Source organism: Macaca mulatta, chromosome 9 (assembly GCF_049350105.2).
Source record: "Macaca mulatta isolate MMU2019108-1 chromosome 9, T2T-MMU8v2.0, whole genome shotgun sequence".
In the NCBI taxonomy this organism is placed as follows: Eukaryota; Metazoa; Chordata; class Mammalia; order Primates; family Cercopithecidae; genus Macaca; species Macaca mulatta.
This window is the reverse complement of record NC_133414.1, coordinates 61,407,221-61,477,931: the sequence shown is the minus strand read 5'-3', so window position 1 is coordinate 61,477,931 and position 70,711 is coordinate 61,407,221. Positions and strand designations below refer to the sequence as shown.

General features: G+C 49.2%; 2 protein-coding genes across 3 annotated transcripts; both read right to left on the bottom strand.

The window, feature by feature from the left end:
- Positions 1-17,966: 17,966 nt before the first annotated feature.
- GDF2 (growth differentiation factor 2) lies at positions 17,967-23,350 on the bottom strand. The gene is made up of 2 exons (XM_001109523.4): positions 22,573-23,350; positions 17,967-20,735 (listed from the first exon to the last, which is right to left on the bottom strand). Exons 1-2 carry the CDS (start codon positions 22,916-22,918, stop codon positions 19,792-19,794), a joined length of 1,290 nt encoding a protein of 429 aa, XP_001109523.3. The 5' UTR covers positions 22,919-23,350; the 3' UTR covers positions 17,967-19,791.
- An 8,624-nt stretch (positions 23,351-31,974) lies between these two features.
- Positions 31,975-45,400, bottom strand: GDF10 (growth differentiation factor 10). Of its 2 annotated transcripts, none has more exons than XM_015146958.3 (3): positions 44,496-45,400; positions 34,816-35,741; positions 31,975-32,957 (listed from the first exon to the last, which is right to left on the bottom strand). In XM_015146958.3, the coding sequence occupies exons 1-3, from the start codon at positions 44,809-44,811 to the stop codon at positions 32,766-32,768; spliced, it is 1,434 nt and encodes a 477-aa protein (XP_015002444.3). In that variant the 5' UTR covers positions 44,812-45,400; the 3' UTR covers positions 31,975-32,765. The 2 variants fall into 2 exon arrangements, with proteins under 2 accessions (XP_015002444.3, XP_077801687.1); XM_077945561.1 differs by having other exon boundaries at positions 34,816-35,738; positions 44,496-45,263.
- Positions 45,401-70,711: the final 25,311 nt, after the last annotated feature.

Below are 70,711 nucleotides of genomic sequence, written 5' to 3'. Positions count from 1 at the left end.
AAAAGGGAAAAACAGAACAAGGAGAAAAGCCTCAGTATTGCTGGAGGATTAGGTCTTACCATCCTAAAAGTTTTGAAAGGAAGTTGAGGACATAGGAGTTGGTGATGGGCAGCTTGGCTCTGCCTGGGATTAGAACACCCCTGTGGTATTAGGGAAAGTCATTCCAAGAGGCTGGGGCTGCCCTGGAGACCTGGAGTCCTAGGGCTTCTTAGGCTCCAAACCTTTCCTGGGCCTCTACATATCTGAGGAGAAAAGCCCAGACCCAGGCTCCAGAGACCAGCCCTGCAGCATCCGCAGCGCAGGTTAAGAGGGGGACAATGACACATCAGGGCTGCTGCAGGGATGGTCAGGGATCATGCGGAGCTGGGCAGTACAGGAAGGAGCGACTTGCCTACTGCATCACAGATGTTGTCTTTTCAGTGTATTGTTGTTTTATGTCTGTCTATTGTTTTATGTTAGTTTTCCCGTCAGTGTTTTATAATGGAAATGTTCAAGTGGTACAGCAAATATCTATATACTATCATTTAAAGAAACGCTTTGACATGTTCACATTTTAAAGAACTTATCTGAGCAGACAGCGATTCATGAATCCGGTAGCTCCCCACAAGAGGTGGTTTGGGGCTCTGCAACGGAGCACAAGGGGAGACTTCCACAGGGTGAAGGCGAAAGTGGAATAAATATTACAGATGCTTTGGTTGCTTAGCGTTTCTGCCCTTGCATGATTTGGAACATCCTGGTGGAAAGTTCGAGACCATGTAACTGATGTCCAGTTGGCCGTCAGTGATTGACTGGGCTTAAGCTTCGGGTTCTTTTAAATTAGCTGTTTACAGGAAATGAGTCTGAGTTAGGTTTCAATTTGCTCTTGTAGAAAATCAGGGCATTAGAGTTACCTTAGTTTAATGGCTGCCTCCCTAGATTCCACCACTAACATTTTATTACCCCTTTCTCATCTCAGCTCTGCCTTACCAGCTTCCTCTACCCTGCAAGCCTCCTCTCCTCTGCAAGCCAATACATTTTTTAATGCACTTCAAAGCAAATTGAACCTTGACTTTTTATTCATTTTACTTTATTTTCATTTTACATTTTTCTTAAATCAGAGGAGTAAAACATACTCATTTTGTAGTAATGTGCAAACAAACCTTTCCCAAGTCTTTTAAAATCCAGCCTCCTTTAGTAACAAATAATCAGCATTGAATGTGTAGCCATTGTCACCTGTCTCTGCGTACACGCAGGGAGGTGCACGTATAGGAGAGATCCATCCACACATCTATAGGCAGACCATCCATTTGTCCATCCTATTGTCAGCCCTTTATTAGCATAGATGGTAATTTGCATTTTGTTTTACTCACTTAAACATACAACATAAACATCCTTCCCAGTTGAAGTATACTCATTAAATTCATCCTTTTAATGGCTACATATAGTCTGGGGATTCCTAATCCAAAAATCTGAAATCTGAAATGCTCCAAAACCTGAAACTTTTTGAGCACCGACACAACACCACAAGTGGAAAACTTCACACTTAAGTACTTAACACCAACTTTGTTTCATGCAAAAAATTATTTAAAATATTGATATAATTACCTTTAGGCTGTGCGTATAAGGCATACATGAGGCATAAATACTGTGTTTAGACTAGGGTCTCACTCCCAAGATATCTCATTATGTACATACAGATATTCCAAAATCCAAAGAGAATCTGAAATCTAAAACACTTCTTTCTCCAAAACTTTCAGATAAGGGATACTCATCCTACAGTAGTTCTTGATGATTTACTGATCTGTTCCCTTTGTGAGGCATATTTTAAGTTGTCTTTGTTTTTGCTTCAATATTGTTTCAGCGATATTGTGATAAATGTTTTTGAACACATGTTCTTAAGGGCCTAAGGTGCTTTTTCGTTTGTGGATAAATTCCCAAACCTGGTCTTGCTGAGCCAAAGGGCATACACACTTGTTTGTTTTCTTTATTGTGTTTTTTCGGTACCTTTTAAATTATCTAATAAGTGTGTCCTTTTTTTTTCACAACTTAATTGATGTATAATTAACATATAATGAACCTATTTGAAGTGTATCATTTAGTCAGTTTTGACATGTGCGTACCCCCCCAAAACTCTCACCACCACCTGGGCGACTTATACTGCTGTCGCCCTCAAGTCTTCCTGGTGCCCCTTTGCTCCCCAGTCCCCTCTGCATTCCCATATCCAGACAAACATGGATTTACTTGCTGCCAACACTATAGATCAGCTTGCAGCTTCTAGAATTTGCTATAAATGAAATGATACCATGTGTATTGCTTTTTTATCTGTTTTATTTTGCCCAACATAATGATTGTGGGATTCACCCAGATTGCTGAATGTACCAATAGTTCATTTGTTTGCTGGGTAGCCTTCCATTGCACAGATGGACCCCAATTTGTTATCCATGCACCTGTCGAGAGCCCTTCAGGTTGCTTCCAGTGTATGAATATTACAAAGAAAGCTGATATGAGCCGGGCATGGTGGCTCACAGCTGTAATCCCAGCACTTTGGCTGATCACCTGAGTTCAGGAGTTCGAGACCAGCCTGGCTGACATGGTGAAATCTAGTCTCTACTAAAAAATACAAAAATTAATTGGGCTTAGTGGCAGATGCTTGTAATCCCAGCTATTTGAGAGGCTGAAGCAGAATTGCTTGAACCCAGGAGGCAGAGGTTGCAGTGAGCCAAGATTGTGCCACTGCACTCCAGCCTGTACTACAGAGCAAGACTCTGTTTAAAAAAAAAAAAGAAAGAAAGAAAGCTGATACAAATATTTGAGTGCAAGTCTTCGTGTGGATGTATGTCTTTTTTTTGGCTGGAGTAATACAATACCTAGGATAGGAATGTATATTTAACATTTTAAGAAACGACTCAACTGTTTTCCAAAATTTAAATTTCTACCAGCAGCAAGAGACTGCCAATTCCTCCACATCAATGGCAACAATTGGTAAGGGGAGACATTTACATTTTAGCGTTCAAATAAGTATGTTGTGGCATCTCATTGTGATTTTAATTTGCAATGACGTTGAGCATCTTATTATGTATTCATTTGCCACTTGTATGTCTTCTATGGTGAATTCGCTGTTCAAATCTTTTGCCCATTTGTTGGGAAAGGGAGGCAGTTGTTTGTCTTATTATTGATGAAGTAAAAGTTATTTTTATATTCTGGATGTAAATCTTTTACCTGATATATGTGTTGCAAATATTTTCTTCCAGTCCACGCCCTGTCTTTTCATGCTGTCAACAGTACCTTTTGAAGATTAAAATGATGAATCCAAATTTATCATTTTTTTCCCTTTATGATTCATGCTTTTAGTGACACAGCTAAGAAATATTTGCTGATCTCAAGGCCACAAAATCTTTCCTTTAGTATTTTGTTCTAGAATTTCCATAGCATTAGGTTTCACATGAGTCTATGATCTGTTTTTAGTTAATTAGATATCCAGTTGACCCCATGCTAGATGTTGAAAAGACTTTCCTTGTTCTAGTGAATTGTATTGGCATCTTGATAAGAAAGTGATTGATCGCATCTGTGTGGGCCGATTTCTACAGTCTATTCCACTGCGTTCATCTATTTGTCTGTTTTCTACCCACATCACACTCTCTTGTTTACTACAGTTTATAATATGTCTTGAAATTATGTAATCTGAGTCTACCAACTTTGTTTTTCTTTATCAAAATCATTTTGGTTATTCTAGTTCCTTTGATTATCCATATAAATTTTTGATTCAAATCATTGACTTTACAATCAGACTATTGATTGGGATTGAGTTGAATGTACAAATGAGTTTGACAGACAATTTATCTCTTAACAATACTGAGTCTTCCAACCCAAGCATATATTATATCTCTTTACTTACTTAGGGCTTCTTTGATTTATTTATCAGTGTTGTGTGGTTTCACTATATAGATCATGCAAATATTTTGCTAGGTTTATACCCACGTAATTTGTGGGGATTTTTTTTGGTGCTATTGTAAATGGCATTTTTTTCTTTACATTTTAATGTCCAGCTATTTATTCTGTTTTGATATATTTTGCAACTTGCTAAACTTCTTTATTTATTCTAGTATACATTTGGAAGAATCCTTGGAATTTTCTAAAAGGGTGTTCATGTTGCATTTCTTGATTGACAACTTATGGATGCTATTTTTTATTCTTGTCTTATTGCCCTTGCTAGGGTCTCTAGTGCCTTGTTCATGATCTTAGGGGGAAAACATCCAGTTTACCATTAAGTATAAAGTTAACTGTAGATTTTTTTTGTAGATGCTCTTTATCAGTTAAAAAATTCTTTTCTGTTGCTAGTATTTTGAGAATTTTTAAAAAATCATGATGAGTTTTGAATATAGTCAGATGCATCTAGTAACATGATGTTTTTTCTTCTTTAGTTTGTTAACATAGTTAATCATATTGACTGGTTATCTAATCTCGAACCAGCCACTCATTTATGGGTTAAATCTCACTTGTTCATGATGTATTAGCCTTTGAATATGTTCCTGGATTTAATGTGCTGGTATTCTGTTGAGGGCTTTTGCATGGTTATAAGGAATATCGCTCTCAAGTTTTCTTTTCTTTTGGTTTTGATATCAAGGTAACGTCTACCTCATAAAAATGTTGGAAAGTAATTTTTTCTCTTCCTATTCCTTCCTCTTTCTGTTTGCTGGGAAAAGTTTTTATGGAACTGATATTGTTTCAAGTACTTGAGAGTCTGAGAAGTATTGTGCTAAGCATGTAAGGAGGGCTGGTTGTGCTTATACCTTATTCCTGCTTTTCAACTGAGCATTTCACAGTTTCGTGCCATCAGAGGAAAAGATAACTGAAGTATCAGAACATAGATTATTCCAGCTGTTAATGATCTATATTAGAAAGTATTCACAGCCTCAAAGATGACATCACTTGCCTGATGTAAGGCAGGAGCTGGAGTCATGAGGGCGCATTACCCACTATTGCCTCCAGGGGGTGCTGTGTGTCAGGCAACGGAGCCCAGGGCCTTTGAACCTGGATAAGTTCTGAGGTGTGTAAGGGGCCCAGAATAGTGACCAAGGTCCCAACAGCCAGGGGCCCATCACCCACACAGTGGTTGGGTAGAAGGATGGAAGCCTGTTCTCTGCAGGATGGAAGCCCCTTGGAAGCACATGGCTGTCCTGCCCTCCCTGCGCCACACCTTTTCTGTGCAGTGAGGACAGAAATTCAAGTTTTCAGACAATTAGAGTAAATTTCGGCCAGAGATATCCTAGAGACTGAACACAGGAGGGCGGGGCCTTAGGGGGTTTGGAAGGCTTGATTTGCACAAAGAAATGAGGAAGCAATTTGCATCTGGAGAGAATGCATGAATGACATTGTTTAACAGGAAAGTAAGGCCACAAGGCTAGTGACCCAGGATCGGAGTCGGGTCCCTGCTGCCTGCATCTGCAGGGAATGTGCCATGTTTATGGATGATGCCTTAATCACTCCCCACCCAGGCCATTTCTCCTAAGCTACTGCTCCTTCTACTTTGGGGATGAGGAAGCTGGGGCTCAGGGAGAGCACAGAACTTTCTCAAGAGCACAGAGCTAAGGAGCCATGGACCTGCTGAAGGGAGAGAGGATTCCACACACACTCCTGTGAGCTTTGGTTACTGTTGGTGTCATAATCCCAGGCACAGACTCGTGGCAGGAGGTGGGGTGGGGTGGGGAGAGAGGCTCCAGCAGGGGCTAGGACCCCTGCGGCTGTGGCAAGGCTGTGTCTCCAGTACCTGCAGGGCAATAGTCTAGGGAAGATGAAGGAGATGGACCCCGCACTGACAGATGCAGGGGTGAAGCCTGAATCCAACAGGCAGAGAACCCCGGGCGCCCTTCAGGAATCCAGGCCATTAGGTGGGATGACACAGGGGGCTTGGGAGTCGTTAGTGGAACACAGCCTTGGGAATCTGAGAGCAGGACATTGCAGGGTTTGGGAAGCAGGGTTCGCCGGGGAGGGCTGAGAGCAGGGAGCGGAGCAGACCCCAGAGGGCTCAGGGCCCAGGACTGGCTTAAAGTCCAGGGAGCGAGGCTGGGTCCACTCATCGGGATGTGGGCTCAGCATGAGGACCGACTTCTGGGCAAGGCAGAGTATGTAGGGAGCAGGGTGTGCAAAGCATGGCCAGGCAACAGGAGGCAGCCTTCTGTCTCTCTTGCCTAAGGTGTCTGATGTGGAACTGATTCAAGGAAGTGGGGATGTTGGTCCAGGGGCTCAGGGTGGTCTAAGGCGAGGAGGTCCCTAGTAGGCACTTGCAGGAGTCATCCTCCCTGAGTGTCCTCCTTCATCAGCACCCTAGGCACTTTCTAGAAACTGAGTAGGGATGCTGAGGTAGGTATCTCACCAGAGCACCACATCCACGAAGCCCTGTGCCAGGTGCTCCCCTGACAGTCCTGTGCTTTGGAAACCTGGGCTTGTGTGTCCTGAGCCTTGCTGCAGGGAGGACTTGGTCTACAGGGGCATCTGGCTCCCCGCTGGTGGGTCTGTCTCTGAGAAGAAAAACCTGGAGTCTTGCATCTGAGGACAGCCTAACCGTGAGGGATTGGAGGAGAGGCTCTGATTCATAAAAGGGAAGGAGTAGCTGGGACAAAGGCAGAATGGCTTTGGAAAATACTTACCGCTTCTGTTGTACCCTGTCATGAAGATTGTCTCGTTTAATCTTTTTTTTTAAAAAAAAAAGATTTTCTTGAGATACAATTCACCCATTTAAAGTATATAATTCAATGTTTTTTAGTATTCACAGAAATGTACGACCATTACCACAATCAATAATATTAGAACATTTTCATCACTTCAAAATAAAACCCTGTAACCTTCAGCTCTTACCCACTATCCACATCCACATCCCTGCCTCCCAGCTCTAAGAAACCACTCATTTACTTTTGATTTCTATAGATTTTCCTGTTCTGGAATTTTTCATGTGAGGAGGATCATATAATGTGTGTTTTTCTGTGACTGGCTTATTTCATTTAGCAAAATGTATTCAAGGTTCATCCATGTTGTAGCATGTTTCAGTACTTCATTCCTTTTTTTTTTTTTTTTTTTTGCAAGGTCTTCCTCTTGCCCTGTCACCCAGGCTACAGTACAGTGACATAATCATGCTCACTATAGTCTCGACCTCCTGGGCTCAAGCTCACTCCTTTTTATGGTTGAATAATATTCCGTTCTATGCATATTGCCACATTTTGTTATTCATTCACTAATTGATACAAATTTGGCTTTTTTCCACCTTTTGGCTATTATGAATAATTCTGCTATAAAGATGTCTGTGTAAGTTTTTGTGTGAACATACATTTTCATTTCTCTTGGATACATGCCTAGGCATGGGATTGTTGGGTCATATGGTAACTCTATGTTTAACATTTTGAGGAACTGCCAGTTTTCCAAAGAGACTGTATAATTTTGCACTCCCACCAGCAATGTGTGAGTTCTGATTTCTCCACAAACTTGCAAACAATTATTATCCAACTTTTTGATCATAGCCATTCCAGTGGGTGTGAAGTGGTATCTCATTACAGCGTTGATCTGCACTGCCTGATGACGAATGATATTGGGCATCTTTTCATGCGCTTATTGGCCATTTGTGTGTCTTCCTTGCAGAAATCTGTATTTAGATGATTTGCTTATTTTAAAAAATGGGTTATTTATCATTTTATTATTGAGTTGTAAGAGTTTTTTATATATGCTAGATTCAAGTCCCCTATCATATATGAAATTAGCAAGGATTCTCTCTCACTCTGTGGATTAATCTTTAACTTTCTTGATGATGTCCTTTGAAGCACAAAAGTTTTTCATTTTGATGAAGTCCAGTTTATCTAATTTTGCCTTCATCGCTCTTGCTTTTGATGTCATATCTAGGAATCTTTTTCCAAAGCCAGGCTCATGAAGACTTACCCTTATGTTTTCTTCTAAGGGTTTCATAGTTTTAGGTCTTATTTTTAGGTCCTTGATCCATTTTAAGTTAAGTTTTGTATATGTTATGAGGTAAGGAAGCAAATTTATTCTTTTGCATATGGAAATCCAGTTGTCTCACCATGTTCTCATTTAATCATTACAACCCAGAGATATCATAAGCCTATTCTTTAAAATAAACATCTCCATTTTACATCCCCCCTTTAAGGAGTCTTATGGGGATATGTAAAACGGAGATGTTTATTTTAAAGAATAGGTTCCTGTGATTGTGGGAGCTGGAAAGTCTGAAATCTGTTGTGCAAGCCCCAGCAGACTGCAAATTTAGGCAAGAGTCAATGCCGTAGTCTTTTTTTTTTTTGAGACAGAGTCTCGCTCTCTCACCCAGGCTGGAGTGCAGTGGCGTGATCTCCGCTCACTGCAAGCTCCGCTGCCTCCTGGGTTCACGCCATTCTCCTGCCTCAGCCTCCCTAGAAGCTGGGACTACAGGTGCCCGCCACCACGCCTGGCTAATTTTTTTGTATTTTTAGTAGAGATGGGGTTTCGCCATGTTTGCCAGGATGGTCTCGATCTCCTGACCTCATGATCCGCCCACCTCGGCCTCCCAAAGTGCTGGGATTACAGGCGTGAGCCACTGCGCCCGGCCTGATGCTGTAGTCTTGAGACCAAATTTGACAGGGCAGGCAGCTGGCTGGCAACTCAGACAGGGTTTCTCTGTTGTAGTCTTGAGGCTGAATTGCTTCTTCCTCAGGAAACTGGTCATAAGGCCTTCAACTGATTAGATGAGACCCACCCGCATTATGGTGGGTGATCTGCTTCATGTACAGGCTACTGGTAGCAAAAGTATGTCACACCCACTAAATACCTTCCCAGCAGCATCTAAACTAGTGCTGCACCAAACAGCTTGGCACCACAGGATAGCCAAGTTGACATCAAATCAGTCATCACAGGTAGTGTGGTTGCCGTTTCTTAGGAGAAGAATCTGAGGCTTGGAGAGGTTAAAAGATTTCTCCAGAAGCACAGTCAGTAGCAGAGTCTAAACATAAACTGGATTATCAGGTGCTGGGTGAGGAGTCAGGAAAGGGAAATGTTGGTCAAAGGGTACAAAGGATACATAAATTCCAGAAATCTTCTGTGTAGCCTAGTGACTATGGTTAATAATGCTGTATTGTATGCTTGAAAATTATAAAAGAGTAGATTTTAAATATTTTCACCATAAAAAGTGTGAGGTGATGTATATGTTAATTAGCTTGATTCAATCATTTTGCAATGTGTACACAAACATCACGTTGTATACCGTAAATATATGCAATTTTATTTGTCAATGACATCTCAAAGCTCGCAGATAAAAACGACACTTGGACCGGAAGCTGGCTCCTTAGGGCACTCTGTTCTTATACCCATACTAAGCCTTTCTGTTCTGAGAACAGTCCGGGCTTAGGGAGCACCTGAGTTCTCAGAACTCCAAGTAGGTTCCAGAAAAAATTACCACTTCACTGATGGCAGACATACACGTTGTGTAAATGACTAGAGTTTCTCTAAAGCATACATTCCTCCTCTCACTGTGCCTGAACTCTAAGTCACAGCAATGTGGGGTGCCATCCTCATTTAGGAAAGTTCTTTCATGATGTGGCCTCTCTCTTTGCATTTCTTCCTGCTGTTTCTCCTAAGCCCATCAGACGTGTGCATGCGTCTGAACCCCAGCTATGAACAGGCGTTAGGATCTTTTTCCTGAGAGCTGGAGGCACTTGGCTCGCCTTCAGGAGGCTGTGGCTGCCTGGCAGACAGAGGGCCTGGGGGTTTGCGTGCAGCAACTTCCAACTCAGGTATGACTAGAAAGGCCGACGGCACTAGGAGAGCAAGGGAAAGACAATGAAGAGGAGGAAGGAAAAAAAGAATGAGGAATAAAATGAAGGTTTCAGGTGACAGAGAACCCGGTGGTTCAAATGTTTTCCTGAGCATTACACACAAAGAGAAGCAGGCAAGGACAGAAATGCAAGAGCCCAGGAAACATTTGTGTATGTGGCACTTTGTGGGTGATGAGCAAGGACCCAGTGAGCCATGTCCCCTGGCTGTGAGCATGCAGCCAGCACGTGACCTGGTCAGGATTTGAACACGGGGGGGCCAACTCTCCCCCCGTGCCCTGCCAGCCACTCTGCTGCTTCCAGCTGGCCTCTGCTATTGGCTCCTGAGCTGCCCCTGACTGGGGATACTGCATAACATCATCCTAGTACTAGTTACACAGGAACAGCGGCATTAACCAGAACTATGCCAGGCAAACCAGGACGATGGTCACTGAGCCAGAGGAAGAGGTGGCCCAAGTACTGCCTAGTATAAGCGTTGTCCAGAGAAGGGAAGAAGAATGGTCCAGCACGCACACGGATGACCACAAAAGGTGCCAGATGTTGGGGTGCAGCATGACCTCCAGGATTTGAGTGTGATGTGGGGGTCCTGAGCCCTCACACACTCACCACCTGGCTCACATGAGGTGGTCGCACCTCAGACATTGTCGGCGATTTGAGAAAGGTTTGCAGCTTTGTGCCTTTTGAGCTGGATCTCCCTTTGTTTTGTGTCCACTGCGGAGCCTCAGAGTCCCCAGTCCGGTGTGGCCCGGGGACAGCCTGTTGCTTCCAAGAGTCATTTCCAGGGTCAGCTTCATTTTACTTATGCTGAGACCTCCTAATGCCCTTAGTACTAGGGATGTCACCCCCCACCAACCGAGGCGAAATGTCAATGTGCAAGTTCAGAGCACCAGGAGACTGGGAGTGCGGACGGACTTTGAGACCTCTCTTCACTAGCATTCTGCCTACACGCTCTCCTAAGAGCTGACAGGTCAGTAAGAGGCATCAGGCATGAAGGTGTCAGTGCAATGGGGGGACAAAATCACCCAGAACCACCTACTCTCAACACCAGCTCATTCACTTCCATTCTTGTTTCCATGTATGGATTTTACAAAATCACAGAAGTAAACAAGACCATTATCAATTCATTTTTGACATTCTTCTCCTTCCTGCCATTTGCCGTGTGTCTTTCTGGTCCTTTTATGAACTACTTCTTTATATATAAGCATATCCTTGGAACACAGACGCTCTGTGGGTTTTTATGTATGTGCCAGATAACACATGCCACTCCACAACCTGCTCATTTTGCTCAGCACTATATTTTTGACATGTAGCCATGCGGGTGTGCGTCAACTAGGATGATTTTTAATGGCTCTACGTTATGATATAGCCATATATCACTCTTTAGTCAGCTCGTCAGTGACTGATGGATATTTGGTCTGTCACAGTTCTGGTTTCCAGTGAAACAGACTGAGATGGGACTGGCTGCAGGAAGGACGCATGAAGGTGGCACCCTAGGGAGCTGCACTTGTCAGGAGGGGAGGGCCTTGGACTGCACAGAGAGAAGGAAAGTTTGAGAGTGATGCAGCTGCCACAGACCTCAGCCAGTTCCAAGGGGAGTGGGGTTGTCTCTTCAAAGTCACCCCAAATTGAAGCCAGAGCCAAGCCTTCACGCCTGTCATGCCATTCTCGGATGGAGGTTGTCCGCAGAATCAGGTCCCCGGAATGGGACCTGGGCAAATTGCTCCCTCTAGGCTATTGAGGGCAATTCCAGGGGAAGGGGTCCTGATCTGGGCAGGTGCTCGGCACCCACTATGAGGCCATGGCCAGCCTTTCGTGATTACAGGTAATGCTCCAGTCTTCTCTCCACAGTGCCTGTTTGCTCATGTGCAAGCGTGTCTCCAGAATGGGCATAAGTAAATGGAGTTTCTAGGTGTTTCATCTCTATTTGATGCTGCCGAATTGTTCTCCAGGATGACTGAAGCCATGACAGTCCCACCAGCCACTGATGATAGTGCTCATTCCTCCCCTTACCGGTGCCAATATGCTGTATTGTCACATGCTTTCATTTTTGCAAATCTAATGAGTATAGAACGGAATCTTGCTATCATTTCCATTTGCTTTTCCATAATTATAAATAAGGCTAAGCACACACACAGACAACACTTTGATGCAAATTCTCTCTTCTACGTCTGACTTTGGCCCTGATTGTAAACCACAGCATCCTCAGATACCCCTTCTTCTCTTCCTTTCTTTCTGCCTCAGCTCGCCCAAGAAGAGGGTGTTTCCTCTGAGCCTTTTAGTAGTTTCAGAAGTTGCCCTAATGCATCAGAAATTCCTGTTGCATGTATGTGTGAGCCTGTGCGGCTGTGCACATGTGTGGTGCACATGTGTATACATGCACACACGTGCACACAGGCATGTGTTAATGTGTGATGTGTCCATGTGTGCACACAGGTGATATGTATGTAATCAATGAGAAGTTTCCGTTAAAGAGTCTTGCAATGCTCATACTCTTTGAAACAGGAATCTTGACTCAGAGCCTCTATCTTAAAAAGTATATGAAATATGGAAAGATTGAATATATTAAGTTATAATGTAATATATTAAATCATATATGGTATGTCCATGTGTGGACATGTCCACATGTGGTGTGTGGTGTGTCCATGTGGACATGTGTACCCAGTTATGTGTCTAGGACGGGTGTGGGTGAGGGAGCTGGTCAGGCTCTGCTTCAATTCAAACCTGTGTTGTTTGAGGCTTAAAAAGAGGCTGGTCTCTGGGGTAACTGAAGACACACACAGTCTTGTTATCTTTCTATCTCCTGCTGCCCCTCAGCCGTGTGCCCCAGTGACTTCTGGAGAAAAACTGGATGCTCTCTAACCTCACCCCAAATCAGGTCCAGGAAGAAAGAGGAAGGGAACTAACCACAGTTCATTAAATTATTCTCCTATTGTGGGTCATTTTAGATAGTTTCCTGTTTTTCACTACGAAAAGCAATGCTCAATTAACATCAAATTATACTAAATTAAAGCTAAACTTATTTTTTAAATTAATTTAATTAAAATTAATATACTGAATCTTTCCATATTAAATATTGATTTTGAAGATACATACTTGGAGTCAAGATTTCTCTTTCAGCGAGTGTGAGTATTGGGGTCTCTTTAATAGAAACTTCTTGTTGATCTGATCTTCATTCCTTTGGTAGAGCAGCTGCCTTTCACTAAGGGCTCAGAGCATGCCAGTGCCGACGCGTGCGTGCGACTAGCATCTGTGTTCGCCTCGTCTTCCCACCTCTGGGATTCGGTCAGAACTTGTGTAGTAGTAGTAGTCCCAGCTACTTGGGAGGCTGAGGAGGGAGGATTGCTTGAGCCCCGGAATTAGAGGTTATAGTGAGCTAAGATCACTGCACTCCAGCCTGGGCAACAGATAATCATTTTGAAATAATGTCTCAAATAATCATTTTGAAAATCAATGCAAAGTTGTCACAATTTTATTTTGCCAAGTCTGAACATTATTAAAACAAACCCCACGAACCTATTACCTACTGTCTCAATTATTTCATAAAATGTAGGAAGATATTTGAACACTCCCAAAACTGTATTTGGCTTTTACAAACAATATTTCATCGTCTTCATTTTTCTCACTTTGATCCAGAAAGTGACCCAGCCCCGGGTCCCTGGTTGGCTAGAACCCTGTCCATTTCTGCCCAAGCCTAACCTCCTCTACCCTCCAGGGAGATGGCTCATATGTCACGGCTCTCTAGGACCAAGGGGACTCTGGAGTCAGAGCGGAAGCTCATGGGAGGGTGCTGTGGAGAGACAGGCTTTGGCTCAAGCTCGAGAACATCTCCAGATAAATGGGCGTGTTCACATGAACGGGCTTTCTGGGAGAGCGGTGAGCGGCTGAGCCAGAAGTGTTCCAGGCAAGCTGAGGCCACTGCTGTGCAGGTTTCTGCCTGGAGTAGGTGCTTTTTTCCAAGGCTCAGATTCTATGATTTGTAAAGGAAAAGAAAAATGTTCTAAAGATTTGTTCAGTATGACCCTGCATAAACCACCTGTGTTCCCCGCTGGCTTGAGATGTGGCCTGCCTTGGGCATGGTTTCCTTGGTGCTTCAGAGAAGGCCAGGGAAGAAATGGCAGCAGTTCCGACCCCCTCCCCCAAGGCGCTGCTGCACGGATGTCACAGGCTGGCCTTTGAGAGATGAGCAGTTTCTCTGACCTTGGCTGACGCAATGGAGAAGCCTCAGGGCTTCCTCACCCTGCTCCTGAGGAGGCAGGCAGGGCTGTTGGACTCCTGGGCAAACTCTTAGCAGCAACGTTCAGACTCCTGTCTTCCCAGGTCCAAGTCACTCCTGAGGCCTGAAACAGCCCCCAAGTATGTCTGGGACTTGAGAAACCAAGATGCCACCCCCTACATGCATTTAGAATCGGCTGTATCGTTGGTGGAGCTGAGTGCAGAATGAAAACGTGGGCCCCTTCTTCTAAACTAATTACACATTTCAAGATGGCAACAGCAGACCGTGAAACCAAGCACAGAGCCTGGGCGCCTAGTGGGCCACACACCCGAGCCTGCGAGCTCTGTAGCGTTCTTGGAGCCAGGCCCCTTGTGGGTGAAAGGCCAGCATGGTCCTACTGGCCTCTCCTCCATCTCTGCACCATCACAGCTGGAGGCCAGGCCTGCTGCAGGGCTGTCAGGGAAGGGAGTGCACCTCCAGAGGTGACAGCGGTCCGGGCTCTACTGCTGTGTGCCCAGCACTGCCTCCTCCACCTCCCTTCCTCATCTGCAGAGGAGCAAACCCACCTTTCTGAGGGCTGCTGTGAGGACCACTGGAGATGATGGTGTGGAGCCTTCCAGGTCCAAGTGGGCCTATCTTAGGGGCCCAGAATAAGAGGCCCCAGGGGTAGGCATGGCAGCAATCTAAGGAAGATTCTGAGGAGGAGCTGATGCCCAGGGCAGAGAGAGCAGATCAGAAGAACCAAATATGGAACAAAAGCCTTGGTGCTCCACACGGAAAAAGAGCTTCTGAGTTCAGTGGGGCGGGGCCTCCCACTTCCACCTGCGCTGTGGAGTTAAGCCAGGCTTGAAAAACAGAAGGCTGCACGCTCCCAAAAGTACTGACCAGGGATTCTTCTCTTCCAATTCTGGTAGAATTCTGAAAGCGGGACAGCCCTAGTGTTTAGTGACCCTGCTAACAGCACTTCTCCTTCTTAAGTGAGTAGTGCCCTACAGGTGCCAGGCTGACCAGAGATTCTCACACTGGCGGGGCAAGTAAGGCAATGCTTAGGGAGAGTGGTCCCCAGGTAGGGAAGAGCCCAGGGAGGGGAGAGTCCAGGGAGGGAAGAATCAAGGGCAGAGAGAACTCAGGAAGGGTAGTGCCCAGGGACAGCAATGCCCAGGGAGGAATGATCCCAGAGAGGGCAGAGTCCAGAAAGGGCAGGACCCAGCGTGGGCAGAGCCCAAGACGGGGCAGCACCCTGGTAGGGCAGCATTTGCCCGGGAGAGCATAGATTGTGTTTGTTTTATCTTTTTTATGCCCTTGTTTTGATTTTTCCTTGGAGTGTGACTTTAACCTTGACACTGAGGAAAGCACCAGGACAGTAGTCCATACAGTAGAGAGAATCTGGGCTTGGTGTCACAAACTAGAGCTCAAATTCTGGCTCCAGCAGTTGCTGGCTTATGGCTCTAGCAAAGTGTGAGGGCTCCAAGTGCTTCTGTCTCCTATGTGTTTGCAAAAGGTAGGATAAAGACTCCTGCTCATCTGCTGGTTATTTAGAGGCACTGGAGGCAGTGCTGGACCATGGCTGGTGCTCAGAGGTGCTCCTGGCAGCCTCTCTGCATCCCCATTGTCTCACTGCCTCTGTCTCTCCATGTGTCTCGCTGTTGCTTTCTACATGGCATTCCCCAGCCTCTCTCCACTTGCTGTGGTACAGAGGTCAGGTCACAATGAGGGGCAGAGGACAGCCTGGCCATCCTGCCAACTCAGTGTATGGCTGGGGACAGGCCCCTGGATTTGCTGGACTTCCACTTCTTCATCCATGTGACATTGATAAGATCACCATCCTGATGGAATGTATTTCCAAGGGAAATACTTCAGGAAACATTATAAATGCAGCCTGGAACATGGCAGTCATCAGGCAGAGGAAATGTGATCAAAAGAATCACCCAGTGACACGGAGGCCAGGGAACATGCTTCGGGTGTTTCCTTGCACATCCTGTCACTGCACATCTGTTCCAATCATGTTGGCCTTCCAGGAGTGACCAAGGTGAGAAGCACACAGGCCTTTTCCCCAGGGGACTCAAGACAAGATGTCAGCAGCTCTCAGAGCCAGGCTAATGATGACCTTGTAGGAGGAACATTGTGGCCCTCCTCAAAGCCAGAGTGGTCTATGAGGAGCATTAGGAGGGGGTTGGGGTGGTGGCACTAGAGATGGGCCACCCAGAAGATTGCCTGGAGCTATGGGGCTGGGAGTGGGGCCAGCAGGGCAGCCCCGTTGGCATGGAGAGAACAAGAAAGTGGTGTTAGGCTGGAGAGGAGGGGAGGACTTAAGGATTGTTTTTCAGGGCAATTCAGGGCCCCTTTTTCCTGACATGTGGGGAGGTAGAGGAAGGCAGGGAAGTAAGTGGCATCTTTGACTTGCAAACCGCTACACACAGACGTCCCAAACCCCGCTACACACAGAAGCCCAGACATGAGCACTCCACTCACCCCTTTGTGCATACACCACATCACTCACCCCAGAGTACACACACATCACTCACCCCAGTGTGCACACACATCACTCACCCAAGAGTGCACACACCACATCACTCACCTCAGAGTGCACACACATCACTCACCCAAGAGTGCACACATATCACTGACCCCAGTGTGTACACACATCACTCATCCCAGAGTGCACACGCATCACTCACCCTATTGTGCACGCACATCACTCACCCCAGTGTGCACACACATCACTCACCCCAGAGGGCACACACATCACTCACCCCAATATGTACACACATCACTCACCTCAGAGTGCACACACATCACTCACCCTAGTGTGCACACACATCACTCACCCAAGAGTACACACACCACATCACTCACCTCAGAGTGCACACACATCACTCACCCTAGCGTGCACACACATCACTCACCCCAGTGTGCACACATATCACTCACCCCAGTGTGTACACACATCATTCATCCCAGAGTGCACACACAACACTCACCCCAGTGTGCACGCACCACATCACTCACTCCAGTGTGCACACACATCACTCACCCCAGAGTGCACACACATCACTCACTCCAGAGTGCACGCACATCACTCACCCCAGTGTGCACACACCACATCAATCACCCTAGTGTGCACACACCACATCACTCACCTCAGAGTGCACACACATCACTCACCCCAGTGTGCACGCACCACATCACTCACCCCAGTGTGCACACACATCACTCACCCCAGTGTGCACACACATCACTCACCCCAGAGTGCACACGCATCACTCACCCCAGTGTGCACGCACCACATCACTCACTCCAGTGTGCACACACCGCATCGTTCATCCCAGTGTGCATGCACCACATCACTCACTCCAGTGTGCACACACTGCATCGTTCATCCCAGTGTGCACGCACCTCATCGCTCACCCCAGTGTGCACTCACCACATCACTCACCCCATTGTGCACACACATCCCTCACCCCAGTGTGTACACACATCACTCACCCCAGAGTGCACACGCATCACTCACCCCAGTGTGCAGACACCACATCACTCACCCCAGTGTGCCCACACATCACTCACCCCAGTGTGCACGCAGCACATCACTCACCCCAGTGTGCACACATCACTCACCCCAGTGTGCACACACATCACTCTCCCCAGTGTGCACGCACCACATCACTCTCCCCAGTGTGCACACATCAGTCACCCCAGTGTGCACACACATCACTCTCCCCAGTGTGCACGCACCACATCACTCTCCCCAGTGTGCACACACTGCATCGCTCACCCTAGTGTGGACGCACCACATCACTCACCCAGTTTGCAGACACCACCCACCTGCATCCACCCAGCCCTGAGGTGGCTGCCTGTCCCCTCCCCTCTGCCTCCTTAGGAAAAGGAGGCCCATCCCAGTGGGGTCGGAGGGTGGGGTAGGCAGGGTGTGAGTCTACAGGGTCCTCAAGATTGGGTCTCACATTAGGAGGGGCTGCAAATTAGACATTTGACTTTATTTCCAAGTGAAACTTTCAAGCAGGCACAGAAGCACAGCACCAGGACTGAAAGAAGATGCTCAACACCCAACATGGAATAGCATTGTAACACCACACTGCCCGGCATGTAGCAGGAATTCATATTTTCTCTAACACCAGTAATTAAACAAGAATGTTGTGTTGTATATTTGTGTTAAAGTTGTTCATTGGTTCCATGTAAACATTTAACATAACACTTTCCCCACCCCCCACTTTTTTTTTTTTTTTTAAATAAACGGGAGCTTCAACCATGGGGAGAGGCACTGGCTTCTCTAAGCCTCCCCTAGGCCCTGCTCTGGCTGGAGGTCAGAGGGCCATAGGTGCACTCTTCATCACTTTCAGATTCTTCCTCACACTGCCCCGTTCCATGTATGGCCAGGAGAGTCAGAGGAGAGGGTGAAACACAGAGCAAATGGAAGCCTTATCATCCCTTGGGTTCGGGGAGGCTGAATCTGGTCCCACAATCCGAGCCCAGGCGGGGTGCTGGGATGCACGTGACTCAAGAGAGCCGGCAAATGCAGGCAGAGCCAGTGATCGCCGATAAGGACTGCAGCTCTTCCGAGGCTGGGGAGGCCTCGCCCAGGAAGGCTGGAGTCTTGTCACTTGAGGACATGTCACCAAGGATTAAAAATAGGTATGTTTCAAAGACCAAAGCAAGAGCACATTTAATTCCAACAAATTCAAATCCAGGCCCGTCTCCCCTGGGTTGTCGCTGGGGGGCACCCTGGGCACCACATCCTGGTGGTCTGGCTATGCTGAGTAACTGCAGAAGTGCTGGCCACAGGCTACCCCCTCCCTCAGGAGAAAGTGTGCCCAGCCCTCTCAAACGGTCACATGGTATCAGTCCATGGACAGTGAGTGGCCCCGTGTGCACCATTGACCGTGGGAGCACTGCACCAGGGGGTCACAATAGCTCTGGCCACAGTGTATCATGCAGCCCACAGGGCTGCTGTCCTGACCTCTCTCTCTGTCCTGCAGTTGGCCTGGGGTTAGTTTTTCAGTGCCTCAGGGGTGATATTAAAAAGCATTTGGCCGCTGAGTGAGCACTGGCAACAGTGGCCAGACCACGCCCTGTATGTGACAAGTAGCCCAGTCACACTTGTGACTGATGGGCTTCAGCCGGGCCCGGCCTCAACACTCCTGGGCTCCCAATGTCTCACTGCTCTTTAGCTGGAGAGGACCTGCTTAACTGCAGCGGGGCACTTGGAAAGATCCTGGGCTTTGGTGTCCCACAACTCTGGGTTGGAATCATGCCATTGACCAATGCTACTTGATCTGCCTGTGTTTCTGTCTCTCTGTCTCTAAATTGGAAGCCATGCCCCTCTAACTGGATTGTAGGAAATAACATGCAGTGATGGGTGTGGCGTGCAGCCTGCTCCTTCCCTCTACTCCCCAAGGGTTTTGGAATAAGCCAGCCTCCTCCACCTTTCTAATCTCCATCAATCTCTGCAGTCACCTGCCCACCTGTGCTCCTCTGGCTCACTGCTGTTGTTTTCTGTTGACTCTGGATTACTTTTCCCCTTGTCTCCTTTTCATCACCTCCTTGCACCCCAACAACCCTCCCAGGCTTTCCCGTTGTGCTCAAATCCCCATTTCCTTAGCCTTCCCTGGCAGTTGAGCTCAGTGGTGTATGCTTTGGTTGGGGGGTGGGGAGGGAGAGCAGGCTCCCTTTCCTCCTCCAGGCTGGCATGCAGATAGAATCAGTCCTTGTTGTGCCCAGGGGGATGCAGGACCTCTCATGTGGAGCCCCTTTGGCCTGCCTCCCCAGCCCCGCAGGCAGGTACTACCTGCACCCACACTCTGCCACACTCATGCCCTCGTAGTGGTACTTGAGGGTGGGCACTCCCATGTCATCCTTGTAGAGGATGGAGATGGGGCTCAGTTTGGTGGGCACACAGCAGGCTTTGCCCACCTTTGTGGGGAACTTGAGATGCACCAGGGTCTGCACGATAGCGTGTTTCGTCGGCGTCACATCGTCAGCCAAGGGGAAGAAGCAGCCACCCTTACACTCGTAGGCTTCGTACTCCTTGGGCGCAATGATCCAGCTGTTCCAGCCGATGTCCTCGAAGTTTACCCGCAGGGAGGTCTTCTGACAGTGGCTGCCAGCCCCGGTGCTCCTTTTCCGCCTGGCTAAAGTCGACCCCACAGCCACGTGGCCATCTGCGTCCTCCTCGTGGCTGCTCTCACCTGCCTCTGTGGAGCCCTCCTTGGACAGCTTCTTGAGCACACTCTCTTGCTCATGGCTGATCATCTCCCTCAGCTCCAGCCTGGTCTCCTTGGTCCCACTGCTGTGGTCATTGGAGAAGACGACAAAGAAGGGCAGGTTTCTGGAACCTGGGGGGACACTGATGTCCAGCTTGTCACAGCCCTTCCTGTGGCTCTCCACAGTCACTTCCAGCTTATTTTTGCTCTTGGTGGAGTCGGACCGGACCCAACGCTTCACGGCGCTGGACACTTCCAAGGTCTCCCAGCCCTCATCCCGAATGTCCTGGGACACCAGGAAGGTCTTGGTCTCCGCAGCACTATCCCAGGCATCTGTTCCATCCAGAACATCATAAATGACCATGCTTCCTTTCAGGTCGTGAGAGTGGTCCATGTGATTTTGACAGGAGACATAGAGTCGGAGCTCAGCTCTGGTGATCTGCTCGTGCCTGGGAATGGAGATGTTGAAGAGCAAGATGTGCTTCTGGAAGGGGAAGTCCTCCGTGGCAGTCATGGAGATGGCATCTGAAATGCAAACACACCTGGTGGGCATCTGCCGAAGGGTCTGTTTCCATGACACTGAAGCTGAGTCTCAGGGTTTAGACAGAAGAGCATCTGGGATAACAGTTTTGGTCTGTATTATCTCTATTTGGTTTCACCCAAGCCCTTAAGTTATAAGAGTATTTTCAAAGGTATACTTAAGATCTTCCAAAGAAAAGCAAAGGCAGGAGATGCCTCTAATTGGGATTGACAGTTCCTACTGTTTATTGAGCATCTACTGTGTGCCAGGCATTACACTGGGAGCTTTGCAGTGTAAATTTCACCTTAATCCTCGCACTCACCCTGGGAGGATCTAATTATTATTCCACATTTGCAGATGTGGAGACTGGGATTCAAGGCAGTTAATTGCCAAAATGCACGCAGCTAGTTAAGTATCCTGGGACTTACTAGCACACAGCTAGTGAGTACATAAAGAAAACAGCAAAACTCACTGTCAGATCCTGAGTGAAGATCCTGAGTACACGAATTTAAAGGCAAGATCCTGGGTGGGGACAGTGAAATCCCAATATTAAGACAATATCAAAAATCTCAGCCTCTAAACAGTGTATGCATCATTTGAAATTGTAATTTCTGAACAAAGCATAAGTGATTAATTGGTTTTAGTGTTTCAGGAAAAAAATCTATTAGCTTCAATTGCTTTGTCATGTCAAGCAAAAATGGGGCTTGCCTTTTAGCCACATAGTTAACTCAATATCCCATTTATCCTGGGCTGACACTTTGTCGTTAGCACACTCCTGCTATACCACGGCTGGTTCACAGACAGGGAAAAGAGGTTGCATTTTCTGGGCACTTGCTATGCGCCCACATGTGTGGAGACCCGGTGCTATAGGGAAACCTAGCTGGCAGGTTTTGAAGTGCCAGTCCTGCCTCTGCAGACTGGTTAGCTCTGGCCTGGATGCGGTATGGAGCCAGGCCCCTAAGCCATTTGCAAGTCTCAGACCCAGGAGGGGAGAGGCTCTGTGCTCCTGGACATTCAGAGGGAGACGGCAGCAGCAGGAAAAGCCGGCTGTGCAGACGGACAGGCCTGGGTCAGAATCCAGCGGCTTAACACTTCCTAGGTGACATGGGTGGGAACCCTTGGTGGCTGCAAGTTTTGACTGAACAGTTTCACTGTTCAGAAACTTATTTCCCCCTGCATCATGTGAGCTTGACTGAGTTAGGACATAGGTCCTAGGTCCGTGTTTGTTATCTTCTAGTCCTTCTAAATCAGATACATTTCTATTTAAAAACAATTAGGTTCTCTTTCAACACTTCTCTGTCAAAGAATTTCATCTGATTTTTAAAACCCTTTCACAAGAAAGGAATAACTGTGCTTTCAAAGTTTAAAAATATACCAGTTAGTTGGAGGTGAAATAGGTTGTCTGTTTTGTTTTGAAGTAGGAAGGGGACAGGAAGGGAAGGGGAAAAGGAAGAGAAGTGAATCAGAGGGGAGAGACGGAAAGAAGAGGAGAGTAAACAGAAGGGGTGGAAAAAAGGGAGCTGGCATCCCTGTGCACCTGCTGTGTGAAATGTGGCGCACAGCCTGGGGAAGGTGAATCCTTCAGAGCAGAAGCGCCGAGTAGAACTCTCAGTGACCATGGAAATGTTCTGCAGTCTGCACTGCCTGATAGGGAAGCCATTAGCCACACATTTGAAAGGAAGCTGGTGAGGCTAAAGAACTAAGTTTTAATTTTATTTCATTGTAACTAATTTAAATGGAAGCTTGAAGAGCCTCCTATGACCAGCGGCCTCCACCCTGGTGAAAGCAGCTGTGGACCTGTGAGTCCTACCCCAGCGCGTCTGGTGCAAGCGGAGACCCTACCTTCCATGCTGAAGCTCCGCACGATGTTGGACGCTGGCGTAGTCGACTTATCAGACGTGTACCTGTTGTACAGATCGATCATGTACTGCGGTGGCTCCACCCTGGTTTTGTCCTGCGAAGGGACCCCGCTCAGGTTAAGGCTGCGCAAGAAATCCACCTTCATGTTCTCCAGAAACATCTTCAGGTTGAAAGTGTGCTCCGGCAGCTCACCTCCAGGCACCCCCAGTGGGTTGTGGGCAGTTCCCCCAGCAGACCCTCGCCCCCAGCTCTGCAGTGGCTTCCCCTGCAGGGAGCCGGCCAGCAGGGACAGCAGGGGCAGGGCCACCCATAGTGCCCCAGGACACATCTTGGGCCCACGCAATCACCCAGAGAGGAGACTGCAGGCGGCCGTACTGTGTTAGCGGGCACGGGGAGGAGCCGGGAAGGAGCAGGCCGGCATCTCCCTGCTGTTTGCTCTGAAGGAACCGTCCTGGCCAGCGCCCACTTTCGCCCGCTGCCGGGCTGGATTGTCCTCCACTTGTGCTTATCTGGTCCTCGATGCCGCGCTCCGACGTCTTATCTGAGGGAGCCTTCCGTTAATGAAGGCTCTATAAACATCTGACAAACACACAGGGCATGTGGGAAGGACACGGCCTACTGTAAGGAATCTGTGCTTCTCCAGGGGGTTATTGCCCCCTAATTAGGATCCTTTCTCATTTCCTTGCCAGGGCTCTTCAGAAGAATCTCCAGGCAGGGTGACATATGCTCCATCTCCTGGGCCACAGTAGTGAAGAATCCAGGAAACAAGACCAAGAAGCCCTCCAAATATAGAAAGGACAGCGCAAGAGCACAGTGAACTGTGGGGGCTGGGGAGATGGTGAGAGTGTGGGGACCACATCAAGGCTCAGAAGAGGCCTGCTCCTTACAGAGTCGGAACCTGCGAGCAAGGCTCCCTGCTCTGTTGGTGGGATGCATTGCTGAGCATTAGAGATCACGAGTGAATATGGCTCTCGTGCAATTTAGTGTGGTGATAAGTCAGACTAGACAGAGGCTGGGATCTCAGCTCCCTCACCGATTCCCTGCAAATGTCACCTGGAACAAGTCACCGCACTCTACGAGCCTCCCATTCAGAAGATAGTTGTAGGGGTTAAGAGGATGCTGTGCCCCAGGCTGGCTTGGTGGCAGCATTCTGGATGCCCCTTCTCCAGCCCACACCTGATTGAGCTGGAGCCCCGGGTTCCCCCAGCCTGCTCTGTCAGAGCTCCACAACACACTGCAGCCTGCAGGGAGCTCCCCACATCCCTGCATCCCAGCTCTGGCACTGGCCTGTTGTGGGGTGGTCTTAGCTCACATTGACTTGGCAGCCACCTGGCCCACACTCATCAGCAGGGAGAACCACGCAATCTGGTAGACAGGGGAGTAGGTGAGTTGTTCTGAGACTGGTACATGCCAAGAAGATGATTCCCTGGCCTTTGGAGGCTGACAAGCTGTGGCCCAGGAAAGGGCCCTAGGGACTGTGTTAAGAGCAGTGTGTCCACACTTAAGACTCTGTCCATTTCCATCATGTGTGGCTTTGAGTACAGCAAAGAAGGAGCATGGTTAGAAATACTCCAGGGTATGCTGTGCCTGGTGGTTTACTCTGGGGAAGATGCTCCATGCTGGTGAGGCTGTCGGGGAGAGGTTGCAGAGAGCTGAGCAGGTTTAGTGGGGTGCAGGAGGGGCCACAGCATGCTGTGGTCAGATTGCAGACGAGGATGGGTGAAATCAGGAGCCCCTGAATGGCTGGGCCTGGACAGAACTTGCTATCTCTGTCCTTTGATGACATGGGCCAGGGGAAGACGGGAAGCGTGCTGCTTCAGAAATGCTGCTTGGGAAGAGGACTGGAAGTGCGCTGGGCTTTGATCCAGCTCAGCGCAAGAATTCCATGGGGCAGAGAAAAGATGAATAAATGGGTGCCATGCCCAAGAAATGGAGCTGCAAATGCAGAGTGGGGTGTGGTCTGGGAGGAGTGAGGACAGGGCAGATGCCTGCATCGTGGTCTGACCAGGAGCTTTTCACACATGAGAGGCTGAGCAGAGTATGAATAGCCTAGGGGCCTGGATGTGCTCTAGTAGGAGCAAGGCGCTGCTACCTGATGTTATTTTTCAAATGTGACATTTTTTCCCAGTTATAACAGTAGTCTATAGTGCAGAAAGCTTGGGAAATGGAAAACATTGTTAAAGAGAAAATAAATAACCTACAGTTTAATCATCCAGTGATGCTCATGGTTAGCATTTTGAGACACATCCGCTCCACAATCCTATATCTGAAACCCTTGTGGCCAAGAGTGTGTTGCGACTTCGATAGTTTCAGATTTGGGGGATTTTGTATTGTGTATATGCAATAACATTCCCAAAGGGGTCAGAGACGACACCTTATAATGACACACATGAATATTTCTGCAGTGAAACAAATAAAGCCACAAATGTCCATTCAGGTCAAGTTTTCCCAGAAAAGGAATTAAAAGAAACTTTAGGTTCTTAGATGGTTTTTTATTTGGGGGTCTCAGATGAAGGACTATGGACCTGACTATGTCCAGGGTCATCACAGCTGCCTGTGGGTGCTGGTCACACAGACTCTGACATGGATGGCTTTCCCTGGAGCTGTGCAATGCAACATGCCGGTGTATATCTGAAATGATTTGCCTCACAAACTCAAGGGATCAATATGTTCACATCTCTTTTATTGTTTTAAATGGATTGCTTGAGGTTTCCTGATCCATATCATCAGGAAGTCTGGTCTTCTCCTTTCCTGAATAGTCCAAGTGCCCCATGTGTCAATTAAGTCCAAAGGAGATGGTGTGGGAAGGTGTTAGTCCAGCTTCTTCACGCTGGGAAGCGGGAGGGAGAGAGGGGTCCCACCTGCTGTTGCTTCTCAACAACACTGGCTTTGCTGTTGGGCACTGGTCCTACATGTCTAAACGGCTGCTTGTTCTTAGCTGCTGGGACGCCCTCTAGCCCAGGTCTGTAGGGTGCGCCCCATGAGGCAACAAGGTAACAGTCTTCTTAGACATATGCCGGGCTTACCCACCTCCGGCATGCATGCCTCTGTGGCCAGTGGCTGGGTGGAGAGAAGAGGCCAGCTATGGTCACATACCAATTCTAACCTGCCCTTTCTCAAATTTCTAGGCTCTTACGGGTGGCCTAGGTCATCAGAGGGACTCCCACTTTCATCAGGTGGTGATTTCAGGGACTTGGTTACCTTTTCATACAAATGGACCTTGGTCCATCTGAGAAAATCCCCCTAACTCTGAGTCTTAGGGAACAAGTCTCAAACTTGTTCTGATTTTCCCAGGAGGAAACAGACCCTGGGTGTTCCCTCCTGAAGAAGGACCCCTCCCTCTGCTATCACCAGCTTTGCATTGTTGGGGTTTCAGGAAGGAGCTGCCTCACTTGAACCACAGAAGGTCTTATTTATCTCTCGTTTGCCCCCTCCTCCTTCAAACTGTGTACTTTCTAATTCTTCACCGACTTCCCAGGGAGGTCTATCCACATGATTATTCAAAGACTAAAGATCTGAATTATGGTAGTCTTATGTGTCTATACCTAAATAAAGCAAAGGCTGGCATAAAATTTAAGAAAATGTACACTAAAGTGTCTTCAATCTCTGCCTTAGGTTTACTTTCGAAGCCACTTGAGGTATACAAGGTTTGATATGTATGGGCTTCTCTTTGAAAAAAATTTTTTTAATTAAAAAAATTTTAAATGTTGTCATTTGGATTCCTTTTGTCACAGGCTGCAGAAAAGCAGAATCCAAACAGGCCTAAGCAAAGTGGATTGCACCTGACTAATGAAAACTTCTGGGTTGGCAACGGTTTGGCTTTAGCATGGCTTGAGCTACAGGACAGGCAAAGTTCTAGCCATGCTTTCTCCTCTCTCAGTCCTGCCTTCCACTGTGTTGGCTTCATGCTCCATCTCTCTGTGTCTTGGCGAGGTGGCCAGTCACTGCAGCCGGCCTGTATCCCTTTCACATGGGGGGCTGGGTGGGGTCAAAGAGGAGCAAAAGCCTCTTTTCCGGAAAGTCCTAGGGAGTCTCATGGTGTCTCTCTGACCCTGATTGGATAATCTGCAAACACTCCAGCCAATCACCGTGGCTGGGGGAACGCAATGTCCTGAATGTCCTGATTGGCTTAGGACCCTGGGATGGGAGTGGCGCAGACAGCACAGGGAGGGAGTCAGGTTGGCATGAACCCCAGAAGGGTCTAGATCTGGGCACTAGGAGGAGGTACTGGGGAAGGACTGTATAAATACCTTCCCATGTCATGAAAAACTTTTCATGAACTTCATTTTTTTTTTTTTTTTTGAGATGAGATCTCACTCTGTCACCCAGGCTGGAGTGCAGTGGCGTGATCATGGCTCACTGTAGCCTCGATCTCCCTGGTCCCAGGTGATCCTTCCACCTCAGCCTCCTGAGTAGCTGGGACCACAGGCATGAGCCACCACGCCAGCCTAATTTTTATATTTTTTGTAGAGACGGGGTTCCGTCACGTTGCTCAGTTTGGTCTCAAACTCCTGGACTCAAGTGATCTGCCAGCATCCACTACACAAAGTGCTGGGATTACAGGCGTGAGCCACTGCGTCCAGCCCATGAACTTCATTTTTAATGACTAAACATTTTCCAATTGTATGGACATATCTTAATTTATTCAAATATTTTCCGATGGTAGGACAATCAAGACTACTAAGATAATGTTGCAAGACACATTATCTTACATTGTTATAGTGTATATTTTGTATTATTTTATTATTATTTTATAGGACAGGTCATTGGAAGTGGAATAACTGGGTCAAGGAACACGTAACATTTGCAAAGCTCTTGGTAAGCATTGCTAAGCGGCTTTCCAGAAATGCTTTTTAAATATTCACTCTCAGCTGAGCCTAAGAACTCATCTTACCACACTGTTACCAATACTTCTTTCTAATCCTTGGCAAATTAATGAACAGCAGCAACAAAAATGCTAGTTTGCATTGCTCCGTAGGCTGGACTATATTTTCCTCTACTTTTTCAGGAGACAAACCACAGGATCTGGGCCTCAGCCTCCAAGGAGTTATAGCAGTGGCCAGGTCTCACCGGTGCTGGTCCAGGGCCATACTCAAGAATCACATTTGTTACTGTGCTGTGAGTCTAGGGAGAGGGCCAAAGGGCACCACAGATTCCTGGGTGTTCCACAGGAATATGGCCCAGGGTAAGCATGCAATAACTAGTCATTAGTATTGCTCCTGTCAGTATATGATCTTTCTGTGACTGTTTCTCTCTCCCCCACCCCTGGGACAGCTCTGCCCTTCCTTTCCATGGAGCTGTAGAGTGAGCTGTGCTCTTCCACCAGGACTACTTCCTGTCCCTCCTCACTGTCCTCCACCAGGGTCAGTTCTGACTGCCCTTTAGTACCTGCCTAGGAATCCCACAGCACACAACCTCTGTGTTCCAAGAAACAGTTGGATTCATCTAACAACCACTAAAGCGCCCCAGGGCTGCTCCTCTGCGGTCAGCAATTTGACAGCCCAGCGAGTCTGCCTGGCCTTCACAGCCAGCCAAGGCTCCTCCAGGGCAGGCCTCCCATGCTTGTCTCTGCATATGTCTTTGAACACCTCGGCGTGCTCTGTGGTGGGTGCTGGTCAGGTGCCGGTTCTGCCACCTCGGCCGTGTCCCCCTGTCTCTTCTCAATACCCAGACAGTTTCACATGACTGTGCTGTTGTTATTTTTAACCAAAACCTCCATAGGGTCACAAATCTCAGGACTTTTGGATTACAGAAATCATGGCATCACTGCAATTGCTATGGAAGAAGCACAATTCAATGAACAAGAGAAGTAAATTTGACTCATCCGTTTATTTCAAGCATCCTTGAAGCCCATTCCTCCAAAAAGGTGACATTGACTTCAGCGTTCCTTCATGGAGGGAGAAAGGATTCACCTGAGTTTCTGTTATACCATGACTCCAGAGCATCAGGGACCCCTTCCCTCCCAGGAGACAGCACTAAAAATCCTGTTCTCAAAGCGTGGCCCTGGAGCCAGCAGTAGCAGTGCCTGGGAACTGGATGGAAATAAAGCCTCAACCTGAATCAGAGACAATGCTAGGGGGCCCAACTATATCAAGTTCTCCAGGCAACTCTGATAGGCATTTTGCACAGTGGTTTTGACAAAAGAGGGAACTCATAAGACCCTTCCAAGAGAAAACACATGAATACATTGCCTAGCATGGTATTTGGCACATAGTAAATGCTACGTAATTGGATAAACATGTATCTTCTACATCCAACCCACCTATCCCCAATTCATACAAACAAGCCTCCTGGGAGATGCTGAATGAGTGTGGCTTGGGGTTGGGCTGAGCGTGAGTGAGGCGGACTGGAGGCAGGGTAGATAGAGGATGCATGGACATCACTATCTCAGGGAGCAGAGAGAAGGGGAATGGAAATCCCAGAAGAGCCTGTTAAGGATCTTATGCTTCCAGGTTTTGGTAAAGGGAAATAGTTTTGAACTCTAATGTCGGTGTTTTGGCGCACAAGTCATAGCCAGAGCTGGCCAGCTGGCCTGCCTTCCTGGTTTCTCACTGAAACTACCTTTCAGCCCTCCCTGGCATGTGCTGCTGCAGACGCTCTTTGTGGTGTTCTTATTCCACCAGCCAAGCCCAGCTCTTTCGTCCTGCTTGGTCTCAAAGTCAGCCTCTCTGTGGAGTCATCTCCATTCCTCCTCCTCCTGCAGAGTCTCCTCCTCTCACCCTCCCCTTCCCACCTCAGACATCCATAAGTTCCTCAGGCACAGTTTTGTCTCCATCCTGGCCACAGAAAAAGCATGAGTTATAAGCTTCTGCTCTGATGACATTTTATGAAGTCATAGAGAGGCACCCGGGACACACCAGGCCAAACACCTGGTAGTACCAGGACTCAAGTCTCCCCATTTCTCAAGTATAAAGGTTGTATCGGAAGCCTTCTGAAGTTTTCTCCCAGTCCTCAAGTTTCTCGCTGTCAGTGGTACTGTTTATGTTTGTCACATGAACTAATCTATCAGAGGCCCTGCCCTTCTAGAGGATGTGTAAGTTCAGAGATGGGGCCCAGCTGCAGGCCACCACCCTGCTCCCTCCAGAATGAAACAGGCCCAGTTGAGTGACATCAGCAAACCATGTCTAGACTGTATGATGGGCTCTTACGACAACGTAATGTTGACATTTTTTGTTTTAAGGGAAAAACAAGTTATTTCATAAACACATTTCTTTTTAACCTCACTTTACTGTGTCCCAACCTCAGTGTTGTTGGGACAACCCTAGTAGACTGGGGATCACTGGCCAGGAAGTTCAGGGTCAGTGCCAATCATGTAGGCCTTGAATCAGGCCGCCTTGAGCATCAAACTTAATGTTCTCTGTGGTCTTGGCAAGACATCAGTAGACATGTTACTTATACTTTCTGAGCTTGTTTTTCTGCAGCTCCAATTGGGCAGTAAGTTGCAAGGTTATTGTGAGGCTAAGTAAGATCCTATAACTTCTTCTATACATGGGAGGGGTCACTTATGATACCAGTTTCTCCTACCATAGAGTTGGGACATGTCATGTCTCCACTTGGGACCTGCCCCATTTCACATTCCAAGGTCTTCAGGGCATGCCTAGGAAAGATGGCAACTACTGAGCACCTTCCATCCAGGTACAGGCCTGGAGCCCATGCCTATGGCTGGACCCAGGGGAGTGTCCCAGCCTGCCCTCCCCAACCCCAGCAAGCCAGACATGAGGACTCAGAGGCATTGCAGGTATTTGGGGGGAATCCAGAAGGTCTCCCAGAAACTGCAAGTGCCAGAAAGAGTAAGATAAAACTACTATGGGACAGCCCATGTTTAGCAAAAATAGAAAGGGGGCAGTTGAATGAGAAGAAAATGAGGGATGGAATATTTGGAAGGAAGGGACTTGGAGTTTTATCAAGCCCCAATATTTTACTTATTTTGCTATTAACTTATATCTTGTCATGTTTCAAAAAGAATTAGACATTGCAAACCAAGCACTAAGTGCAGGCCAGTTTGCGCCAGCCCAGCAACCTACAGCAGCTTGAGGGGAACAATTTGGTCCCATGTCCAATTCCTGTGGGAGTAACAGAATAAGGTGGTGAGTGTGGAGGACCATCCCAGCCCTCCCCTGACCTCTGTCAGCTGTCAGGGCCATGTGCCCAGCAGGCGGGGGCCCCCACGGCAGCTGCTCAGGCACATGTCCCAGAGCCACTTGAAGCACCTCATAGGAGATGCTGAGCAGAAGCTGCAGGACTCCACTCTGGCACCCTCACATCCCCCCACCTATCAGTTCTGGCTAATCATTCTCCAGTTTCAGTGACTTGGCCTCCAGGAGTTGCCACTCTTTGGATGCTACCTAGGCTCCTGGAATCACTGTGGCTGCCTGTGCAGAAGGCCAGGGAACTGGAACTTTACATCTCCCTTCCCAGGGCGGCCGGAAGCCAAGAGGCCCTGAACACCCAGCTGCCTTGCTCGAGGCCATACTGCCCTGAAGAGTAAGTAAGCTCCAAAGCTCCCCACAGGATTGCTCCTAGCCTGCTTTTCTGCTTCGCCCCGCCCTTGCCCACGTCTCCTGGGAGCACTTCCCCCATACGTCCCTCGCACAGGAATCCTGGTGTCCAGAGTCCAGCCTAAGGCCCAAGACAGACACCAGGGCTGCTTCTTTCCTTGGACATCCCCTCTTAGAAAACCACTGTGGCTTTGCAGCCTCCTCTAAGACTTGGGGCCGTGTCATCTGTAGGTCCCAACTGATGGGACTGCTATATATACACCTGTCTCAAATTGGACCCAGATTCTCTTTTAGAAATGCTGGTTAAGCAGCTTCAGGCACTCCATCGTAAGGCAATATAAATGAAGGGCATAAGGTAACAATTTGGGGTGGCTATTTGGGAACAGGGCTGCTGGGTGACCCTTCTACACACAAGCTAAGGAGAAGCAGGTGCAGAAGACCACATGGCCCATCCACTTCCTCATGAGTCCTTGGACCTCAGGAGAGACCCCTACTTATATTGAATCTCTTGCTCCATGAATTATCAGCAGTAAAAGATCTCTGACCAGGCAGCCATAGATGCTCCTTTAAACATCCCAGGTACCTCCCAATCAATCAATGTCCCTGAGGCTAGGGGATGAGGGGAAACCCCGAGAGGCCACTGTCTCTGTCTGGGGCCATGTCCATTCTCGACATCAGCCTAGGTTGGGTTTGCAGGAACCAGTGGTGGGACAGGCCCCTGGAAGGCATGGGAAAGTCTGGGTTTCTGGAGCCTGGACGGACACCAGAGAGTATGTAGATGGCCTAGGGGACTCCAGCGACCCTAAAAGAGGCTGAGTCCCCAGCAACCACCAGACGGTGTACTTACAGATGGGGAGTCAGTGAGATTTTGAAATGGGTGACATTAAGTTTTTCAAGATACCACTGTACCTTTAATTTATTAGCTTTCCATAAAAACACATAACATACACAATCTACAGTATAGAAAGTATAATTTACAAAAATATAAAATCTTGGTTATTTTTTAGTATTCCCACCTTACTATATGTGTTATTTCAATATGCATGTTTAAACAACCCACACTCAGCGTGACTATCTCTCTGGGGAATGTTGTCAACGCCCTCCTTTTTTGTTGTTTTAAAATAAAATATATATATTAAGAAAAAGAAACCAACATTGGTTACATGTGCATACCGTATGAATAAAAGCTCTGCAGTGAAATTTGAAAGGAAACACCCATTTACACCACGATTATCCTGTTTTCCAAAATGACTATGTGGCCCAAAGTGTTCTGAACTGAGCATTTAAACAGAGTTCTTTCCGTGGGCAGGGAGCGAGCGCTCTAAGCTTTGCATAGTCTTCTTGCTCAGTCATGAGATGATGATCACATCAGCCAATGTCGTGGACACGTTTTCTTTTCAAGCCTTCAGAACAGTGGGTATGAATGATGGGCCACTTTCAGGCCAGGGCTAATTCCCAGATTCCTTCAAGGACTCAGGCTGGCATTTAAGGGGCTAGTCACTAGCAATGAAAGACCCCCAAATGATGCACTGGCGGACAGCTCTCTCTGGGCCCCAGTAATGTTGCCCATGAGCTCTGCTCTGTGTCTGCAGCTGCACCACAAGTTATGTCCTGGCTGCAGAAGGCTCCGAGAAGGCGGCTCTGCTGGGCGTGGCTTCTTTCCACCCTGGAGTGGTCTCACCGGCAGGCACAGGTGTCCACGGACATGTTTGGGTACACCTTCAGAACCACATTCCGGTTCTCATCCAGGAAGAGGACCCCGAGGGAGTTCATCTTATCGGGAACACAGCAGGGCTCTGGGATGCCAGGGACTATGCCCACAGCCCTGACAATGCTCTGGATGGTGGCATGGTTGGATGGACGAACGATCTGCAAGGCAGGAAAGGAGTAGGGTTACCTCAGCTCTGCCCTCACCCATCCACCCACCCATGCTGTCCTCACAGTCCCAGGCCATACTGCTCTGCTGTTGTTCCCCAGCTGAGGCCACAGAAGAGGCATCCACCTAGAGGAATGGACGAGATCCCAAGGCGGGGTACACGATTCCTCTAAAATCAGATGTATGCTGAGTCCCAGGCTGAGGTCTCCAAGAGGCCCCAGGCCTTCCTGCCCATTGGCTTCCCTGAGGCATGCTGTGTCCCCAACACGGCAGGGCCACATGGGGGCGCCTGAGTGTCACACATCCCCGCAGAGCACCAGGAAGCAGGCAGAAGCTGCCCAGAGGGAAAACACAGCGAGATGCCAGCACGGCCCTGATCTCGCAGTCTGAGGAGGGCAAGCATGCTTCCCATGAGGTCGTGCTCTTGTCACTGAAGGGAAAGCCTGGCATGTGTGTGGCAGTGTGACAGGCTGGACACTGACATTTCCTAGGGGCTGCTCTCCCCTGCATCACCCCTTTTTTTGTCAGCTCAGCAATTTTATGGGGTGAGTATTCCCTGGACTTTACTGGGAAGACACCGAGGCTTAAAATGACTGAGTAACTTGATCAAGACCCCCAGTCAGAAAGTGAGCTGGCTTGGAAAACTGTGCCCACCTCTGACAAGATGAACCAACCAGGGCATCCACTTCAGTGCATCACCAGCCAAACAGAGATTTTTATATGTAGTGCAGTTGAGGAGGAAGCCCTCCTGTGTCGGGGTAGTGGGAGGGGAGCAGGGTAGGGACCCCTGCATTTGCAACGTTCTGGCTGGTGTCCTGGAAGGTGGGGAGGCAGCAAGCCAGGTGATAAGCTAAGCGCATGGCTGACCAGCCGCAAGCCTTCAGGGTTCCGGGCTTGCATCTGCCTGGGCCTTTGCTAGACCCTTTAAGCAGGTCCTGTCTCTCTGTCAGGCACCTCCCTCCCTCTTGCACATGCACGGTTTTGAGGAGAAGCCACTTAATTCCCAAACACATTACTGCTGCCCCATGTCTGGGTCTGGACTTCCCCAGCTGACTGATTTATTTAAGTTCAAATTGGATTTATGCACTGACTTTCTTTTCTTGGAGGGAAAGGCATGACGTGCCCTGGGCAGAGTAACTAATCAGGAAGAAACTATGTGCTGAGTGCCCAGGGCTGACATCACAGACAGCCAGGCTGCTGCAGGGCAGGCTGCAGGAACAGGGATGGACTCAGTCACAGCCCAGGCTGGAGTGAAGGTGAGAATTGGAAAGCCTTAGGTTGGTGCAACAGACAGAACAGCCCAGTGCTGTGTGTCCTGCAGACCCTGTGCATAGTGAAGGCCTTGTGGATTCCTGCCCTGAGCTGCAAGGAGGAGGGAGTCCACAGTGGGAGAGCCGCTGAGGCTAGCGCTGTGCTGGTCACAGATCACCACACCCTGGGGTCCAGGCTGGGAACAGAAATGAGAGCCTTGGTGAGGATGGAGCTTCTGGGACCTGCCCTGTGTACAGGAAGCAGCATCTACTCAACCTCTGCAGATAGTTGCTATGTGGAGATGCGTTTCTAAAGACATGGATTCTCCTGCTTTTCAAAAGAATGTTCTGATTTTAAAGTCCCAACTCAACCAAGTCAATACTTCAAAAAACACAGCCAAACTCACACATATGTGGGCGGCAACTACCCTACGGGCTGCCACTTGGTGACGTATGTCTACCTATTTCCTGCCTGGAATAGACAGGAGGTACTGTTATTCCCATTTCGCAGATGGGAAACAGAAGTCCTGCAGGCTGAGGGGCTTGACGGTAGCGGCAGAGCTGAGCCTTAGAATCTGACAAAAGGCGGAAAAAACCCTACCTTAGGCATGGGGAACTCACATGCTCCCGCGCAGTAGTAGGCATCGAAAGATTTCGGTGAGATTATCCACTCATTCCAGCCGATGTCTGCGAAGTCCACCTTCAGGTACCTCCGGGAGCACACCCTCGGCTCGTCCCACTGCTTCCTCCGGGCCTTCTGCATCGTCTTCTCGTCGAAGTCCAGCACCTGCGAGGAGGCCATGAACACCTCCTGGCCCTTCTTCCTGCGGTCTTTGCGCCCTGGCCGGGGTTTCAGCGCCCGGAAGGGGCTGGGCCACAGCTGGTGCTTGTGGAAGTGCTGCGCGTGGGCGCGCGGCGGCCTCTCATCCAGCCCTGGCAGCTCGTTGTCCTGGAGGGGCCCGGTGGCCTGCGCGGCTCGGCGCACGCGGGGGTCCGCGGAGCTGTTGGGGGCTGCGTGGGGCTCGGGGTCTCCGGCAGGGAAGGGATCGTATCTCTGCAGCGTCACCGCCACGCTATTGGGCTCCGAGATGGCCAGGTCGTTGGCGTAGACTAGGATGTAGGGTGCATAGGGGCTGGGCCGGGGCACCCCCGGGTCCCTCTCCTCGGAATCCAGCTGGGCGGAGAGGAGCAGCTCGCCATCCCGGCGGGCCGCCTTGACGATGGGGGAGATGTCCTTGGCCTGCCACAGGCCGCGCGGCGGGGGCGACAGGGCCATGGCCCCGCGGAGTAGCCCCTGTGTGGCCGTGTTCTGCGAGAGGCTGCGGAAGAGCAGGTGCTGGCGTGCGGGCGGGCCCAGGGGCAGCGAGCGCCCTGAAGCGTTCTTGGCCCGCGGCTTGCATAGCACCTCGAGCGCTCGGGGCCACCGAGGAGGCTCTGAGTAGAAGTGGAAAGTGGCCATAAGGATCGTTTCCGAGTCCTGCATGGAAGTCAGGTTGAAGAAATACACGGCCTTCTGGTCGACCACTTCTGTGAGGGAAGGAGAGACCACAGGCTGTGAAGTTCTCGCTCGTGCTCCTGAGGGTCTCCCACCCAGGGCTGGAGGAGCAATGCCCACAGATCCACACTTTCAGGACCGTCCTCCTCCCACACTTTGCCTCCCTCATTTCGTGTAATCCTCACATTAAACTGATGAGGGCGCCCTTTGCAATCCTCAGTGCACAGGTGAGGAATTAAGGTTGAGATTGTCAATATCCCATAGCAAACAACAACAAAAAGAAGGAACAACAAAGAAACAGGAGCAGACAGGGAGGCACTCAGGCCTGCTGGACTCCAAAGCTCCTGTTCGCTCCCCTTGGCCTCTACTGTCTCTGCATGCACAAATGAACAAATGTCACTGACACCTTCATTAAGTGCTCAGGACGGCTTGGGTTGGGTCCAAGCCCTGCATCAAGGCAGCCCCTCCTGTATTTGCACAGCCCTCTATTTATGCAATCAGTTTTTAAATGCAATCATTAAAATCACATTAAACCCAAACATTCTTCCAAAAGAGATGAAATAAACACTCATGCTTTTTGAGCACCTCCTAAGGGAAACTGGGATCAAAAATACAGCCATTGAGGCATCTGCTCTTTGTTCTGCCTGAGGACTTTTAAGATTGTTTTAAAAAGAAAAGAGCAATATCAGGATTACACAAGGCAACTTGACTAAATCTCCAAGGTCCAGATAAAGACCGGGAGGTCTCAACCATTACATCTGCAACTCGGTTCAAGAATGCTGCAGCTCAGCCTTCCCTGGGGCTGCCGGCCACTCCTTCCTATTTGTCTAGCGGAAGCAGGTGTTCCCCAGGGCACCAGAGCAGCATAGCCGCGTCAGCAGTCCCAGGAAGCTGCCCAACCTTGGCAGCAGCATGAGTATCGTGTCAGGTTTGAATTGTCTAAACATTATTATATATCAGTGAGCGTTGTCAAATGGCCAAGTCGGATATAGGCTTCTGAAGAGTGCGAGTCTTTCCTGGTGCCTCCCTAGGATGCTGCACACTAACAGGACACCAGAGAGGTCAGGCCGGCTTTCTCCTTCCCGCTGCTTCATTTCCTGACAACCAAGTGTCCTTCTGCTGGGGAATGTCTGGAGAGGAGCAGAGCTCCCAAGCCCGGGAAGTGTGTGTGGGGGACACTGGGCTCTCCAGGGGCGTGGATCAGGGACACACCTTTCTGACCCCTGTACCTACAGGATCTGCAGGGATTTTTTTTTTTTTTTTTAGCAGAAATATTCTGCTTTCTCTTCTTTGTTTCTGTTGGGAAGAAGGCATAATTCAACTGGGATTGTTCACATACTCTTAAGGGACTATGAGCGGGAAGAAACAGAAGCACATCTATGGAGGGCCTGATAAATAAATGCCAGTAAAGGCTCAGGTGACACTGAAGCCATTACCTTATTTAATCCTCACAATAAACCTGCCAGGACAGTGTCGCAGCCCCTCAACATGCTCCACACACAAGCAGCAGCCCAGGGTCTATATGCACATTTGAACCTCGCTTCCCCAAGCATGTAGCCTTGACTGCATGACAATGACTTCCACATTTTAATCAGCACTCCAGGGGGCTCTGGCCATCAGGGAAGTTTGGGAAGTCAGTGGCAGCTGACAGCTCACTCTGGTGCTAGTGGCTGTGTATCTGCAGCATCTGGGGGTGAAAGTTCACCAATAATGCTGCAACCCCACCCCCAAGCTAGAAAATGCCCTAGGAACCAAGCTCCCAGGACTCAGTGGGGCCACGCCCTGAACCTTGCTTTCCCCATCTGCCTCACAGGGACAACAGCCTCTATCTCACATAGAGGATTGTCTGGAAGATCACAGAAACAGCCTAGTGAAGTGCCAGGCACAAAGGAGGTGCTCCCAAATGTGCTTTCTGCCACTTGAGTCTGAAGGACCAAGGCTGGCAGAGCAAGCTCCCCTCCATCAACTGGGGTACCTTGCATTCACTGATCCAAATATCCGAGCTGCAACCCAGCCAACACAGCACCTTGCTTTTCTTTGATCTAGTTCAAGTCTCAACTCCTCCATTGCTCTGCTAGCAGCTTCACAGTGGGGAGGAACCTTTAAGGTTGTGCAAAAGGGTATAAGCCCTACCTCCATGTGACTTGAATGCCTCCTGCCACAGGGAGCTCACCTCTCACTGAGCAGCCTGCTCCGTGAAGACTCTCCCTGCTGGGGACTGCTGGGGACAAGATGGGTCACCCCCAGCACCAGTGCATGAGGGGCCACAGGCTGGTCCTCTCTCTGGATGTGCCTGCATGTACCCAGTGCAGGGGGCTCCAGGCTGTGGCTCAGAGAAGGGACCTCAACCTGAAATCTCTCAGTTTAGCCGAGCCCAGGCCATAACAAAGAAGCTCCGAAGACAAAGTCGTTATTTCCTCTGATGTGTGCTGGTGCCCTGTGATTCATGTCTTTTCTCTCTCTTTCTTCTCTGCCTTCCTCCTGTCTCTGTTTTCTTCCCCTCTTTCCCCTTTTCTATCCACCCTCTTTTCCTTTCTTTCTTCCTCTTCTTCTCTTTGTTTTCCTAATAAACATTTGCAAAACTCCTACTCTGGGCTGTTGGGCTGACCAGGGTCATAACAAAGTTGCGCATGAGGAATTCAGCCTAGAGGGGAGACAGACTGGTAATGACAAAGACGCCCATCTTCAGTGTCTCCTCATGTCACAGTTTTACAGAGCACTGTCCAATCAAGGCCCCTGGTGTGCTGGGTGCATTCCATCACAGGTCACCCCCAAGCTCGGAGCCCTCCATTGCCCCCAAATAAAAACCCTTTACCAAGGCCTTACTTGATCTGGCCTGCCTACCTCTGCAACTTTATCTCCTATCCCCAGCCCAATCCCTCCCTTCTGCCCCTGTCACACTGGCCTTCTTGTCCTTCCAACATGTGGCTTTCGTCTCAGGACTGTGCCTCACGCTTCCTTCCACCTTCATGGTTCCCCATCCACCAGTACCACTCAACCTCTTCAGGTATCTGCTTAAATGGAACCTCCCGCAATGGGTCCCCTGGGCTCCCGTGGCTGGACAACAGCCCCATCACTCTGTCTGCTCCTGCTTCACTGGCCTTCAGAGCACTTCCTGGCATCCTGCTGTAAACTGATTTATTGCTCTTATCTTCCTAAAACATAAACTCTAACAGGACAGGGACACTGACAGTTTTATTCACTACTGCACCACTAGACCTCAGCATAAGGCTTAGGTGACAGTTGGAGCTCAGAGATGCATGTTGAATGAGATTGTCTGTGCAAATCCTGCCCAAGTGGGGACAAGAGAAAAGTGTGTTAACTTCAGTTAACACTGGGGGTTCCTGGCATGCTGCCCTACAGTGCAGTAACCACAGTCTTAAGAAATCAAGAAATCCTCATTCTTTACAAAGATGCAGCTGATGATGCAAATCCAAATGGAGACAGCGGGTAGCCAGGTCTTTAGCCAGACTTCCCCTTGAGCCTCATTGTTCTCATCTTTAAATTGGAACAAAATTGTTTATTAATTATGACATTCTGAGCTCCAAGTGTATGTGCTTGGCCCTATGTGGAGTGTTCTGCATGCTTGATTCATCATTTTCACCATGAGGAGAGTAGGGAGGGGTCATTCATTCTGTGGACAAAAAGCTGAAGCTTCAGAGAGGGTATGTAATTTGCCTAAAGACACACAGCTGGCAAGGGGTGGAGTCAGGGCTTGTACCCAGCTCTGTGTGACCCCAAGCTCATGCCTTTTGCTCCTCCATGTGTTCTGGATATGTTCATGATCTGCCTAAGCGCTAACGGACAAAGATCACGTGCTGTGAACTGCAGCATGTTTTGCAAACAGAGGTCATTATTTTGGTAGTTTTGAGTTCTGGCTCCTTAAGAAGGGAAAGATCGACTTTATTTAGACAAGCTGATCTCTCAGTGGCTCTTGGGAATTCTCAGAAGTGTGATCAGGTCCACTTTGCTGGGCACTCAGCCTCCTTCCTGAGGGCAGTGGGGATGGTACTGGGGGAAGGGACCTTCTCACCCAAAGGTCTGTCCAGCCCCACTGCTGGTCAACTCTCAGGCCAAGAGCAGCCCCTCAGATGCTCTGCCCTATATAAAATGATTCCAAGACACTTTGGACATCTGTCCCTTCACCCATTGCCCCTCAAACAGCCACCAGGGCAATCAGTGAGAACGCTGGGCTTCGATGCCCGCACCAACAGAAGCTGGAGGAAGGGGCGGTGGGCCAGACGGTGCTGCAGAGAAAAGCAGGGAACTAACACGGATTTAGTATTTAGTGCCCGTTTCCATGCAGGCTCTAGGGTTGAGGTTCAACTCCTGCTTGCATTCCTTACTAGCTGTGAGGCCTCAGGCAAGTCATGGAAGCACTTTGTGCCTCAGTTTCTTCACCCATACACTGGAGAGAGTATTTGCACCTCCAAAAGTTATTGTGAGATCATCTCTGCAGCGCGCACTAACAGCACTGTGCCTGGCACCCAGCAGGGGCTCAGAACAGTTGTGGCCTCAGGAGCTACTGCCACCCTCAGGGCACCACACCCTTGCTCCCTGACCTCCTGCCCAGTGGGAGGCCTCACTTCCCTTCCAGCCCCTCCAGCAGGAACCTGAGAACTCTTTCGCCTCTCCCCCTCCTGCTTTTAACCAATCTCCAGGCCCTGTTTGCTCTGCTTCCTGTTTCTACACAACCATCCTGAACACAGCATCTTTCCACCCTGCGTTCAGGGCTCCAGCTCAACCACAACAGTGGTCCCAGAACTTTGTTGCCTCTTGCATCACACTCATGCCTCAAAAGCAAATTGTCTATTAAAGGTGAAAGGTTAAGATCCTTACTATGTAAAGAACCTTTGCATATCAGTAGGAGAAAGGAAGGACTCCCATACAAGGAGGCAGTTTCCACAGGAAAAATTGCAAATGGCCAGCAGGCATGGGGAAAAGCTCAAGATGACCAGTAATGAAAAAAAGTAATTTCAAATGGAAATACCTGCAAGTTTTACCTGCATGCTGACAATATAATCCATAAAAGATACATCCACATATATCTCACATATATATATCTCACATATATATCTCAAATATATTCGTATATCCATATGTATCTTACATACAAGGGCAAAACAATGGAGATATAGATAGATAGTGGAGAAATAGATAGATAGATAGACAGACATGGCTGGAATGATTCTACCAAAATATCATACTAACAATTCTGGTTATATCTGGCTGTGATTAGGAATGATTTATGTTCTTTACTGTGATCTTCTATAATTTCCAGGTTTTCCCCAATAAGCATGCATTTATTTATAATCTCTCACTTTTTCTCCTTTATCCCTCTTTTCCCCTGCAGTCCCTCCTCTTCCTCCCTCTCTCTCCCTCTCTCCTTTCTCTCTCCCCTCTCTTCTTCTCTCTCTCCCTGGCTCCTTCCTTCTGTCCCTCATGCATGCACATTGTATATTGCCCCATTGCCTATGGAGGAACAAATTCATAATACTCATGGCTCTCCACAGCCTGCTTGCAACCTATTTGTCTGCCTCCATCTCCTGCCTTTCTCTCCTTGCGTTATCATTAAAACCAAACTCCTGGCAGTCTCTGAACACAGTGGACAGCTTCACTTCTGTACCTGGCTAAGCCCCACCTGCCCTTCAAAGTGGCTGGGGCCTGGCTTGCTCTGGGAAGGCTTTCCTGGCCCCACCCAGAGGCCCTGTCCCTGCCAGGTCAGTGCGCTCTTGGGCTCCTGCAGCACCCCTGCCCTCCTTCCTATATGGCACTCCCCAGACCCGCTGCCCTATTCTGCTGCTTACTTTGATCTGCCCTGCTAGTTTACGAGCTTTTCTGGGCATCTTTGGTGTTCCCTGAGCTTATAGCATCTGCCACCAAACCAAGTGTTTAGGAAATACTTAGGTAACTGAAATAAACTTGAATTTTGGCATTTTTGACAGGTGAGTATGTAGTATTATTCTCATTTTAGAGTTGAAGAAAACCAACTCAGTATCACAGTGTTAGGTGACAAAGCTTACATTTAAACACAGGGCATTCAGTGGGAATTAGGGGTGGTCTAACCTTAACCCTTAGGGTCAGGCTCATAGGCTTTCTCCACCGATGCAGATTTAATAAGGAACAAAATGCACTTCAGGGAGCAATGAGGGAGGGAATGAAGGGGTGGCTGGTGTAATAACAGCAAGAGTTAATACACCATTGACACATGTGTCAGGAATGGTGTAAGCACTTGATATATCTCAGTTTCCATTAAAAAAATTATATAAGGAGGGGAGCATTATTAGCTCCATTTTAGAAGTGAAAAAACTGAGTCATGGACAAGTTCAGTCCCTTGCCCACATCGCAGAATTGGGATTTGGACCCCAGCAGGCCAGCTCACAGCCAGCACTTGGCAGCTGAGCTGCGCTATCTGGTGGCAGGGGAGGTATAGTTACGTACCACAGGCTGTGGGGATGGAGGCATTTGTTGTTCAGGAAGAGGTGATGCCCCACTGAGGCAGCAGAGACCCACCACTGGGGAGCAGGCTGAGACTGGCATGTTCTCAGACCAGAGCTGAAGCCTCCCACATGGGTGGCATCATCCATGAGAGAAGGGTCCCTGCCCAAACTCATACCTCCTCAGACAGGTCACTGGATCAGGAAGCAGGTGCATCTGAGGGCAGGCAAGGGGCTCGGCGTGAAACACTTAGATGAATCAAGGGAGGGGAGGATCAAGCAACCTGCCTGGGCCTCCACTGTATGCAAGGCACAAAACCTACTTAACATGGGTTAAGTTAATCCTCACTTCTTCACTTCACTTTACAGGAAACTGATGCTCAGAGAGGTAAACTAACCTGTGCCACAGCACACAGCTGGTAGCTGGTACAGCTGGGATTCACACCCAAATGTGCCTCAGGCTTCCAAAGAAGAGGGATTTGTCAGACACTCCAGACTACCAGAATCCTGATTTCCCAGGCTTGTCTGCTTCACCCTACCCCTCCCAGACCCTGGTCATAGCTCTGATGGAGATGACAGGGTGTGGGGAGTGATGGTGAGAATAGCAATGGCTTGGCAGGTGGGAGGTGCCAACCTCTGCCACTGTGAACAACCCCTGAGTCTCAGTTTCCTTATCTGTAACGTGGGAATGCTGGATTTGAGACACTGTCTTCAGGTCCTTTTTGAGATTAATATCCTGAACTCCACTGCTACTTGTACTACCCCCTTTCTGTGAAAACAGAATGACACAGCGGGCATCTCCATGCCTGGCTGCAGCAAGTGGGTGGGTTGAGTGGGCAGGTTCACTCGTGTTGCAGCAGTGACCCTGCTGGCCTTGCTTCCTCAACTACAAGGCTTCAAGGATTGAGTTAATAGAGAAGCAAGGTCAAGTTTAAACCCACAGGAATACACATAATACTTAGCACGAGTCTTTGTGCTCCCAGGGGAATCCTGTACATCAACAGTTAATCTGACCAGTGCTGGGCTCTGAGCTTATACATATGACCTCATTTCATCTTTCCTTCAACCCCACAGGAGAGATACTGTCAAGCCTTGTCCATTTTATCGGTGAATACACTCAAGTCCATATAGCTTTAGTGATTTACCCAAGGTCATATTCATGCCAGATGATTCTTAAGTGGCTAAATTTAATAATGTTCCTCCAGAAATGGACCCCACATAGTGCAAGAAAGTTATGAGTGAGGATGGAGTTAGATCCAATTGGCCCGAAGCCCGGGGCCACTGACCTGGTGAGTCTGCTAAGTAGAGGAGGAGGGCATTGGGCCTCTTTGTGGCAGGTGCTCCCCAGTCCATGGTTATGAGAGATCATGGATGTTACCTTGAGTCACACAGCCAGTGACAGATCTGACCTCAGGTTGTCTAGCCCCACAGCTGGGCTTGTTTCCCTCTCTCTCAGGAGGGGAGCCTGTAGACTGCAGATTTTTCTCCTGTTGAATGGCCTCATCCTCTACAGAGCTGCAGGAGACCCCCATCCACATTTTCTGGAACATTATTCTGCAACCAGGAGTAATCACCATGACAACCAGGGTCTTCTCACCACCTCTGCGGCCCCTCTCTACCCAGGGCCTGCAAAGGTTGGCAGGTTGCTGAGGCAGGAGCCTGGAAGCGCTCTCAGAGCAGGGCAGTATGGGCCTCTGCAAGTGCCCTCTGCCCAGCTCCAGCCAAGGGGCTGAGGAAGTGGAAAGGTGGGACAAAGGCCGGAGACAGGCAGAGTGTTCCCACTGCCTAAGCCCCTGGGCTCTTCCTTAAACCCCTGTGGTCTGAACGCTTCATGCCAGTGCGTGGGAGTCCTCAATCCCGGGCAGCCAAGGCCCTTCTCGGTCCACTCTGCTTCCCTGGACACAGGAAGCATGGCCGCCACCAGCTAGTGGCTCCTGCTTCCTAACAGGGCCCAGTGCCTGGAACTTCTGTCAGGGCTGCCTATGTTCACTGGCTGTGCCCTCCTCATTTGTAAAGTGCCCACATAATTGACCCTATCACAGGGATACTCCCCTGGCCCATGTCTTCTCTTCCACTCTGTGCTTAGAGCCTTGTATATGGGGTAGTCGGTGTCCAGCAATATGGGAGCACCCCAGGGGCAGGACCTCTGTGCCACCCTGTGCCACTCTTGGTGCCCCACTGGAGGTTCAGGGCCTGGCATGGAGAGATCAGTGAATTATTAGTGAAAGAATGAATGAACCACCCACCCGTTGGCTAGAAGAGGAAAAGTAGAGGTGCACGGGTGAGGAGACAGAAAAGTGAGGAAGGTGGAGAATTAGGAGAAGGGGTCCTGGGGCACCCTCTACTTACCCAGCCTGGCCCTGAAGCTGCGGACCGTGTTGCCCCCTCCCAGCCGCGCGCCCCGCCGGCTGTACTTCTCATAGAGCCTGTGCATGTGGACAGCGACCATGTCCTGGGCGCCGGGGCCCAGCGTGGCGGCCGCGTCCCCAGGAGCCCGCTGGGGATCCCTGTCCCCCCGCAGGCCGTCGGCGGCCGCGGGCAATGCGGACCAGGCGGGAGCCCTGTGGCTGCCGGCCGCGTCCCGGAGCAGCAGCAGAAACAGCGGCAGCAGCGGCAGCAGTTGGGGTCCGGGGCCCTGGCTGGTCCGAGTGGGGACACGAGCCATGGCGTGGTGAGGGCACCAAAGGGCCAAAGTCCAGGAGGAGGAAGGCGAGCGCGGGCGCACTGGAGGTTGCGGACTGACCTCGCGGCAGTAGGGCGCGCGGGGAGAGCCCTGGCAGCAGGGCGCTGGATACCGGGTTCCGCGCGGGGCGAGGGGCTTAGCCGGGCGCGTGGTCCGTGGGTACCGGCGGCCCGAGCCCCCGGACAGCGGTCACGGCCGTCCGGAGCAGCGCAGAGACAAACCGAGCCCGAGTCAGCGCGCTGCCTCGGCGGACTCGCGCCGCGAAAGTTTGCAGCCCACTGCGCACCCGGCCCGGCGGGTTCGAGGGGGCGGGACGGGGCGGGGCGGCCGGCGGCGCCCTCGAGGGGACCCGGCTGCGCGCCCCGGACCTCTGGGGCTGCCGCAGACACTGCCGTCCCCTGCCCGGCTGCGGTGTGCGTGCGCCCGTGTGTGGCAGCGTGCGCGCGCCGGGGTGTGCGCCCGCGAGTGTGGGGGGCGTGGGCGTGGGCGAGCGCGCTCCCCGCTCCCCTGCCGAGAGCCGGAGACCCAGCCCCGCAGCCGGCTCCTGTGTGTCGGCGCCGCAGCCTGGCCTGGCTGCGAGGGGGGCTGGGCGGCAGTTGGAGGGGGGCCTGCCTGCTGGGTTGCCCCTGCAATGGCATGCGATGGCTATGTGATTGCAAGATGACAGCTCCCCTGTGAGGACCAGAGAGGGGATACATGTGCGCCCAGTTGCCTCGGAGTCAGCGTATGTCCAAAATGTAGAGTGTGGGGAACAGATATCCTCTCTGGACTGACTCCGTAAAGAAAAGCCCTCACCCCAAAGCTCATGCCACCCAAGGGAAATGGAACAAGATCCTGATTAAAATTCAGAATTGGCTGATTAACCAGCCTTTTATTTGGCAACAGTAATTCCAGTTGTTGAAGAAACACATCAAAGATCTTTATTAATCTTTGGACATGTAGCCTTCAGGATTGCAGGGGTAAGACGTGCTTTCAATTTGCCTTTAAAATCATTTCCAAAGCATCAGAGCAGGAGGAGAGGAAGCAGTGGCTTTCTTAAGAAGGGTTCCCAGTGAAGTGAGGGTGTAGTGAGTCCCTGGCCCATTGCCCCTCAGCTTAACCCTGGGGCAGAAGGTCCTGATCTTTGTCTTGCCTCTAGCAGGATTTCTTCTCCATTGATAGAATTCAAGGGCTCCTATGAACTTGATGGTGAAAAAAAATACATGTTTATTTTCATTAACTCTAACTGAAACTTAGCATTAACTAATGTTATAAATGCAAGCAACCAACCACAGTGGTATTAGTGACTTTTTCACCAATAGGCACCATCCACAGATATTTTCATATCACTTGTAAGTGGTTGCAGATTTATCAAAGTATCATGTTTGCTCATTACGATTTCAGTTAGGCCTACTGCTAGTTAGTCAACAAAAAGGAATATAGTTACTATGTTGCAAAATTGCTTTTAAATATTTTTGATAACTATATTCTAATGTAATTTCTTCCTTTGTAACTCCGCATATTTTATGTATTTAAAAATATTCTTTTAAGAAGGGGTTCACTGGCTTCCCTAGACTTAGAAAGGGGCCCAAGACCCACCTAAAAAGTTTAAGGACCCTTGAGAGGGAAGGAAAGGACCACGTCAAGCCCATGTTCTTCCAGAAAGCTCCCAGATACAGTCTATGCTACATTTCAAAGGACTATTTGCAAACTTGTGAACAGGCTGTTCCCTCTACTTGGTAACTTTGGGCTCTGTGAGCCAAAATAGTTACTTTTCTTGGAGGGCTCACAATGCAATAATTGAAAAATTGCTGGAAAAAGCTGCTGTTGGTGTGTAAAACACGACCCATTTGTGATTTTTTAAAATCTTGCAGTGTCAAATGAGAGGCCATCCTATTAAGAGCTTCTGAACCTCAGACTTGTAGCTTTTAAAAAACCAGAGAAAAGCATTTTATTTATTTTGAAAACTACATCACAGTGTGTTCACCTTCCCATTAGGATAGCTCCCATTTGTTCTGAACCAGTTTTCAAAAATGGTTTGCCTGGAGGTGAGATGATCGGGTCTCAGCCTGGGACTTAGTGAATCTCTCCTTATAAATGATCAGACCATCTTTCAGTAGTCCCTTCCCCCACTCCCACCCCTACTTCCCTCCTTCTCCATGTGCCCCTCACTTCCCCTCTGTCCCCCTCTCCCCTTCCCCCCCAGAATGCCTCTGACCTGCACCGGCTGGGGGTAACCTCTCCTCATGGGTAGTTTTGTCTCTGCTGGGGCCATACACAATCGAGGCCTGTGAAAAGGAGGGTGAGTCCGCAGGAGGCCCGCACAAGCTGGGCTATTCGGAATCCGTGTCCATTAAAGCCTTCTGGCTCTCCTTAACTCATTCCCGCTCCATTCAAGCCAGGCTGAGGGTCAGGCTTTAGCCAGCACTAAAACCTGTAGGGTACAGATTCTCTGACATTGTTGGGAAAGAATTAAGGCATCAGCCAGGGACGGCTAATATTTCTTGCCTCATTTTATTGCTGAACAGCGGGACTGTAAAGTCTTGAACACGAGCACTGTGGCCCCCTTTCATGTAGCCGAGATGATGGGATAAAAATGTGTTTGGTGAAGCAATTCAGATTACCACTGGGTCACATCCTCGCTGGCTCTCAGCACGGCCCTTGAAAGAGCATCACTGTGACAAGAAACAATCTCTGTGCAATTTCAGCTCATGCAGAACAGTTTTTCTAGTGTGGAAATGAGGCTAATTGTGGAGCTTGCCCACGAGAATGTTTTGTTTTTAATAGCTCAGGCCACAGCTCAAAATAAGAGTTGAGATGGCAGATTGTGGAGACAAGTCCTGAGATCTGTGATTTCTGACAGCTTCCTGCAAAATTATCGTGGTTCTGGGAGTTCCGTACACTGCAATTACCAGGGTTGCTGAAGTCTTGAACTTGCTGATTGGAGTGAACAGTGTTCTCTCCAGACAGGTAAGAGGGGGCCCTTAGTTCTCTAGGTCTCCTTGCTGTGCACTCTGGGATAGCAGGGTTTTCTTCAGCTCAGAAAGTCGTGAGCAAGGAGTGAAGAGACTCCGTAGTTATGAAGCTCTGCACCCAAGTAAAGAAGTAAAACAAACCCTGGGTAGTTTTGAAAAGCAAGCTTGTTTGGTTTCATCAAGAATCTGTCCCGAAATAAATGTTCCCAAGTGATTGTTTAATGATATTGTCCAGTTAATTTGTAGCAGAGCTAGTGTGTGATTCTAACTAGCTCTGTAACCCTGGGGCAGCCCCATTGCCTCTCTGGAATCCTGGGAGCCTCTTCTTTAAGTGAGAAGTCTGGCCTCCAGGCTCTGCTGCAGCTCCTGTACTCTCCTCCTGGTTCTGTGGCCCCATGTTAACACGTTCTTGGAAGTGAGGGGGTTCCCATGACCCTGTGGAGTCAATTGGGACTAGATTCACGTCCCTGTTTTCGCTGCTACTTAGCTGTGTGATGTTAAGCAAGTTATTTGCCTTCTCTGGACGTCAGTTTTTTCGACTCTAAGATGGGGACAAGAGCAGGCTAGTATGAGGATTCTTGGCCAGATTTTAAAGTGAGATGATACTAACTAAATTGCATTGATCATTGGGATTGTTCTTTTCATTTGCTGTGTGTTTGAAAGAAGTTGTAGCACATTTAAAGTGGACCCAGACTGGCAGATTTGGTGAGAGGTTCAAGCCTGGCTGTTCTCTGCAGAGAATTTGCTCTGCAGAGGAAATTTGTTTCTTAGTGCACAGTGCCAACAACTAAAAAAAAAGAAAAAAAAAAAAAAAGGAAAGGGAATGTTTCCTTGATGAGGAAGTCATAGACCTCTACTAAGGAACTGTTATGCTGTTATTGTCTGTGTCTACGGATTCTTGTCCAAAGATTGGGAGGATGATTCACAGCTCTTCATCTAGATTTTCAAAGCTCCTGGCTCTTAAGGACAAAAGAAATGCAAGTGAGTCCCTGTTCCCGTTGGGGTATGAGCTGTGGGGCGCTAGAGACAGGAACCCCAGGGCCTCCCCAGGCCGCCGGGCCAGAGCGTAATAAATCTGTGAAATAACAAGCACAAAGGACTTTATAATCAATGACAGATTTTATTTTTGCTCTGGCAAAATCCATCCGTGGAGTTAACATTTTATAGGGAAATAACTACCCATTTTGTGACTCCTCCTCAGCCCGTATTCTCTTTCTTAAAGTTGGGAAAAGCTCAGAGAATCAAAGTCAGCTCCTCTGAGAACCGTGGCAAGAGAAAGCATGACTTTCCCTGGGCGGGGACCCAACTCTCCCGTTACTTCCTAGGGTGGTGGGGGCCATTCATTTCTGTTTTGCTAAAATACCCGTGACATGTGAATAAACTAGGATTACAGAACATTGTCTCGGTCAGTAATCTGAGCCGGCATGGGCTCTGGTTTGATGAAATATGGTGCTCTCTGAGCAAACATGGGAATTGGTATTACTTCTCGTTAAAGCTGAACAGTGGGGCTATTTAGAACTGACGCATGAATGCAGCACTGTGGGGAGTGACAATTTGAAGGGAACCGATTTGGGGGAGGAGGGCAGTGGTGTGTGTGTGTGTGTGTGTGTGTGTGAGAGAGAGAGAGAGAGAGCCAGCCAGTTAAGAGGAGTCTATGGGAGAGGCAGCCAAGGGGATACTTTGAAAATTAGGACCCCTTTGTAGCTTCACAGTCTCCTAATCACTCCAAAATAATCTTGCTCAAAACCTTTGACTACTGTCTTTCACGGGATGGATAAAGCCTTCTGTCCTTGTCCCGGCATTTAAGCCCTAACCATCTGGCCTCTCTGTCCTGGTGGAGTCTTTCCCCAGCCTCTGTTCCTATGCGTCCTCTCCTGTCCCAGAATTTACAGCAGCTTCATTCCTTGAGTTCTCATCCCAGGCCCCTCCCCATGGCTTTAAGGTGGCTGTAGCTAATTCCCCTGTCGCCAGCACCCAGGCATTCGTGGCCTCAGCTGCCAAGACTTCTGTCTGCTGAGGGCTCACAGTGGAGCCCTTCCTCAGGAAGGTCGACAGGAGCAGCCTCACTCAAGTTATCTCACACTCCAGGGACAGCCAAACCCAGTGACTAGGTGCAGGGGCCTGGAAAGCACTGTAGGGCCACCTGGCTCCAAGGCTGTCTATACCACTGTGTCATTTAGCTTCTCCCTCTGGTTATCCTGGTCCCTCCACTCCCTTATTGGTGTGGTCCCCCTAGCACTCTCCCATACACTTCTGCACTCAAATTTCTATCTCAGAGTCCCTACCCTGAGTTACCCAACCTGAGATAGTTCATGCCAGAAGTGATCTAAGGAAGTGGACTGTAAGGTGGTATCTGAGGCCCTCATCATCTGACATTTAGTGGCAATGAGGGCTCTGTGGCTGCTGTAACTGAAGTACCCATAGCCTGATGCTGTGGTGGTGGGCTGGAGGGGTCACTTTCTTAGGGGTTAGAGAGGTTCAGGGGAAGGAATAATTCTGAAGACAGTGGGATTGTCAAGTGCCATGGATGCATTGGAGATAGACAATAAAAGGTTGAGAGCAATGAAACACTAATTTAAGGCAGAGTGAGAACTGGAGGATTGTGGCACCATATAAAGAAACCCTCAATTCTTACAGGCAGTCCTGCTGAGGACCGGGCTCAGGACTTACATATGAAGATAGCAGAGCTCCAGGAATGGTTTGATTCTTAACCCCAACACTTCTGTTATGCCAAATTCAGGCCCTTCTTAACCTCAGCACTTCTGTTATGCTAAAGTCAGGAGTCGGGCCCTGAGACTTGGAGAGGCGGCATCTTGGTGGATGTACTCAAGAGTCTTAAAACCCTATACTTCCTTGAACACTCTGGGCCTGGGGAGTGCCCACTTTGCTTGAAGATGATAAAGATGTAGCATGCACTCCTCTCATAATCTACCCTTACCTGTCCCCTGGCTGCCAGATGAAACCTGGGCTTATGTCACCACCTCGCTCAGCCAGGGAAGTCCTGGTGAGAGGTGAGGCCAGCTGGATTTCCTGGGTCAAGGGGGCACTTGGGAAACTTTCCTGTCTTACCAAAGGATTGTAAAACGCACCCATCAGGAACTTTCCTGTCTTACAAGAGGTTTGTAAAATGCACCAATCAGCGCTCTGCAAAATGCACCAATCAGTGCACTGTAAAACGCTAATTAGCGCTCTGTAAAACACACCAATCAGGAGGATCCTAAGAGTAGCCAATCACAGGGAGGATTAAAAAAGGGCATTGTGATAGGACAGAAACGGAACATGGTAGGGGACCAATTAGGGAATAAAAGTTGGCCACCCCAGCCAGCAGTGGCACTCGGGTCCTCTTCCATGCTGTGGAAGCTTTGTCCTTTTGCTCTTCACAATAAACCTTGCCACTGCTCACTCTCTGGGTTCGTCCCATCTTTAAGAGCTGTAACACTCACTGCCAAGGTCAGTAACTTCATTCTTGAAGTCAGCCAGACCGGGAACCCAGGGGCGGAACCAACTCCGGACACACCGGGCCCACCACGGGGAAGAATACTGTAGACTGGAGGATCTGCGGAGTCACCGGGTATAAGCAGGACCTGAGGGAGTATGATTGGGATGGGCCCTAAGGGTGCTGAATCAAGGGGGACTGAATATGGAAGTGAATAAGGGAGAGTTCGTCAATCCGGGAGCACGATTCCATGATACCGGTTTTCCACCGTGGCAAGGGCCCTAGGGTATGGGGCTGATATGTTTATGGGTTGGCCCTTGGACACTTGGAAAAAACAATGGCCTGCCCTAAGTGACATGTCAATGCTGAAATAGCTGTGGTAAGTGATAGAAGAATGGACTGAAGGCTCAGAGAGCAGACATGCTGGATTAGAAATGGTACACAGGCTGGAAAGCCACCAGCCTATATGTTCCATGGAAGGACTCAGAGGACTCTCCATTTACCAAAGTGATAAGAAATCCAATGGTGAAAGGGGCAACAGCAACATGCAAAGCTCAGGGATGGCTTCTATCTGTAGGCTGGGGCTGAGGGTAGAGGGTATTGTTAGTGATCTGGGCTCCCTAGCAGAAATGAGGATGAAAGGATCCCAAAATAATGGAGTACTTTGCTGTCCAAATCAAAGTAGATGCACTTATCAAAATGAGAGGTGTGGTCAGATTTCAGCCAGGGTTCCCAACTCCTGGGGAGCTATGAAGATGCTTAATCAAACCTGCAGTCGCTGGGAGTCATATTGATGGGCAGCCCACAAGAGCACCATTCAATTTGTACAAACTGAGACAAATCAAGGATGGATAAATGAGGCCGAGGGCAGCCACTCCAAAAACAGTCACAATCCCTTGATGGGCTTGAGTCAGTTTCTATATCTGAACACTCTGAGTGAGGGAGAGGCTGGGACCTCAGGAGGAAGGCGCCTGCAAACACCACAGCAAGGATAGATGGTGGTGATTTCCTATCCTTCTCCAAAGGGACCTATCACCATTTACTCAGGCAACCACTGAACCTGAGGGAAGGGAAACATCCAGACACGTCAAGAATAAATGGACACATGGTCCAGGTTGACATTGATACCAAGGACCCAAGGCCTCATTATAACTCCCCTGCTAGAGTGGATTTTGTGGAAACCAGATGTTCAATGAATCCTGGTGCAGCCCAGCTCACTGGGCTTGTGGACTCATCCACAGCGGTTTCCCTACTCCTCAAATACAGAATTGCAACAAACATCCTTGGTAGCTGGCAGAACTTTACATGGGTTCCTTGGCTTACAGGGCAAGAGTTAGAAGAGTGGGGAAGGCATGTTGAAACTTGTGGGATAAGAGTTACCATAGTAGAGGAGTCCAAGGAGAAGTGTCTGAAACCATTGCCTCATCCCTGTCCTGGCCAGATTAATAAATCAAAATCAGTGTCATGTCCCAAAGGAAATGGTAGTGATTAGTGCCATCCTTAAAAACCTAAAGGATGCAGCTGTTATGGTTACATGCTCTCCTCATTTAATTCTCCAGTCTAGCCCCTACAGGAAACCAGACGTATGCTAGAGAACGACAGTGATGACTGCAAATTCACCAAGCGATGTGTGAATAGCCCTTACCACAGCATCTGTGCCAGATGTGGGATCTTGGCTAGAGCAGATTGACATGGCTTCAGGAATCTGGTATGTCACCTCTGACCTGGTGAATGTATTCTTCATCCCATTCAAGAACACAGAAGCGGTTTTCATCCCCATGGGGCAGGTCCCAGTATACATTTACTAGTATGTGTATTTCTTGTCCTAGGGCCATGTTAACTATACCACTTCTGTCATGAGGGATCAAATGGACATTGCCGTCAGAGCCTCAGTCAGCATCACAAAACTCAGAAAGCATTTGATATCCTCCTTCAGGATCCTGTGTGACAGAGCATGGGACCAAGGGACTCACCTCGCAGCAAAGGAGGCACCACAGTGAACACAGGCCGATGGGATTGACCAGTTCTGGCACATCCCTGTGATAGAGCATTGGAAAGTGCGGCTGAAGCATCATCTGGAGAGGATGCTCTGAGAGGGTGGGAGGCCATCCTCCACAACACAATACTTACCCCAGACCAACAGCCAATGTGTGTTGCTGTGTCTCAGTCAGTAGAAATCATGGGTCCAGGAACCAAGGCACAGAAACAGGAGTGGCATTGCTCATCGTAACACTTAGCGGCCCACCCGGGCACTCTGTGCTCCCTGAGTGCTCAGCATAGGGGGTCTAAAGGTCCTGGTGCCCGGAGGAGGAATGCTTCCTCCAGGGGACATGGCAAATTCCCTTTTCATGTTCAGTGACAGGTGCTGTCAAGCCTCCCAGCTCCTAGGTCTAGAGACTGGTGGGGAGTAGGGGAGTCTCCATCCTGCACAGGTCATCAAACCTGTGCTGTCACACACTGGGGCAGAGAGGATGTGTTTAGCATCCGGGTGATCTACTGGGTCATTTCCTGGTACCTCCCTGCCCAATTATGATGGCAAATGGACAAGGCCAGGAGCCACAGCTTGAGAAGGGCATGACAACTCTCTGGGGCGAGAGTCGGTGCCACCCACCATGTGAGCCCCTAGAGCAGCAGAGGCACTAGCCAAGGTGGAGGAGAACCTGGAGAACCTAGAATGGGTGGCAGAGGAGGAAGGTGGTGAGTACCCGTGGTCCTGAGCCCAGCTGCAGCACAGGCACTGTGATCACCCCTTTTGCCTTCTTCCTCTTGTAAGTATTCCTGGGAAAAAAGAGACAAGGCAGCGTCCTGGGGGAGCTGTTCCCAGGTAGAACGGGACGCTACAAAACAAATGGATGCAGCTGTGGAGAGGGACGCCTGAAGAGGATGCTATAGAGCTGCCAAGCTCTGCCCTTCAAGGTTGAGGCCCCCATTTCCCAGCTTTCAGGGGTGGTGCCTGCTGATGGCTCCTGGCTGAAACCCTCCCCAGGAATTGTCCTCTGCAGCCTAAAGGAGCTGCCCTGCCCGCGGCCATGCCTGCTTTTCCCCGGGGCAGCTGCATCTCCCAGTTGGGACCACATGGCAGTACAAAAGCCTGGGCTCCCTAGTCTCAATTTGGGACAACACTGAGGGGCCATCCCAGCCCCAGAGCTGCCTGTGGGAACAGCCACAGCCCCCATTGTAGTTGCATCCTAGTCAACTTCCCCCTCTGTCCAGCAGCTTCTCTCACCCCTTCTGGGTGGCGATGTTCCCAGGTTCTGCCCTCATCAACCCACCATGTTCATTTTTCTACCCCGAGTCTGGTTCCGGGGCGCCGCACGTGAGATGGCAGGACTCGGGCACCTAGAGTGGCCGTGTGTCTCAACATGACAACTGCTTACTTCCTCATTCCCTTTCCACCTTTCTGAAAAATATCATTCTTCTTCTGGTATTTCTCTTTTTTTTTTTTTTCTTTTTTCTTTTTTTTTGAGACGGAGTCTCGCTCTGTCGCCCAGGCTGGAGTGCAGTGGCCAGATCTCAGCTCACTGCAAGCTCCGCCTCCCGGGTTCCCGCCATTCTCCTGCCTCAGTCTCCCAAGTAGCTGGGACCACAGGCGCCGCCACCTCGCCCGGCTAATTTTTTGTGTTTTTAGTAGAGACGGGGTTTCGCCGTGTTAGCCAGGATGGTCTCCATCTCCTGACCTTATGATCCGCCTGTCTCGGCCTCCCAAAGTGCTGGGATTACAGGCTTGAGCCACCGCGCCCGGCCTTCTTCTGGTATTTCTCTAACATCTCTCTCACACTTCCTGATTCCCCTTGTTCACAGGAAGAGCAGCTGGCAGGTTCATAAGAAATTCATGAGCCCATGCTTCTTTTATTTATTTTTATGGTTAACTTCTATTTATAACAAGGAATGCTGGTTTTCCATTTATACTTGAGATTTAAAGATTCTGTTTAAAATAAATTTAAGTAAAACAGAGTGAGTGGGTTTTTAAAAAAACAGCTAAGTAAATGATAGCGATGGCAGGCACGGTGAAGGTGGTTCACTGAAGGATGGTGACCTGGGCAATGCCTACACCAGCAATTTCTCCGCCTGGGAGCCCCTCTGAGTCAGGTGAATAAGCGCCCTGCAAAAACCAGCCCCAAGACTCCATTCTTTGCCAAGGCACTGGCCCCTGCGTTTCAGAGATAGTCGTGTCTTCTCGTAAGATATGTCCCACTGTGTGGAATAATCTTTCTCCACGTCTCATCTGCATCAGGCCAGCAAGGGCCTCGAGCGCTGAATCTTTCTTACTCCCTGTTGTTGCTCAGGACCCCATGTGGGCCGAGACACAGGGCAGGATTTTAAAGTGGCCCCCAGAATTCTGCCCCTGGTGCATTTGCCCATGGCAATTCCATCCTGAGTTGGGGTGGGGCCTTTGAATATGACGCATGTCACTCCTGGGATTCGCTTGTGTTATATGGCAGAGGTGATGAGATTTTGTATGTATGTAATTTAAGGCCCCAAACCAGCTGATTCTGATGGAATGAAAAGGAAGATTATCCTGGGTGGGCCTGCCTTAATCCGGTGACAGCCCTTGAATGGAGGCCTAGGCCCTTTATGAAGAGAGGGCTCCCATGCTGGCCGTGTCCTGAGAAAGGGTCCTGTCATGGGTCTCTAGGAGCTGGAGCCGTCGCTGATGACAGCCCACAGGAAAGCGGGGCCCTTGTACTATAGCTGCTAGGGGCTTGGGAGAGGGAGGACTTGGGCTCTGGAAAGGTCTGCAGCCTGGAGAACACCTGGATGGCAGCCATGTGGGAACCTGACTGGAGGCCCCAGCCAAGCTGTGCCCAGACTCCGGGTCCATGGAAGTTGTGAGATAACACAAGTGTGCTGTTTTAAGCTGCTAAACTTGTGGACGTGTGTTATGCAGTGTTAGGAAACTGGCACGGCAGCCTGGCAGAGCGAGTGTGCAAGCCTGCAGGGCATCCCGCCCACCGGCTCCTGAGATTCACGGGCACTTTCCACCTGGGGAGATGAGGCTGCCAGTGCAGGGAAGGGTTGGCAGCTGCTGCTGCCATTGAATTGCCCCTTACCTCACATGGTGCAGACAACGAACAGGCCGGGCACTGCTCAGGGTCACTTAAGGTGGAGCATGTCTGGGAACCCCTCTGAGCCTGGCCTCCTCAACCATGCTTTCGGTGCTGGCCAGCGCAGTGCCCACTCCGTGACCTGGAAGGCATCACAATCTCCTTTTTCTTTGGTGACTTCAGCTGTCAATGGATCTCCCCACACTGCCGCCTCCCCATGGGGTCTGAGCAGCAGGTGGAATGTACCCTTCCTCTTCTCACCCACCTTCTGTCTCTGGGACACAGCGGCTCACCCCTCTGCCCCGGGCAGCCCTTCACCCTGGAGTTCTGCCTTGGGCACTCTGATGGCCTGGCCCCTCGCCCCAGTCTCCCCTACCCCACCCTCCACCTTTCCACTCCACCCCTCACTCGCTGTTTTGTCTGCCTGCATGGCTTCCTGCCTTCTTTCTTTTTGAAACAGCTCTCTCCTTTCTGTGGAAGAAGACTTTCCCCAAACCGCACATGAGGCTCGTTGGAGCTGCCTGTCTGAGAGGCTGCCTAACTGCCATGCCAGGGGGTTGGTTTATGACCTTGCCGGTCCTAACACCTTCCCCCAGCCACAGTGAATCCCAGGATAAATCCTAAGTTGGGTTTATCATTGTTCTATAGGATTCTCCTAAGCAGACTTGGTGGTGAGAGCCCTGCTCTTCAGTTTGCTGAGGTGGAGTAATGTCAGGTGGCCAGACCTGGCTGGTGCTGCCAAGGTCCCTGTAATACAGAGACACCTGTCTCTAACTGAAGGGAACTGAGGCAGCAGAGGAGAGGAGGAGGAGGCAGAGGAGCAGGAAGAAGCGAAGGAGGAGGAGGAGGGAGGGGAAAGAAAAGGAGGAAGAGGAGGAGGAAGAGAAAAAAAGGAGAAGGAAGAGGAGGAGAAGAGATGAAGATGAGAGAAGAGGGAATGTGTTTTAGTTACAAATTATCCGCTAACTTATTATGGCTCAAAACAACACACGAGTTCTATCTCACAGCTTCTGTAGGTTAGCGGTTCAGCTGTGATTGAGCTCAGGGTCTTTCTCAAGGCTGTAGTCAAGGTGCAGGCTGAAATCTCCCTCATCTTGCACCTGCTTAAAAGCCCTCGAGGCTATGGACATGGTTCAGTTCTGGTCTCTTGGGCTGACAGCTCCATTTCTTGCTAAGTTCTGAACTCAGGATTCTCTGTTTATTCTGTGCCTTTTCTTTCAGAACATCTCCATCCACTTCCCAATCCGGCATCTCCACCCAGACCTCAGGCTGGCATTTCCCAGTGGCTCTGGGATACCAAGTTTGCTTCCAGGGATCTTCTGCTGCTCCTTCTGTGCCTGCTCCCATATTGTGATGGTGCTGTGGAGCTGAAGGTTCATGGCTGGCTCCTCCCTCTTTTCCCCTCATCCCCAGCCAGCTGCCGGTCCTGTGAAGCTCGTCTCCTGGACTCCTCTCTGCCTGCTCTGCACATGCACACTTTCTTATCCAGGTCTTGATGCTCTCTTGCTGCTGGTCCCTATGCCAGACCCACTTCTTCAGGCTCCTTCCTCAAGACCACAGGGCAATCTTCCTCATGACAGAGGTGCCCCTGCCACATTCCTGCTTGTGGGACCCCACCTGTCTCTTTCCGTGGCATGACGCTTGTGTCAGATGCCCACACATGGTCCCTATCCCTCTCCACACTTCTCTTCTAGGCACCTGCGTGTCTTCTCATTTCCTGCCCACATACTCCTTCCTCCCAAACACAGGCCTCCTCAGCCATTCTCTCAGCCTGACATGTCATCCCCCAGACCTACCCTTGAATCTTCTCCACCTGCAAGTCCCAGGGTCAAGTTTGTCTCCCCCAGGAGCCCTCTCAGAATCCCCCACTGCCTCCACAGCCCTTTCCTTCCCCCTTGGAATGGGACTTGCTCCAGGCAGCCCTTTGTAAAGCTGTCCTGCAGGTGGCTGTCCTCTGCCTCAGGCTCATGGGGGGACAGTGGCTGATGAGAGTCTCTCCCATGGAAGGTGCCTGGGGAGTTAGGGAATTTGCTGCAGGACCATGGGAGGGGAGGAAGGGAACCATGACACAGGGGGCTGATGCCCTCGATGACGTGAAGCCCCTCCACCCCCTTCTTTCCTCTGGCCTCCCTTCTGAGCACCAATCATGAGGCAGGAGGGTGGAAAAGTTCACAGCGGGAAATGCTCAGCTCTGAACAATTGTCAGTTTCCTATGATTCTAGCAGGATTTGCTACTCCTCCATGATTTACTCAGACATCATTGACGATAGAAGCCAAAGCTAAACCGGAACAACTGAGAATGAAGGATTAATTGGCTGAGATAACAAAACTGCCTAGAGGAAGGGGTGAGCTAGCCTTCTGGAAAACTCAAAGTAAGGACTTCCACATTGTCAGCCTCCCTCCCTGCCCTCCCTCCCCTTCCCTCCCTTCCCTTCCTTCCTCCTGTCCCCTTCTTTCCTCTTCCTTCCTCCCTCCTGCCCCTTCCCTCCTCCTTTCTTGCTCCCTGTCCCCTTCCCTCCTCCTCCTTGCTCCCTCCCTCCTCCTCCTTCTTCTTCCCTCCCTTCCTCCTCTTCCCTCTCTCCCTCCCTTCCTTCTTTTCTTCTCCCCTCTCTCCCTCTTCAGAATGAAAACAGCTTTGGTGTTAATTGACGACGTAATTACTGCTTGGCTACCGTAAAGTGAGAGTGATGTGTAAGGTAGCCCTATCAACATTCCGACTGCCATGTGGACCCACAGGCAGCAAATGTTTGCTCTCGGGGCCGGGCAGTCAATATTACAGACTTTGCGGGCCATATGGTTTTAACTGTGCCTGTGAATGCAACTATATACAATATGTCAATGCATGGGCATGGCTGTGTGCCAATAAAACTTTATATACAAAAATGATGGGCGGGGTGCGGTGGCTCAGGCCTGTAATCCCAGCACTTTGGGAGGCCAAGGCAGGTGGATCACAAGGTCAAGAGTTCAAGACCTGCCTGGCCAAGATGGTGAAACCCCATCTTTACCAAAACCACAAAAAATTAGCCGGGCATGGTGGCAGGTGCCTGTAATCCCAGCTACTCGGGAGGCTGGGGCAGAGAGTTGCTTGAACCAGGGAGGAGGAGGTTGCACTGAGCCAAGATAGCGCCACTGCCCTCCAGCCTTGGCAACAGACCGAGACTCTGTCTCAAAAATGAAAGTAAAAATAAAAAATAAAAATAAAAAAATGATGGTGGCCTGGATTTGGCCTGTGGGCTGTAGTTTGCCAACTACTGCCATAAACATTTTCTTCTGGTCTCAGGTATCAGCATCATTCTCTCCTATGACAGATTAGTGGAGGGGGTGAATGTATGGAGGTCATGAGTCCAGCATCTCTGAGCCCTCTCTGCCATGGTTTATGACCAAGGAGGAAAGGCATGACTCCCCCTGACAGCCCAGGTTGGGGATGCCAGAGGTGGACTGATTGGCCTGGCATGAGGCAGGTGCCCAAGTCTGGATCAATTGTGGAAGGAGGTATGTGGCTCTTGGTGGTGGAGGGATTTGCTATTTGATGAAGGGTGAGCTGTTTGGGACATGCAAAATGATGAATGTCCAGTACGTTCTATATCCCTTGAGCAGAGCCCAGCTTTTATGAAACCAGACTTACTTATTATGGTGGCATGATTTTTTAACAGGTAGATTGTTTTCACTTACTCTGTCCCATCATTTATTGTTTACACAGAAGTTCAGTGTGTTTCCTGACTCCTTCCCACCGTTGTGAATGTGCTCCAGGCTACAGAGTATCTCCCAACCGGTGTTCTTCAGTCCAGAGGACTCACAATATTGGCCTCCCGGGACCTTCTCGGTTTCTTGCTAACATTTCCCCTGTCGCCATGGCCCTTCTCCACGCGCCACCTCCTATCTCCAGTAGGTCAGACTCTGGGAGGCATTGGCGGGCTTACATCCAGCTGGATACTATCACAGCTAAAGCAATGCTGTGATCTGTGTGCCTCTACCTCTGTGTGTAGAGCCCTGATCCCCTCCCGTGGACCTAACCTGCCCCGTGTAGGTGGACCTAGCAAGCAGAGCTGTGGATTCAGGCTGGTGGCTGAGCTCCTCGCACCTTGGAGACCCTGGGGCTCCTGCACATTGCCTCAGCACTGCCTCCTTCCTGGCTGCTAGGGCTGCTGTGCACGGCTCACCTCTGGGATCAGCCTCTCTGGGGCCAGCTTCTTGCTACCAGTACAAGGCTTTGGCAGCCTCTGCTGAAAAATGCAGATAATGATGAACGTTCCTCGGGGTGCTGTGAAGAGCAAAAGGTTTGTGGAAAGCACATGCAGCTCTCGGCTCATCGCCGGGCTAGGGTGATCATCTTCATCTACCCTGAATCCTCCTGGTTTTAGCACTGAACATCCCGCATTTCAGGAAACCCTCAGTCCTGGGCCGAGAAAAGCTACAGTAAGTGCCACTGGGGCTGGCATTGCTGGTTTCTTCCTGTCCCACCGTGGCCTGCACAGGGACAATGTCCTCCTATACCTCCATTTCCAGCGTGGAGACGATCCAAGGCCATCGTGTGAACAGCTCCTCGGCCTGCTGGGTGAAGAACCCAGAGATCAATCCACACTCTGGCCTCCACCTGTGTGTGCCGGCCTCAGCCTTGGTTCCTTCCCTCTCAGGCCATCCTAGGAGAAGCCAGGTCCTCTGGTGGCGGGGCGGGGAGTTGTGGCAGTGCCCTGCTGCCCATGAAACCTGGCTCCTGACTCCTCCAAGCTCATGCTGCTGCTCACTCAGGGTTGTGGGATCGCCAGCCCCCAGCCACCCCTCTGCTCCCTTCCACATCCTGCTGTGCTGACCGGGCCCCATACACATGCATACGATGACCCCCTGCCTGGCCAAGCTCTGTCCACACCCCTCCATCCTCCTCCGATGCCAGGTGCTGCCTCCTGGGACTCCCTCTGTTCATGGTAATATGCATTGATGCCCTTCTCTGACATTTAGCTGTTTTCAGGGAGGAGTAAACTGCATGGTGGGCTGGACATGGTGAACACAGGGTGAAACAGACTGCAAAGGAAACTAGATGGTTAGGTCGGCACCTTCTATGGACATGGGGGCCATTGGGAGGGCAGTCAGCAGGGAGGGGGCTGCATCGAGAGGGTCTTGGAAGATGGGCTGGGGAGATTCCCAGGAGGGAGGTAGTGAGGGGCTGCCACCAGGGTCTTCTGCTTCCTGGGAAGGACTTGTCGGGGAGACCTCCTCTCCTCCTGTGTCCACAGTGCCCGTGTCACGCTGCAGCTGCCGCTGGCTCCACGGAACGGGAGCTCCTGAGCCTCTGCACTATTCCTGCTGTCAGGGCCAGCCTGACAGTGAAAGCCAATGCCCTCCAAAGCCAACTAGACTTGGGATGGATTCTTCTAGTGCCACTTTGCCCAGTGATGTCCTTGCTTCAGGTTCAAATTAACCAAATGAACATATTGCATGAGATGATTTCAGCCCTAAATGAAGCAGTTGGAATTCTATTAGATTTCCCCTGATTTTCCTCCTTGTGAGCATTTGTTGTTACCCAGTCTAGCACTCTAGTGTTTATTACATATTTCTACTTTAGGTAAAACTCATCAGACAGAGTGCTTCTCAATATGCATTCCTCTGCGGGGCTTGCTGTTTCCTTCTGCCCATTTTGGTACACAGTACAGCTTTTGGTGTCTGTCCCCACTTTCAGGGGTGCCCTCTGTGACCAGGGACCCCAAGAAAGCCTCACCCATGATGCTATATTAGCACCTGCACCCCCACATCAGAGCTGTCAGGCAAAAATACCAACTTGCAGGGGGCCGAATAGATGCTTTCTTATTATAAATGTGCATACAACTCATTGGACAATACATGGAACATCTCCAAAGCAGAGATAGAAAGAATTCTCTATTTTTGTACCACCCAGACTTACCATTACCAGGTGGTTCAAGTCTCTTCCATCCTTTCTCTGTGAATGTCTTATTTTTCATACAGTTGATCTGTCTGTAGTCAATAGATGTGGATTTTCTTTTTGTCACTAAGTGTTAGAACATAAGCATTTGTTTAATATTACAAATAAACTTTCAAAAACATACACCACAGAGTGTGGAATAATAGGCATTAGAGACTTGGAAGGGTGGGAAGGTGGGAGGGGGGAGAGATTACATAAAGGGTATAGTATATACTATTTGGGTGATGGTTATAGTAAAAGCCCAGACTATGTAATTTATCCATGTAAGAAAACTGGATTTGTATCCTCTAAATGTATATTAAAACATATTTTAACTGACTGTATATTTCTTTCTTTCTTTTTTCTTTTTTTTTTTTTTTGAGACACAGTCTCACTCTGTTGCCCAGGCTGGAGTGCAGTGGCGCAATCTTAGTTCACTGCAAATCTTCACCTTCTGGGTTCAAGCAATGCTCATGCTTCAGCCTCCCGATTTGTTGGGAATACAGAGGTGTGCACCACCACGCCTGGTTAACTTTTTTTTTTGTTTTGTTTTGTAGTTTTAGTAGAGACAGGGTTTCACCATGTTGACCAACCTGGACTTGAACTCCTAGCCTCAAGTGATCTGCCAGTCTCAGCCTCCCAAAGTGCTGGGACTGCAAGTATGAGCCACTACGTTCAGCCAATTGACTGTGTATTTCATTCGTTAGCTTTGCCATGGTTCAGTTAACCAATCTTCCCTTGCTGTTTATTCCAGTTTTCTCATATTATAAACAATATCAAAAAGAACATCTTTGTGCCTAAATACCTTTTTTCATATTTATAATTATTTTGGCTTTTGCAAATAATTTGCTAAATAGTACCAAAGAACAGATTTGCAGAAGTGAAATTATTTGCTCAAAGAGTACAAATATTTGCAGAGCTTTTGTACGTATTTAAAACTGCTATCCCCAAAATAGTGATATTACTAAGCTTATTTTTTATGTATCAAGTTTTACACTTTTATAAAGGCAAGTATAATTCTTCTTCATGTCATTGATACTTTTAAGCCTTGTGACATCTCTCTCCTTAGATTAAATATTCAGTTATAGTTTCTTCCTGCATAGCTTACGTTATTGCATTTAATTGTTATTATTGTATGTTGTTACAGCTAACTATTTGGTTTGGGTGGGATTTCTTTTGGCCCACCCTGTGAGGTACAAGAGCTTGAATGGCTGGCTTATGACTCACCTGGGGCATGAAAATAATTAAGAATAACCTGGGCCCCTCAGCCATGCTCCTTCTCTGAACCCGTCAGCTTCTATGCATTCTTTCTGATGGCTGGAAGGGCTTCTATTTGGGGTGTTAGGAAGTGTGAGATGCTGTGGGGCTCCACGGAATGGGTGGGCGGGTGACCCCTACATGGTGTGGCAGAGGAAGCCTCCCCTCAGGTGGCTCTGCTGTCATCTCTGCACCCCAGAACCCTGGCCTAACCCCAGGACTCCATAAGGTCTGCTGAGCAGCAAGGCTATTCCCCCATCTTGAGTAACCACCCTGTCAGGTTATGTCTGGCGGGAAGGATGAGCTTTGTGTCACCTGCTGATGACAGAAGGCTGGAGCAGGTGCTGGAATGCCCCTTGGGTGCAACTAGGGAGACGCTAGCCCTGCCTCCCCAAGCCAGGCTCACAGGCCTTTTGGAGTCCCGATTTTGGACTCCCACTGCACCCTGTGGGACTTGGAGATTTTTTTTTTTCTCTTCAACATCCATGTGGAGATGCTTCCTGAGGAACTTCCATGAGCTGAGCACTGGGGCAGGTAGTTCTGGGTTTGCAGAAACTAAGAGCAGGGGTGTCCAAAGCTGGTCAGGGGGTGGCAGCTTCTGGGGACTGAGAGTAAGGTCAGGGCACAAGGTGAGGACAGAGGGGCGGGCGGGAGGTGGCAGCAACGGCAGGGCTCTCACTGGGGGACCCTAACGGGGCCTGAGTGGAGAGGCCCAAAAGGCTTCCTGGAGGTGGTGACTGAGCTGGGAAGGAAGCAGCACAGGCAAAGAAGGACAGGCTTTGTAGGCAGGGCTCAAAGAAATGCAGGCAGAGAGGGGAGCAGCCATGAGCTTCCCAGGAACTGCGAGTGTCTGGCTAAAGTGGGGGGTCAGGATACCCCTGGACTTCGGAGGCATTCAGGCAATCACAGACAGCAGGACGACGGCGTCAGGACCCTGGAGAGGAGGAGGCAGCGGCGTCTGCTAGCTGCTGGAGCAGAGTGGCCTTGCAGGCAGCTCAGAGGCCCAGGGACTGTCATGGGCAGAGGCACAGGGCTCGGTCCTTGCTGAGGCTGGGCACTGAACAAGGTGGTGCATGAGACAAAGCTTGGAGTCCGGTCATCATCCGCCTCCTCAAGCTGCCACCCTAGCTGGAGCTGGATTCAGGAGGCGACAGCCCTTTGTTCTCACGGGGGTGGTACCTGGCTTCAGACAGACCTGAAGGAGGTTCTCTCCAGACCTGGAGGAGGTCTATGGAAGGCAGCAGACAGGGAGAGTGGCTGTCCTGACCAGACAGCAAGGGGTGGAGGAGAAGCTGGCTGTGGCTGCATGACCTTGAATGACCTTTGACTCCACAAGCATAGTGCCTGTGTAACATGTGCCTTGACAGTGCATCTTGAGGTTTAAACATCATTCTTTAAATCACCCTCCATGATGCTAGGGCTCCTACCCCTCAGAGTGACGGGGCAGCTGGCTGGTGTTTTTTAAGCGGACCACCCACAGCCTCGCTGAGACACCTCTTATGTCCAGGAGCCAGGTGTCCGGGTCCCTATGCAGCTGTGGTGCCATTGTTTCCTGGACCCTCGCCACCTTGGGGGCCCGTCAGCGCCTCTCTGGAGCCTACAGAGGCACCTGGCAGGCTGGAAGGCAGCTTTTATGTGCCTAGTTAGGGTTTTATGGTGCAGCCGGGAGGATCTGCGTCTGACAAGGCGTGCATGTGGCTGTGGCGTCTGTGTTCCTGGCCGGGCCTGCCTGAGAGCAGAGACTGGCGGGGTCACCCTGGAGACCGTGCTCCGAGGCCCAGTCACAGAACAGGGGTCCAGGTCATTCTGGCTAAGCCTTGCCCCTCCTGAGGTATTCATTTCCATTTGTTCATGAAAGGGCAGGGCTGAGCCAGGCCCAAGAGATGGAGGAAGTGGGGCAGGGAGGCCTCCCAGCCTGGGGGAGTTCTGGGAGTGCTCCTCCAACTCTGCCAGGGCCAGCTCCAGATCCTGGAAACTCAGAGGACAAGCTGCAGGACCAGCCACCCCCCTACCCCTCTCTCTGTGCAGTTTGTATTCCAGTGGGCAAGGTGACAATAAACCCTTAAGTAGACAATGTAGTCAGTCACAAGATGGTTTCTGGCAGGGTGGCTCCAGGAAAGACAGGAGGCAGGGCCAGCTGGGAGGATGTGACAGTGGCAGGTGGTTGGGTTCACCTGGGGAGGAAAGGCCTGCAGAGACCCGATGAAGCTTAGTTGCCAACCATCAAAGGGCAGGCGAGGGGACCACTTAGCAGTGAGTTTGGGATGTTCATGGTGCAGGCTGCAGACCAGAGCCAGGGAGACGCAGGAGGTGGCAGGGCCAGGCCTGGGTCCTCTTGTCTTTGGTGAGGAGTCTGCATTTCTCTTTAATTGGCACTGCAGCACTTGCAGGGCTCACAGTCGTGTGAGCCAGGTAATCATTAGGGGAGGTGGGGACATAGTCGGCTGCACACAGCCTAGACAGATCAGCTCTGCCTGGGTGCTCACGGACAGGGTTTGCTTGGGACCATCCCCACTCACACCTAGTGACCTCTGTCATTCTCAGAAGTGCCCTGATCTGGATGATTAATTCTGTGGTCAGCTTCATGATGGGCACCCTCACAGAGGGAGAGATAGTCCTGCTTCCTGCAAGCAGAGGATGTTCACCAGGCAGGCAGCAGGGAAGAGGATTCCAAGTCCTGGAATTAGGAAATGCATAAATGTGTTGGGAATTGCTGGAAGCTCTGTAGGGATAACTCCTGGACTGTCATGGGAGGGATGCCGAAGAGGCAGGAATGGGGCTTGAGAAGACTCTGTGGAGTTTGGACTCAACCTTGTAGCCTTGGGTTGTTGAGAGTCACAAGAGTTAAAAGTCTGAGAGGAACACAGTCAGGCTTATGTTTAGAGAGAACTCAGTGGGGACTCAGGCAGGGGAACCAGGGAAGCGAGGAGCCGAGGCAGGGGTTGAGGAAGGAGGCTGTCATAGTGTCCCAGGCAGGAAGTGTCAGGGACCTGACCTATAGCAGGATCTTGGGGCTTCAGAGAAGGATGGATATGGGCAACTAATGAGGAGGGCTCCGAAAGGGGGAGTAGATGCGGGAGGGGCATCGGGTGGGGCCCAGGTAGGTCAAGGGCTCTGGGTGGAAGCCATGGAAAGCTGGAGAACCCAAGGCAAGGACAGCGGAGCTTGTCTTGTGCAGTCAGAGGGTGGTAGGGATGGCTGACGCTCTCCTGCTGAGTGTCTGTACTCTTCTTCTGTATTTCCCAGCCTTCATTGCAATTGGTGGAGGCTGTGTGGCTAGCTCTTGCCAATGAAAATATGAGCAGAAGTCAATTATCACTTCCTGTCCAAGGCAGTGTGTAGGGTGTGAGGTCCTCCACATTTCCCACCTCCTGAGCTCTCTAAGATGGCAGAAGAACAAAGTGGGAGCTACTGGATCCCTAATCTCCCATTTGAGGAAGATTACATAGTGAGCCTGCAATGACAGTGAAGCTGCTGAGGCTTGGGGACTTACCACCACTGTCCATGAGGGTCCTGTGTCCTGATTGCTCACATGAAGGGCAGTGGGGCAGGAGGAGGTGACAAGGCACAAGGGCAAGCTCATCCAGAGAGAAGAAGCTTGTTGCTGTCCTCAGTGCCCATCCCAGAATCACCAGTTAGGAAGCCCTCCTGCGCCCTGGGGAGACTGAGGAGACACGAGGCTATAGCTGCTCTTTCCAATGCATTTGCAAGGATGAGAGCTCTTGGTTCTTCATTTCATCTCTGAACTCCTCTTGGTTTAGCCTGTGCTCAACTGAGGCAAGTCTGTCCTGAAGGAGGAGTCAGCAGCCAGAGGACTGTTCAGCTGCTGCCATGAGGCCACTGCTCCCCAGGATCAACCACTGCCCCTTTATTCATGCACCTGGCATCCCTGGTGAGCAGTTTAGCTTCTCCCCATGGAAGACTCCAAAGTGAGTCAGAAGGGAACAGTACAACCTAATCCCAAGGGTCTACCAAACTCTGAACTTCTAATTATAGCACCATTCAGGGACCCATTGAATTTAGAAAACAGAGGCAAATCCTCAGCTATTAGGGCAGTTAATGCAGGCAAAGCAATGTTTTCAGCCTTTTGTATTTAGTGAAAGCCACGTTGAGGTTACTGTTGTCAAAATCTAAAGCAGAGATCCGGTGATAGCTGAAGGAAAGAAAGTAAATGCTGTTTATTGGGTCCGTTCGGCAAAACTTCTTTCCTATTCTTTTGTTGTTGTTTTTCCTTTCTTAGTATCTTTCTGTAGACTTTTGTCCTGGGAAATCCCACTTAAATAAAGATGTGGAGTTTAGTAAGTTCCAGTCTTCTGGGGTGCATCCATTGTCCACATTTATCTTTTCCAGTGCCATTCTCCCAAGTCAAATCTTCCCCTGCAAAAGGTAATTTCCATCTTAGCAACATTTAGGCAGGCCTGGACTCCATCCGTTGCTGTCCCACCTAGCTATGCTTTGGGAATCTTGTCTCCTCTCTGACCGTCCTTAACATCCGAGTTTGATACATTTCTTCTTGGGCTTTTCCCTCAAGGCATGGATCACTGTTACACTCTGGAACTAGCCTAGCTTCCAGAATGCCTACTGAGAAGTTCAATGTCCTTTATTTCTGTTTCTTTCTGTGTAACCTTTCTTCTCCAGTTTTTCCCTCTGGAAGTTTTAGGATCTTCTTTTGATTCCCTGTATTCTCAATCTTCATGCTGATGCACCTTCATGGGTGTTTCTGCTATACATTGTGCTGGACACTGTGTAGACTCTTTCTGTGTAGAAACACATGTCCTTCCAATCTAAGAAATTTTCTAATTACTTCCTCTGTTTCTAATCTCTCTCTCTCTTTAAATATTTATTTATTTGTTCAACATTTATTTTACTTCCAGGGGGTACATGTGAAGGTTTGTTATATGGGTAAATTGTGTGTTGCTGAGGTTTGGGGTATGAATGATCCCATTATCAAGGTAGTGAGCGTCGTACCTGATAGGTAGTTTTCCCACCCTACCTTCACTTTTACTCTTCCACTTCTTGTAGTTCCCAGAGGCTATTGTTCTAATCTTTTTGTCCATGTGTATCCAATGTTTATCTCCCATTTATAAATGAGAACGTATGGTGCTTGATTTCCTGTTTCGGTGTTAACTTGCTTAAGATATTGGCCACCAGCTGAATCTGTGTTGCTGCAGAGGAAATCATTTTTAATGGTTGCATAGTATTCCACAGTGTATAGATTGATTCCATGTCTTTGCTATTGTAAATAGTGCTGTGATGAATATACAAGTGCATGTGCTTTTTGGTAGAACAATTTATTTTCCTTTTGATATGCACTTGGTAATGTGATTACTGGGTCAAATGGTATTTCTGTTTTAAGTACTTTGAGAAATCTCCAAACTAATTTCCATAGTAGCTGAACTAATTTGAATCCCCACCCACAGTGTATAAGCATTCCCTTTCTCTACAATCTATCCAACATCTGTTATTTATTGACTTTTTAGTAATAGCCATTCTGACTGTGGTGAGATGGTATTTTATTGTGGTTTTTATTTCTCAAAACATTAAGAGCCACCTATGACAAACCCACAGCCAACATCACACTGAATGGGCAAAAGCTGGAAGCTTTGCACTTAAAACCTAGAACAAGACAAGCATGCTCATTCTCACCTCTCCTATTTATCATAGTAATGGGACTCCTAGCCAGAGCAATCAGGGAAGAGAAAGAAATAGAAGGTATTCAAATAGGAAAATAAGACATCGAATTATCTCTCTTTGCTGATGATGTGATTCTAGACCTAGAAAACCCTAATGACTCTGCCATAAGGCTCCTAGTCTGATAAACCACTTCAGTAAAGTCTCAGGAAGCAAAATCAATGTGCAAACATCAGTAGTATTTCTATACACCAATAATGTTCAAGTTGAGAGCCAAATGAAGAAAGCAATCCTATTTACAATACACACACACACACACACACACACACACACACCCTAGGAATACATTTAACCAAGGAGGTGAAAGATCTCTATAAGGCGAACTACAAAACACAGCTGGAAGAAATCATAGATGATACAAACAAATGGAAAAATATCCCATGCTCATGGATCAGAAGAATCAATATTGTTAAAATGGCTATACTGCCTGAAGCCAATCTACAGATTCATTGTTATTCCTATCAAAGTACCAATGTTGCTTCAAATAATTAGAAAAAAACTATTATAAAATTCATACAGAACCAAAAAAGAGCCCAAATAGCCAAAGCAATCCTAAGCAAAAAGAACAAAGCCAGAGGCATCAAACTATCCAACTTCAAACTATATCACAAGGCTATAGTAACCAAAACAGCATGGCATTACTACAAAAGCAGACACAAAAACCAATGGAATAGAATAGAGAGCCGAGAAATAAAGCTACACACCTACAACCGTCTGATCTTCGACAAAGTCTATAATAACAAGCAATGGGGAAAGGACTCCCTATGTCACATGCAGAAGAATAAAACTGAACCCCTGCCTTTCACTGTATACAAAAATTAGCTCAAAATGGGTTAAAGATGTAAATGTAAGATCCCAAACTATAAGAATCTTAGAAGAAAATCTAGGAAATACCATTCTCGATACTGCCCTTGGCAAATAATTTATTACTAAGTCTCCAGAAGAAATTGCAAAAAGGCCTGGCACAGTGGCTCACTTCTGTAATCCCAGCACTTTGGGAGGCCGAGGCAGGTGGATGACCTGAGGTCAGGAGTTAGAGACCAGCCAGTCCAACATGGCAAAACCCTATCTCTACTAAAAATACAAAAAATTAGCTAGGCATGATGGCAGGTGCTGTAATCCCAGCAACTTGGGAGGCTGAAGCAGAAGAATCACTTGAACCCGGGAGGTAGAGGTTGCAATGAGCTGAGATGGTACCAGTGCACTCCAGTCTAGGTGACAAGAGCAAAATTCCATCAAAAAAAAAAAAAAAAAAAGAAAAAAGAAAAAAAAAAGAAAAAAGAAAAGAAAAAGGAAAAAATAGAAATTGCAACAAAAACAAAAATTAACAAGTGGGACCTAATTAAATTAAACAGCTTCTGCACAGAAAAATAAACTATCAACAGAGTAAGCAGACAACCTATAGAAGGGGAGAAAATACTCACAAACAACACATCCAACAAAGGTCAAATATCCAGAATCTATAAGGAACTTCAACAATTCAATAAGCAAAAAACAAAGAATCTCGTTTAAAAATGGGCAAAGGATATGAAGAGACACTTCTCAAAAGAAGACATACATGTGGTCAGCAAATATACAAAAAAAT

Excerpts from the sequence above, each read along its gene's own strand:
- GDF2 (XM_001109523.4), bottom strand. The coding sequence starts at position 22,918 with ATGTGTCCTGGGGCACTATGGGTGGCCCTGCCCCTGCTGTCCCTGCTG. Across the intron at positions 20,736-22,572 it reads GCGGAGCTTCAGCATGGAAG|ATGCCATCTCCATGACTGCC; the intron begins GTAGGGTCTCCG and ends TTTGCATTTCAG.
- GDF10 (XM_015146958.3), bottom strand. The coding sequence starts at position 44,811 with ATGGCTCGTGTCCCCACTCGGACCAGCCAGGGCCCCGGACCCCAACTG. Across the intron at positions 35,742-44,495 it reads CAGCTTCAGGGCCAGGCTGG|AAGTGGTCGACCAGAAGGCC; the intron begins GTAAGTAGAGGG and ends CTTCCCTCACAG. Across the intron at positions 32,958-34,815 it reads GTGAGTTCCCCATGCCTAAG|ATCGTTCGTCCATCCAACCA; the intron begins GTAGGGTTTTTT and ends CCTGCCTTGCAG.